Here is a 72,089-nt window from a genome sequence, read left to right on the forward strand (position 1 = left end):
GGGGGGGGGGGCGGGGGGTGAAAAACGCTCAAATTTCTCCCTTGGTCCTGGGCAGCGCAGAGAGGGTGTCTTGGATAATTTGGATCTTCTCATGGAAATAGGAGTCTAGATGGCTCGTCCACACCTCAGTCAGAGTAAATGGCGTAGCCACTGCATTTGGAGAAAGATACTCTTTGACTGTTTTAAAAATGTCTCTACTATAGTTGGCAGACTGGGCTATTTTAGAAGTTCAATTTTTTTTCTCTTCTAAAACTTTCTTATAGTGCACTTTTAGTGCCAGTTTATATGTTATTTTGTCTGAAAGGTCAACGTTTTTTCACCAGGCTCTCTCCAGGCATTTACAATCACTCTTAATATTCCTGAGAGCGACCATAAACCATGGTGCAGAGGCATGTGAGACCTTGGCGGGTCGCACGAAGGGAGGAGCGAGCTCGTCGACACGCAGTTGGAGCCAAGAGTCTAGACCTTCCGCATCCTTGTCCACCTTCCAGAAGAAAGGGATTGGATGTTTGCTGAGTGCTGTGGTAAGAGCCTCGGCTGTGATTTGGTTAAAAGGTCTGAAACTGCGAGAAGGTGGCCTTCCCTGGGCGTTGCTGAGGTTAGGCACCTTCTCAATCATAAAATCAATCATGGCATGGTCGGACCATACCAACGGAGCGAGGCTGAGGTCACTAGTGTGTCTGCAGACACGATCTGTTCTGGCAATAAGCACTGTAGACTCCGCTGCAACAGTCTTCCCCTTGTGCGCTTACTTCACTATATGTAGTTAAATGGGCAAACTGCCTGAGCGGGATAAGCACTGTGTTCTAACTTGTACAAGATAATGGTAGTTAGGGGCATCTGGGTATTAATTTTCTGAGTGTGACGCTGCAGTGGAGTAGAGGCCACCAGCCAATCCAGGGCCCGGATGGACCCACACCGCAAGCAGCAGGTCATCTCTCCAATGGGCCTGCTCTAAGCGGGGTGCCTATCAGTGTTCACAGTAGTGCCAACGAGACTCGAGTTCCCAGTATTGATAATATCAGAATTCCCCGTGGGGATGCCTCAACATATCGGAGTGAAACTGAAAGCCGCCGCAGCTACGCCCAAGCCCTCTCCCCGGTAATTCCTTTGTCGTCTTCTCACATCAGCCAAGGAGTCTCTCATCCTGGCACATCCGGGTCTTGTAGCCACCCGGCCAGCAGCAATCGACTCCTTCTGTGACAGCCCCTCCAGGCAACGCAGCCGTTCCGCTTGGCAGACCTGCACCGCCCTGTGCAACCCAGGATGCCAGCCACGCATGCCAAGGGTCAAGCAGCAACATCTCCATGCTCTCCCGATAACAACCGCCAATCCACCGGCTGCACCCCACCTTCTCAGCACAACGGGCAGCGTCTCAGCAGTAACCAGCGGTCCAGCAACACACGAGGGAAACAGGCTGAACCAAGTGCGTCCCGAGGTGCCAACCTTTTTCTGGCTCTGCAGCACCATTATCGGATGAAATTTCGCAACAATGTATCGTTCTCCAACATACACAATATATCTTTCTCCAAGATATAGTATAGATATCAGGATAGTTAGGTGTAGATTTCGGCAATGGGTACCAGGATTCTGTCTGCTTATAGGCTGGACTCAGAGTTCCTCTAATTTGTGGCCATCTTGAAGCCAGGCAAGTTCCGCCCCCCAAATTTTATGTTACTTTTCATACACATTAATTAAAAATCCTACTTCACCATTGGCTGTTTAAGTATTTTTCTTGCTAGTCCCATTCTCAAGAAACAGTATTAACATTTTAATCTGGATTTTCAATTGTATGTGTCATTCACTGTAAGGACATGTTATCATGACATTTTTAAATATCCTACTTTTAAATATCAAGATTCCAACCTTGTGGACTACAAAGCCTACACAGGGGTGATTTAATAATATTTAAAAGGGAGGGTTTGACCAAAAAGGGCTTAATATTACACGTCGAATTGCAGTTTTGACACTGCTACAGTCAGGCCACAATGGTACGTTTGAAGCCAGGTCTGCAATGTCACTGTAGAGAATGGCAAAAGGTGCTGCAGTCCACCATTAGCATTTAACTTCCAGGCCCTGTGTACATTTTTTAATATATACTAGGAACTTACAGACAAGTTAAATAAACCAAATAGGTCTATACTAGTACAACCTTGGTTAAAGAGGGGAACACAGGCACTTTACCACTGGTTAATCAGGTTAAAGTGCACAAAATTTTGAAGCTAGCAAGTATATAGCATATAGCAAAAAGTAAAAAATCCAGACAGACTATTCAGAAAAGGCGTATTTACTACAGTCTGCTTTTTAGTAGAGGTGTACCTTTACTAATTTTATTTATTTTGAGAATTTTATAAAGGATGTATATAACCGAAAGGTATCAGAGCGCTATAGAGAGTACACATGGTGTGCCCACCAATAAACTGATGGTTACCTACAATGGGCGGTCACAAATAATGCTCATTATTTCAAATGATAGGTTACATAAATCAATATATTCAACTATACTATACTCCCTGTAAGTTGGTGATTACACAGCATATGAAGATTTCATTTTAATTGGTAGGTTTCCGTATTTTAGTTAAGATCCATTTTGCAGCTTATATCAGATAGGAAGGTGTTGTCCTTGTTGCCTTTGTGGCTGTGTCACTAATTGTCTTCCAGTTGTTGTATCGCTACCTGTCTTTCTGTGATGCTTTGTTAGATGGTTGCCTGAGTGACCTTTTTGCTGGAGGTTAGTAAAAGGAGAGGCTTTTATTTCCTGGGTGGGCTTAGATGTCTTTCCAGGGGAAGTGCTTTGATACATCTCTTGAATTTCACCATAGAATAACTTGTAGGAGGGAGTTCCAGATTCCAGGTGTATTTTCAGTGAAGAAGAATACGCAAGACTTTTCTTTCTGGATACTAGGCAGCTTCGGCCCGCAGACTACATCCTCAGGGCCGTGAGGGAATTTTAGGGGGTTGGGGGCATGTGGCCTCCTCCCCAAGCCATTTTCGGCCAGAGGACCCCATCCCTCGGGGACTAGCGTAATTTTTAGGGTCTGGAGGCCTGAGACCACATCCGCCAGGTCCTCGCACTGTTAAAGGTGGGCACCCTGGTGCCCATCAAGAGTGTAGTGTAGTTCCTAGTTTCCCACTAGGCCCTGCGCATTGGAATAACATAAACAGTAGTATCGACGTAGAAGTGCGGATCTTCCAGGCCTCTACTGACTATGCTAGACTTAATTGGGTTTGTTACCAACTAGCTCAGAGGTCACTGGAAACTTTCTTCTCTGCATAGGAAATGATCAGCTTCCCTGGCACAGACAAGAAGGGATTCCGTTTTCCAACAACCGTGCAACATGACAACTTTGCTCCTCAGATCAAGAGTCAATCTCTAGGGTCGTGTGAAACAATAGACAGCTATTTTACTCAGTCAGGTTAGTGCAGTTTACTTTCACGATATGTAGAGAATAGAGAGACGGGCGTTTGTCAATAAAGGGTTAACATTTATTGAACAGTCTTTCTTCTCGTAAAAGAGAAATGTATTGCCACAATTGCAAGACTTGTTATTATAAAAAGTACGTACAGTAAGATAAGTATTGCAAAATAATACTGTAAAAGCATTGATATGGTTTCTTAGCCATACAATGGTTTAAAAGTAATAAAACATATATACATTCATATATACATTAGGCTAAAATACTCAACTGGTGCTTCTAACTACGCCTACCCCAGTGTGCCTGACCTAAGCCTAACACGTGGAAGGGGAGTAAGTAAGTAGCTAAGTTAAGTTGGTTTTGCCATGGTTTGCTTCAAGAATTCTCTTCTAAGGGTTTAGTCAACACCATACCTCTGAATAGAATGATGGAGGTCTGGTATCTCCTTCAGGGGGTCTCAGTATTCCAGTCACCCGCGAGGGCAGACTAGAAACGCTGGAGCTGGATTTCTCTGCAGGAGAAAGGCAGCGTCTCTCTTCAGCGCGTCGAGGAGGAGGAGGGGGGACAGCGTCCGCGGGCAGTTGGTATCTGCTGGGCTTCTTCGCAGAGGGACGGCTGTTCAGCTCCTAGTTACACCACACCATCGTTCGCGCTTTAGCAGCGATAATGGTATCAGCAGCTTCAGGCGACGGGCAGCAGGCTGCATCAGCGTACTGCATACAGCATACAACAGCAATGGGACACCAGCAATTGCTTAAGGCAACGTTGGTAGTATTTATACCTGACAGGTGCCTTGTTTGACGCAAGTTTGCTGGACATAAGACGTCAATTAAAGATGTCACTAGGAAGTGATAGCTATCAGTTGCTCATTAGAGTTCCATTACTAATCAAAACACAGCAAGCGGGGATTTCCAGGTTTGCTGAGTTTTTATCTTGTTGAAGAACTCGGAGTGTTAATCTAGGAATATCAGATAGTGACTTCTGCTCTGTCATTGCACTAATTGGTTGCAAAGGAAGTGGCAGAGAACTATTCTGGAATGTGGCTCTGTTCGTGTGAGGCCAGAGATGACTTTCTGAATATCGCACTTGAACGGTTATGCCAATATAGGGAATAAATGGATTTATAGCCGAATAGGGGCATAAGGTCACAGTATCGATCAGGAACCTAGATAAACACGCAACAAGAGCACCCACTGTAGTCTCATTTGGGGCAGCGGGGGAGGATTGGAGGAGTTCCAAGCCCCCATGGCCCCACATACAGCGGGATCAGCCATCGCTACATCCCACAGGGAGCAGCTAAAAATGCTGCTCCCTGTAGGCGGGAGCAATATTTACATCACTTTCCATGCCTGCATCTCTGCGGGAATGGAAACAAGTCTAAAGTTCACTTCCAGCTGCCAGGAGTATTTTTCCAGCTCACACACACACTGGCAGCGGACCATTTGGAGAGAGATTAGATATAGCCGCCGCCAAGAGAGAGCAAACACAGGTTTCCCTGCACACGCCAGTGCAGGCAGGGCAACCGCTATAGCATGGGCATGGACACCCTGGGAAATGGATATGAGCCGACCCTGGGGGTCTGCAGGACAAATAATGGTGTAGGGGGAGGGATGCGCACCCCATCCCCTTTTCAAATACACCTGGGCCACCGCAATGGAGTCCCTAGGGGCAAAATGGGCCCAGGGATGGGGCTTGGGTGGGGGCTACAGGCCCCCTCCTATTTACATATGCAGCCAGGCCCCAGGAAATGGGGTCCCCAGAGCCAAAAACAGCTAGAAGAGGGGAGCTACATGCACCTCCCTCCCCTAAATTATATATATCTTTCCCCAATGAGACCGGGCCAACCTGGGAGGCTTTTTTTTTATTTTGCTGCGGAATCACATATCCTCTTTGAAATTGCTGCAATTATTAGTTTTTTCAACGTTTGGCCCCATGCATGTTGCTTCTGGGGCCCCACCACCAGGCTTAGGGTGTCAGGGTATTCCTACTCTGCCCACTTGTACTTTTTTGTATTACCTTATATTTTTTTAACGGCTTTTGACCGACTCCAGAGTCCTAAGATTGTTGCCCCCACTCCCTGTAGCCTTCTTGTCCCTATACATCCAAGTTTCTTTTGCATTAATCGCTCAAAAACTACTAAATGGATTTATGGCATAACATAAAAATCTGTCTTTCTGGAACTAGATCTAGCTTCCTGCCGAATTTGGTGAAAATCCATCCAGTGGTTTAGGCTGCAGCTTTGTCTAAAGTTCCTATGTGAAAATGAATGAGGAAAACTCGTATTGGGACTCCTTTTTTCTTGGTCCCTGCTTGAGGGTCACCCCAAAACTTTCCAATCACAAACTAGGCAATAAAACAGCACTTTTTTGGATGTTTTGTGGCGATTCGCCAAACAGCGCTAAAGTTATTAGCAAAGCAAAAAATGAATTTCCTGTCCTAACTATAACTACCCAGTGGCAACCGCTGATGTTTCACATAAGCTCATTACTTTTAACAAGATCAATGTAAGCTGCCGGGATGAAGTTCATTGTCAATGTTTACTGTTTACAGACTTTTATAAACTTACACTTGTTTTCTGGTAGCTTGTGACAATTCGCATTCTTACTCTTGTTATTTTGAGGTGTGTACAAACTTTGCAATAACAGCTGATTTCACTAACGATATGAATAGTGCCAAGCGTCTGGTTTAGCATTGTTTATATTTTTCCACTAGGGGTTATCTAACATGTTGATTCTAAACTAAGTTGCTCTAGTAATGTTATGCACCATTGCTTGAAGGATTGATGTATCACACACAAGTATTATTCCAAATAACAGAACTATGTATGCTGCCGGTTTGGGGTGCATTGTTTAGTTTTACTGTTTTATTTAAATTGAGAGTGAAAATGACGCTTTTTAGATTGAGTTAGTCCATTGAACTGCTCAAATGCATCTCTCTTTTCCTTGTTGCTGTGTCTTGAGAAGTCAGATCAAATAAAAAAGAATTTCACCTGCCTTCGTGTGCTAGCACTCTTACTTCTGTAGTTTGAGAGGTTTTGTGGAGTTGTAAAGAGATGACAGTGGTGGAGTCATCACCAGTGATATAGATGCACGCCAGTAGCACCGCAACCTAGTTTGGAATGTCAAAGTTGGTGTGCCCCCAAACACGAGCGCTGACAAGAGAGGATGAGCTGAGACAGGGGTGCACATTTAGCGCTTGGAATTGACTTGGCGGAGGCCACTTTCCTCTGTAGTAAGCTCACAGAGACCCTTCGAGGATTAATAGCATGTTTGAGTTGGACACGGCGAAGGCAGGGAAACCTGTGTTTGCTCTCCCTTGACGGGAGCAATATCTAATCTCTCTCCTCTGACATGATGATTGTGTAGTTTCCAGATGTATCATACTGCGGGTTCCCCTGTGGGGGCACCCCCTAAGGATTATTTTAAATCAGACAGCATGGCTGCCCATGCCCTCAAATCATCCTCCAGTTTTTCATCCCTGCGAACATGCTTCATACGCAACTCCTCAGCAGTTGCCCATTCAGAAACATCTCTAATGGCAGGTAGGAAGTAAATTCCAGGCACCTCTGTGGTGGAAATCTTCAGAACCTTCTCCTACTTCAATATTAGCCCCAGGTATTAAAAATGGGCCCTCAGGCCCAACTCTTCAGTACACCTCTGGGCCTGTGGAGAATTCATAAAAATTGCTGTGCTACCTCTGCAAAAAGGACTGCTGCTCTCTTCCCTGTTGCCTGGCTGCCTGACTGAGAAGGACCAGACCTGAATCTTAAAAGCAGGTCCACCAGAGTGACTCACTCCAAGGGCTGGTTGACTAGCCTCCTTATCAACCACCTTGAATCCAGCACCTGGAATCTGTCTGCTGTGAGTTCTGGCACCCAAGTGGTGCCACCTCAATCATAGACCCTTGGAAGGGGACCTGAGGTGCTTTGCCAACACAGCTATGATCCTGTGTGTAGAACCAATGCAGCACTATGTATCTTCTCGCAACAGCATCGGAACTGCTGCTGTGCAACGCATCCCTAACACAGGACCTTGCATCGCACCCTGCAGCTTACTCTGAACCACTGCTGCATGATGCATCCTCGTTGCAGGCCGTTGCATTGCAAGCACTTCATCGACAACATCCTTGACGATGATGAAGGACTTCACATCTCAGCCCCTCAGCTTCCTTGGAAACACCAGTGCACAGCACATCCTTGACACAAGATTTGGCAAAGCACCGAATACCAGGATTTAAGATACTGTCTTCAGCAGGCCTCGCTTGGTCCCTGTATCCGGCTTGCGCTTTATCACGGTTGGGGTGAACTTGTGACTATGTCCTAGTCAATGTCACCAAATAACCACTTTTGGTGCTTTGTGCTTCTGGGTACTGGTTTCACTTAAATATTAAAAAATTGCATATCTCTGGTTATACTGATTGTATTTTCCTTGTTTTGGTCTTAAATAATGTAATACATTTTTCTCTATTTTTCTAAATTGGTTTGGGATTTTCCCTGTGGTGTGTTTTCACTTTAATTCTGACTGAAGTGCTGCATACATACTTTACACATTGCCTCTCAGTCAAGCCTGATTGCTTTTGTGCCAAGCTATCAGAGGGTTGAGCACAGCTTAATTTAGGGTTTGCTTGTGTTTCACTCTGACAAGAATTGTGTTTTCTGCTTGAGTAGGATTTCACCCCACTTAATGAATTACCCAATTTCCTACAATGTAAAAGAGGTCCTCATGCAATTTCAAGTACTCTGTGGAAGGCAGAACGACGCATTACCAGCATACATCATGACAGTCTGCGTGAAATACTATGCTAGGCTGAACTAAATTGGAATTGGAAATGTCTTAAGCCAAATAAGTCAATGGGGCTTTCACGGAGGCACGCACAAAGCCCACTCTATATGTACTGTAAGCAATAGGCCTGTAGACAGATGTATTGTCAATCTACACCTAAAAATTACTTTCTCCTATTTAAGCACTAAATATAGGGATCAATTTACCAATTAATAGGTAAAAATATAGGCTGTGATTTCGATCTCCTCCTGATCATATATTTATGTTTTTTAAATTTGTTTTACTAACCAATATTCCCTGTAGTATGTCTGTAAAGTTGTCCCTGCCACAGGTTTCCGTCATAGTATTGAGAATTTCATGTGAAAATTCCATTGAGTTCCCATTTTCGCTAACCAATATTCTACATAGGGCAAATTGTTATTTGGGTGGAATAGTATTCCTAGGTGGTATACTACTCCCAATTATAGCCTGTCCAGTATTCATACACCAAGATATCTGAGGTATGGGAACAGTGCACCTAAATTTATCAGCCTTAACATCCTGCCCATAAAATCACATGAGGTTCAGGCTCCAAGTGCAACCAAACCAGGGCCTTTGCTCACAGCCCATCCATTTCACATGGCATAGGGGCGCACAGAATGTTCCCCTATGAGAGCCCACTGCCTCTGCTGTGCCCTGTTAACCACCCCATCTCCTGCACCTAAGCATCAGACCAGCTCCACGCTCAGAGCAGGTGGTAAATTTGTGCAGATTTGTCCCAGAATTGGGGACACTGAATTTGGATTTGTACCCAGTAAGTCTGGGTTTGCATGTTATTCCCCATGGCCGGATTTATCTGCGAACATTTCACTGCAAAGATGTCACACCTGGACGGTGATCAGCTCATATGGTACAAGGAAGCCTTATTTTTCATCCGTTTTAAAACATCAATTCATGAGATTACGCTTTGGTATGTGGGAATCAAAGAACCTCATCCCTACAATGAACGATCAAAGGTACAACTAAAACTGCAGACTGCGTGATTATAAATATGAATCTCTCCAACATATTTTCTGCGCATGCCCAAAGTTACTAAAAGAAAGAGAGTTTTTATTTAACTCCTTGGATGCTGATGACGGAACCGCTCCGTCATCAGCTGCGGGTGCGCGGTGCTGATGACGGAGCGGTTCCGTCATGGCTCGCTCAGAACGCCTGCGCGGCGCGAATTCCGCGCCTGAGCTGGACGTTCCATTGAGCGGGGCGGGCCATGACGGAACCGCTCCGTCATGAGCACAGCTCAACCGAGGCTGGGGACGGAGCGGTTCCGTCACCAGCACGCGGCCGCCCCGCCCCCTTAGCACTGCGGCGGAATAGCCACCGCAGTGAAGGGGTTAAAGAAACATTTAATAACATGAACATTCAAACAAGTAGAGAAGCAGTAATTGCCTGGTTAGGTGGGACCTCAATCACCCAGGTCTGCAGGGGGTAACATTTTTAAATCTGTATTTAAAGGAAATAGGTCGAAACCCTGTGGACTCCCAAACAGACTTTTAGAATTACTGGAAAACTACAAAAACGTATAAAGATATAGATGCCATAGATTCACAGTCTTATACATGGTTTTTATTATGATATGGTTCCCTTCAATTTTAACTGAAATTTTACTTAATGTCTCTTGAATGTAGAATTAGGATTAATTGTTTAAATACTCTATTAATGATTTTTAATGCTGTAAAACATATTGCTTGGTGTAATGATTTTTCCAAAGACCGAACACATGAATACAAATTTCAATTGAAAAAAAATGTATGTGTGGGAATACCACCAGAAATTTTGGGGCATATTAGCAAGAACCATGTTAAAATTATTGCCGTTTTAGCGGCAGGAAACTGCCGCTAAAACGGCGATAATGGGCTTGCTAATATGCGTTATAGAATTGCAACAAAAGCCCAGGTTAGATGTGCAGGGCATCAAACCTGGGCTTCTATTGGAATTCTATAACGCATATTAGCTATCCCATTGTCGCTGTTTTAGCGGCAGTTTCCTGCCGCTAAAACGGCGATCATTTTAACGAGGTTCTTGCTAATATGCCCCTTTATTTCCTGCCATTGGGTGTGCATGCAGATAAATCTAGCAGTCTCCTAGTTGTGCTCCTGTTTGGAGGATGTCTATCCGTATTACCATTTCCCTGTTTACAGTGTCATATGACTTTATTGCAAAAAAAAAAAAAAACAACCTCGTATTCGGGTCCAAAGTGCATAATTTAGCAAAGGGAGACTGTAGACCCTGTATAAATACTCTTTATTTTTTTCTGTGTCAAAAGCAGTTTTCCCTGTAAAGGAAGCTCTTCCCCTAAACGTCAGAAAATCGGAGTGATCTGTTCCCCAAGCTAACCCAAAAGGGGTGCCACTCTTGCCGGAAGACATTATCTGGCCAGCTCCATGGTCAAAGGGGTTAGAGTGAGTCTTGGGGGTGCCTACAAATATACATGGAATATTGTCTGTCTTTTAATTTGTGTTTACAGACGAATATACCCCTTTAAATGGATCAGTGTTCTAGCTGCCATTGCCTCTTCAATCACTGCACTGCTTCTATTTATGCTGTTGTCTTCTGCCTCTCTTCCTTCCATCTTAAAACTAATACTACGTAAAAAAATGACTCTCTTAGAAGGACAGCTGCTCAAAAAGTGCCACTTCTCGCGTTCACAGACATGGTGAGAAATCTTATTTTAACATTGATTTTCCCTGTTGTGCTGATACTAAAAATGGCACACAGAGCCTTCTAATATGTTTGTCAAACTTTGAAGAGACGGTGAGGCAAGTTTAGACAGAAACTCGGGTAAGATTGTTTTTAGGTCGTTTTTGATTCTGCAAAATCAAGAAGGAAAGTAAAAGCCAACCATGCTGTTTCGAGATTTTAAAAATCCAATTGATTAGTAATACTGGTGCAACCAGTTTTAGCTGTTTGTGATATGAATTGGGACAAACAATGCAAAAGAGGAGTTTGTTGCTTCATTTAAATCTTCCTTTGGCAATTCTAGGGTAGATTACTATTACAAAGAGCGCACCTTTTCAGCAGTGCTGTGACTAGTTAGAGTCAATAAGAAGAAGGGTCATCAAAATATACATGGTGAGCTCTAAACATTGGAAATCCTTGACGTAACACAAATGGATGACGTAACATCAATGAAGGAGCACATTATTAAACATGAGATGGGCATCAAGACACATAATTGTAGTCCTTATTTATAACGCAGAGCGCATCACTATGATGACCTCTACTCAGTGGCGGCTTGCCTGGAATAGGGAGGGGAAGGCGGGGTGAGGTGGAGGGTTTGAAAAATACTAAATATTTTTAAAAAACCACGTACCTCTTTGCCATCTCTCCACTGTCCTCTCTCCGCTTCTCTTCCTGACTCAGAGTCCGGAAGAAGAAGGAAGCACACAGGCTCCCCTAAGCCAAGCATGATGCTGCTGTCACCATGACAGCAGCATCGTGATTGGTCCGAGTCCTGTAGTTTGGCACTCAGCTGGGGACTATGAGCCTCTGCATGTTCTCCACCCAGGCTGTGAATTATAGCTCGGTTGAGAACATGCTAAGTGAGCATGACTGCCTGGCCCAAGACGGCCAGCTAAACCGTCATGCACACTTATTGTGCACAAACCGCTCCTCCTCCCTGTGCCACCAGCCCTGCCCTTGTTGAAGTTTAGATTTCAGTATGAACAGCACCGGCGCCATCTTGTCCCAACCTAGGCCGTATGAGTGTGTAAGCGGCAGACATTTTAGGCACCATGGCCACTTCATACATTGCCGATTGCCTGCACGTCTCCCTGACCTCGCTAGCATCCCCCGCGCGCTGGCAGCCCCCATGCACACATGCCTGAACCATAAATGCACCTACAGCGCAACCCTGCCCGGAGCCACTTCCCATGCCGGACCCACATTCTCTTTCATCCCTTTCACTCGAACAGCCCCTTTGATAGCCCCTTCCTCTGTACCCGATTGTCCAACCCGATCCCAGGCCATCACCTAGCCCTGCGGATGCAGTTTATTGCCCTCCTACTGTAGAATCTCGCCTTTCATCAAAGAAGCCGGGATTAATCAATGTCACCACACCATGAGATCCGACCGATTGCACACATTTCGGTTCCCAACGGAATGTCCAGCTGCGCGATAGTCATCACCTGCTGAGATTGGGGTGGGGGCCTCTACTGTGAATACGTGTGGGAACGGGCCTGAAGCGGGGATTCCGGGGATGTCTTACTGTACTTCAAAGTAATGTTAAGAATGTGTCTTCATGCAATAAAGCTACATTATGAGAGGCCAGGCCACAGAGATGCAGTTAGAGCACCTCGAGACGATACTCTGTTTGTCCGATCTGACGTGCTTTGCTCTGGAGAAATAAAAACCTGTTTCCTGCTTTCCAGTTTCCAGCGCCCGCATCTTTATTTGATAATTATTGAATGGTTCAGAGGCGACTACCGTCAAGCAGTACTTGAAGGTCTTCTACAGAAAACTGCTTTTCCACACCTTACCCTAACCCAGCCCCGGAGCAATGAAAAATAAACTGATAATTACCTTGTTATTAAAATTTTATTATTTCCTTTTTCTTCTGCTCTGATAGCAGTGGGACGATGCTCCTCCACCTTAGTGAGGAGCCGCCCCTATTCCTGGTGTTCCTTTCAATGTCTCCAGCTGTCAGATCTGTGTAGCCTGAGATATCTCGGCTTTTAGGTTGGTTCTTCTGAGTAGTTTAATTAATTCTTTTTGGAGTTTTATACAGCCCTACATGCCACAATGGTAGCCTCGGAGCGCAGAATAAGTGTAGAATGAAAGATGGCTGTGATATTTGCTATCAAAGTTACTGAAATCAAATGCTGGTCATACATGTGTAGACCATGAGATATTTCTACTTTGTGAAGTCTGCGACTTTCAGTTTTATTCCATCTGAGGCACAGAGCTCTTTCGTGAAATCTGAGGCATTTTGATCTTTGTCTGCTTGTGTTTGTCATGATGCACTTGAAAAAATCAGCTGCTCTACAGTATGTCAAAATGCGAAGTCCTTTTGTATTATTGTAGAGAAGAAAAACAGTTACAGGAGAGTGTCTGTGATCATTGAGTATGATGTAGAAGGAAGAAACATCTGTTGGGAAAGGTGAGTGAATCTGAGGGGCAGAGGGCCATATGTATCTAGCAAATTCGCATTCGCAAAGGCCGAAATTCGCAGAATTTCGGCCTTTGCGAATGCAAATTTGCTAAATGAAATGTATGAAGCAAAATGTGGTGCAAAACAAGGAATCGCAAAATTTGCGATTCCTTATTTTGCAATTGCAATTAAGGAATCGCAAATTTTGCCATTCCTTAAATACAATGTATGAAGCAAAAAAAATTAGCAAAATGTCCTTAAGGAATCGCAAATTGCCACCAACAGTTGGGAAATCCTGGAAAAATGCACATTTTTGCATTTTTCAAAGTGGCATGTGATGCACATAGCGCCCCAGTTCTATTCTTTCCTTAGCTCCCCCTACATGCCCCAACACCACATCTGCAGAATGCAACACAGAAAAGGCAAACAGACATTACCCCTTGCCACACAGACGTTCATTTATCCAATCATTTTTTATTACAAGCAGTGTTGTTGACTCAAAAAGTTTAAACCTAACTTAGTATGTATATGTGCATGGTACACCTGGCATCCTTGAAGCGGTATCCCTCCAAGCCGTGAAACAACACTTACAATGCAACTTTTCAACGCACTACCTTTACAGCAAAACTTTTACAACACAATATCGATTACAACGCATGCCATTACAACGCAACCATTACAACACATGTCACTACAACGCATACCACTACAACGCATGTCATTACAACGCAGTCATTACAAAGCATACCATTAAAATGCATACCTACACTATTCAACACTTACCCTACTGTTGCACCCCCTGGAGTTAGAATAGTAATTTTTACCCCTACACTATCCAATACTTACCCTACTGTTGCACCCCCTGGAGTTAGAATAGTATTTTTTACCCCTAAACTATCCAACACTTACCCTACTGTGGCACCCCCTGGAGTTAGAATAGTAATATTTACCCCTACACTATCCAATACTTACCATACATGCAATGTAATGGTATGCGTTGTAATGGTATGCGTTGTAAATATAGTATGCGTTGTAGTGGAATGCGTTGTAAAGGTAGTTTCAAAGAATTTGTTGTAATGGCATGCGTTGTAATGGATGTTGCGCTGTAAAAAATGCGTTGCAAAGGTATGCGTTGTAAAAGTATGCGTTGTAACGAGATACATCCCTCCAAGCCTTTTGACTTTGCACCCTCACTTTGCTGAGCTCATTTTTGTTTGCATTAGGACTCTGCATTTTATCACAGCTACCAGTGCTAAAGTGCATGTGTTCTCTTATTAAAACGTGGTCAAATTGGATTACACCAAATTTGCATATGTCATTTAATTAAAAGTCCTTAGTATATGGTACTACATGTACACAGGGCCTGCAAATTAAATGCTATTAGTGGGCTGCAGCACACATTTTGCAACTCGCTAAAGTATCTTTTAAAATCATGTCTTGGGTCTACCACTGCAACCTGTAAAGCAGTTTTAATCAGAAATTTCGACCTGGCCAAATAAACCTTTCACAAGGCCGAAACCTTCATTGTTTTTACTTATAAGTCACCCAAATGTAGGCCTTAAAGTTTCAAACGACAGGGTGCCTAGTATTAAAAAAGCAGGATATGTGGGTTTTGGATTTACATGTTCTGACAGTGAAAAACTCCTAAAGTCGTTTTCACAGTTGTAAGGCCTACCCTCCCATAGACTAACCTTATTACATTTAATTATTGTTAATGTCAGAATGGCAGCAGATGGAGAAATGCCCTCTGTACTCAAATGAATTGTAATGTGAAATCCTCTTTAATGGTAAAGTCAGATTTTAAGTTACTATTAAAGCTGGCATTTTGCTGTCTACACTAACTGTGCCTTTCTGCCAGTGACCTGTGTTAGATGCCTGTGAATATCTCTACTGTTGGAGGCTGTATATTACTTCCAGAAAGTGAAATAAAGAAAGCCTATGTATGAGAAGAGTGGGTTCTCCTGATAGGGTGGCTGGGGAGGGGCTGTGCCCTGCCCTGATTACATTTTAAAGGGCTCTCCCTGCAGCACACACAAAGGAACCTGACACCAGGCCTACAATTGCCTTTGTCACCCTTGGCCGTTCAGAGCAGGACCAGGGAAAGGGGAAGGACTGACCAGAGCTACTTTTGGGAGTAGGTCCACGAATTTCCCCACACAAAGGCTGGCGCCATGTATAAAAACTTGGCATTCAGACCCACTCATCAGAACAATCCTGGACCTGTGAAAAACAGCAGCAGGACTGCCCAGCTGTCTGTAAACTCTGAAGAACAACTGGACCTGCTTGCCTGTTCTCAATGATTCAAGAAGGGACTCCAACGCTCAGTTGGCTGACCTTCCATCACTAAATTAACTTGAGCTTGACCTCCAGTAGATATGGCACAGCAGTCAGGTGTAACTTAGAGGCAATGTGTAAAGTATTGATGCAGTGCCGAAACAGTAATAAAGTTAAAACATAACACAAGAGAAATTCTCAACCTATTTCAGAAAATTGAATAATAAATAAAAAAAGTAAAATGAAAACAAACAGACAATAATTCTCGAAGGGGAACTGGCTGTAATTATGAAGTTTTATTGTTTAAATATAGATGTAGCACCAAAATGCATTTAGCAGCAATCACTGTCATCTGGTTGTGCTTGAGTGGTACCTAGGTGCAAGTTAAGGCTGATCAGGATGGAAAGTAGGTCGGATATAGAAACCAGGTTTGACCTGCAGATGTCTTACCCTCTGGCTCAGTCACTGAAATGGAAGTAAAAAATCCTGAGTGGAGCAAGGTAGCAGGCTGTAGCTAATGAGGGCTCCATGTTGACAGATAGTCACTGTGCACTATCTGGGGGAAGCTGTTGTCTTTTGATGGGAAAGCTCAAAGTACAATGGGGCATATTTACATGTTCTGGCGCATCTCTGCAAATCAGCAGGGATGCGCCAGAACAGATGTGTCATGCAATCCCCTCCTTCCGCCACCACAGATGCGCCGCATTTACAATACGGCGCACCATGGTGCAAGGAAGGGCGGCGCATTGTTGGAGTCGCGTCGCAAGCGCGACGCAACTCCTGCAATGAACAGCGGCCACCCATACTCAACGTGGTGCGTCACTCCTTACACCTGCTTCAAGCAGGCGTAAGGATTTGATGCAGCAGCATTGTAAAACTGACTCAGTGAAATCTTGTAGATTCCACTGCGTCAGTTTCACAGGGCTTATCTGCGAGGGAAAGCCCACCCTGCGACAGAATGCCCACATGAAACCTGCCGCAGGTTTCATGTGGCGCAGGGCTTTACAACGTGACGCATCTGCCTAGATGCGTCACGTTGTAATTAAGTCGGAACGTGATCATTTTTACGCCGCCGCTGCATAACAAAACTGACACAATGGCGGCGTAAAAGTGTCGCAAGGGGCTTGCAAATCTGCCACAAGAAATTTTATTTTTACACCCAGAGAAGGTCCCTTGCTGACCCAATACCTTTGCCGCCTCGGTGAACATTTCAATCTTCAGATTTAGACATTTTATTGGAACTTATGATGCTTCTAGCGCGGTATGGTTTCAGGCTATATCAAAAGAGGAGTCCATGAGGCCAGATACCTTATCCCAGAGGTCATGCTGAATCGGATTTGCTGCTTTGGAAAACTCAGAGGGGGAGCATCCTGAATCTTTGGGCCAGCTGCAACACACCTTTGATGGATCGGCTTTGCAAGTTGGTCCCTGTACTCCAGAGGTCTTTGGAGTTAAAACGTTTTTAAGTTTCACATTGCAGGAAATGTAAGGAGTAGACTTTTACACCAGCAAAGGGTCGAGGACATTGGGGACAGCACTTGGGGGTCAAGACTCATTCTGCAGACGCAAGCAGTAGTGCCCAGGTAATGCCCAGATGGAACGTGTCAACTGTGCAGTCGCAAAAAAAGAGCTCTAGTAGCTTTTTGTGTCCCTGTATCTTGAAAAGGAGGTCAGCATTATGACCCCTGGAGTCCATATCTTTATCCTGGGTACAAAAGGGAGAGCAGGTCCAGTCGTTAACCTCTTCTCAGGGCACAGACTGCAGGTCCAGTCCTCTTCTGACTTCGGCAGATCCAGAAAGTGTTCTGACAAGGGTACTGAGGATGACACATTTATGTCTCGGTCCTTACTGTGGGTGGGGGAAACTCCTGCCAACTCTTTAATAGTGGTGGGTGGAATTTGCGTAGTCCCACTATGCAAAGCTCCGCGAAATGGTGAAAAATCTCTGTGAGGACGCAGAGTACCGCGAACACGTGGAATTGCTTGTTCCGCCCGTTTGTGATGCTTTTTTCCTGTTCGCAAACGCTGTTTCCGTGCTAGGGGGGAAATATCTCACAATTGCACATTTTGAAAGTGCGAACCAAATTCAGTTGAGCCACGGATCGCAGAATTTTTGGCAATTCTGCATTCTCCGCAGAATGCGAAATTACACAAATTCCGCAAGCCGAACGGAATTTACCGCCCAGGCCTACTCTCTAACCGAGGTTAAAATGTCCCTGGTATAACTCTACCCACTTTTTTTTATTATTTTCTGTTTGCCCTACTCCAAATAATCCCACAGTTCCCCTCTCTACCTAAAACCAAAAGAGCAGAACCTTTCTTCTCATGTGCAGAACTCCTGTCCTCACTCCAGGGTGTTGTCAGTGAAATGAGCAACCCCAACTCTGGATCACGATATTGGGCGAACTCACGCCACCACAACATCCCTGCGGTCTCAGGACTGGCCAACCTCCGTCGGCGGTCCCGACACTGCCATTAAAATGCGACCACAAATGGTGTGGTTGTATACTCACATTTCCCTATGGAAGCTTGTAGTGCGGCGGTAAACTGGCCATAGCACAAGTTCTCATGGAGAAATGGGAGCCTGTATAAAGCCTGCACCATGTGGTAGGCACCTCACAGTGCAGGGATTAACAGGGGGCATCATAGGTGCCGCCCAGGTTCCAAACCGGAGCCTGTCGAGACATCGGGGCCCTGTTAGGGCCCCTCAAAGTCTCTTTCCGTCAGGCTTTTCATGTCAGAAAGCACGACACGTAAAGCCTGTCAGAAACCGACATCATAATCCCCACGAAGTAAACGCCGTACATAGGGGATAATGAGTAGCCTCCAACTGGCCGAGGGGCTGCTTGAGCCCGTCGGAAGCCAGTGGATAAAACCAGCCAGTTTGAAATCTGACAGCCTTTATCATAATAAGGCTGTCAGATTTGAAACCTATGATGTAAGTCGGAAAGCCTCCAACCTGCTGTTGGAGGCTTTCCAACTCACATCATAATAGGTCCATTTGTGGTCAATTTACCAAGTTCTAGGGGCCACTCCTCTCCCACTGGAATTGATGCCTGGTTCACTAGGGAAACAAAGAAGGGTCCTGCCAAGGTGACAGCTAACATTTGCCTAGGACACAGTAGGTTTCTTTGAAGTTAATCAAGCTTCTGGGCATAGCACTTATGGTCATCCTGTAAGAGGAACAGAAAACACCTTCCCACATACAAGCATTTGTTCTTGTCTGGGAGACGTTTTCACACCTCATCAAGGGGGCTATTCAGCTGCCGTGTGACAGTTGAAACTCATAAAAAGTGGTCAATAGAGGCTTTACACAGTAAATGTAAATGTGGGATACTTGTATAGCGCACAGTTACTCTACCCGAGTGTCCCGGCGCTGTAGACTGCTGGGGAACCCGTCCTGGCTTTCCCTGTGAGATGGTCCCTTTTTGGGTATCTCCAGGGTGAAACCAGGCATCCCTGGCATCTGTGGGGGCCGTTGTAGAGATGAGGCAAGCTAATGCCCAGAGTTGCCGAGTGTGCTCCCCGGTCGGAGTGGGCACCGATGCGAGAATTATCAGTCCGCTGATCCTGGTCCAAGACCCTGCCGCGTCAGGAATCGAACCCTGGTCCCGGGCCGTTCTCTGCACTCGGGTCTGCCGCCTCTAACCAGTGAGCCACACCTCTCTGCTCAGTGAACAGGTATGTTTCTAAATGTATATTTTCTAAAATAATTATTACAAATCCAACTTCACCAGTGAATTGGGTTCATATTAAGTATTTCAAAAAGTCCAAGACTAAAAATTGTAGTTGTTTTCTAGCTGGAGATAACATTATTAAATCAATCGTATCCCAATGCTTTCCTATAGAACAGAAAACCCTGCTACCATGAAAATAGCTTTTGGGCCCTTTTTACTGTATGAACATGTTAACCTTAAACTTTTAAATGTACAACTTTTAAATACCATACTGCCTGCCTTTTGTGCAGTAAGACCCAGTGCTGTGAGACCCTTACTGGTAAGTAGTCACGCTTTGCACGCCACTTGATTGATTGCTTACTAGACCTACTTGGGGTGATTTAAAAAAGCTTAAAGGTTAGGTTTAGGCCTGTCAAAAAGTGTTATTTTAACAAGACAAATTTGCAGTTTTAATGCTGCACAGCTAGGCTGCAAATTGTAGGCCTATAGTCATGCTTGCACTGTCACTTTAGTGGATGGAAAAAAAATCGCTGCTGCAGCCCTCTGTTAACATTTAACCTACAGACGCTGCGCACACTTTGTACCATTTACTAGATATTTTTAGGTAAATTAAATATGCTAATTAGGGTCATTCCAATTTCATCATGTTCAAAGGAGGAGCACAGGGATCAGCAGGTTAAATTGCACAGAGTTTTACAGACAGCAAAAATATTCAGGCAAAAAAATGGGTGGACACCACACACAAAATTGGTGATTTACAAGAGTTGCCTCTGTACAGTCATGGAGGCCATGAAGTAGGGCATTACCACCATCCAGATGTGAGAGAATGCAGGCTTGAACACCAGTTCTGAAGTTGCTTTCAGGAAGAAACATTTCCACTTTTTTAGAAGTGAGAGATAGAACCAGATGGTCTTTGATTTTTGGCAGTGTGTTCCTCAAGGGCGTTCTTGGTGTCATGAATCCAAGTCACTAGGTATTCGGTGAAAGTTGGGGTTCACAGCCATCAAAGGTAATGTAATTGAGTCAGGTTTGTATTGCATCTTTGAAGGTTTGTCACGACAGTCAAGATCGTCACTCTTTTCCTGGAACAAATGCCAAAACAAGGTTTTGTTGAGAAGTTTTTATGTAGCTTGACTCGTTCCAGAACTCGGAGTCATGTACAGAAGTGAATAAAGGATCAAAGATCCATTGACCAAAGTGTTAAAGTTACAGCCAACATGTGTTTCACCCCCTTTAAGCGGCCGTCCGGCCTGGGTCTTCCTCAGCGAGTACGAATGAATAATGGGCTATATGTAGTCCTACAATTGGCGCTGCAAATAGGAGGATATTTAGGATGAAGGATGTCCGGTCATTGGGGTCTAGTCTGTGTCTATCTTGTTTGCTGGCCATGAAAAATAAAATAAATTCTGTCTTGCCTGGGCATAGAGAAACAGTCAAGGTTCTATTCTGGTCCTCCAGGACAGGGCCAACACATATTTGTATATTGTCAATGCACCAGGGTAGCAAAAATGTCTTCACTTGTCGCTTGCACCAGGGGTCAATTGTCTGGCAGTTACTTTTCATCCACTTCTGGATATGTCTTAAAGCTGTCTGTTTAAAAAGAGAGAAAAACTGATATACGTGTCAGCTATACCATAAGGAATAGCAGCTCATCCTGAATACAGATTGCAATATGTGGGCAGGTTGTGTAATAGGAGAAATCGCTGTGAGACCTCCACAGACTGTATTTCACTAGCTAACACCTACTAGATCTTTTTTGGGGTTCCAGTCAGTTATTTTACTTTGACACTTTGAACTGTTAATTGTTGCCGAGGGAGGTGCTGCCTGCGGGTCCCTGCAAACGCCGCCACTGACCTGACCTGCGAGCTGGTGGAGCCTGCCCTCGCCCGGATCGGGACCCTCCGTGCTGCTGCTGAGGATCACAACTTGCAGCACCCGCTTCGCGGGTGCCGCTGCGCAGCCCACGGTGAGGGGCGGTTGTCAGCTGTCTTCCAGGCGGACCCCCGGAAGAGGAGGAGGAGATACCTTGAGGCGCCAGAGGGAGGGCGCCAGCAGGGACTCGCAAGACCAGGAGTCCCTGCTCTGCACAGGTGTGCACGGCCGCGCCCCCTGACAGACACGCCCACCCGCCTGGCCATCCACAAAAGCCGGCCCCCTGTTTCAGAGTGTGGGACACTTTGAACTGTTAATTGTTGCCGAGGGAGGTGCTGCCTGCGGGTCCCTGCAAACGCCGCCACTGACCTGACCTGCGAGCTGGTGGAGCCCGCCCTCGCCCGGATCGGGACCCTCCGTGCTGCTGCTGAGGATCACAACTTGCGGCACCCGCTTCGCGGGTGCCGCTGCGCAGCCCACAGTGAGGGGCGGTTGTCAGCTGTATTCCAGGCAGACCCCCAGAGGAGGAGGAGGAGATACCTCGAGGCGCCAGAGGGAGTTCGCCAGCAGGGACTCGCAAGACCAGGAGTCCCTGCTCTGCACAGGTGTGCACGGCCGCGCCCCCTGACAGACACGCCCACCCCGCCTGCAACGCCCCCTTATTAACAACGCGCAGGACGCTCAGCGGGACGCGAGCGGGACGCCGAGCGAAGCCCGAGCAAAGGGCGGGCAGTCTGTGGCAGTCAGGGGCTGCCAGAGGCTGGGCTGGGCCACGTCTCTTTCATCCAGCCCTGGGCCCTGGTGGGTTGCGTGTCATTTCCTAAAGGCGTACCTCCTACCATGTCAACCCGTTCTGGTAAATTACTTAGGTGTGAGGGCAAAAGGGGAGGTGCTGTTGGGAGCCCAGTGATTGGAACTATGGACCGCTTTATAACCAGAGTGGCGGCGGTCATTGAAAAGGAGATCGCCATGTCCGAACGCCGTCTCTCCGAGGTTTATCTCCCTTCTAGATGCTCCTCACTGGGGGTTGTAGCCCAGGCCTTGTCACCGGCCCGTGAGCGGGTCCAATCTGTTCCCCCCGATGTCCCGGATGGCCCTGTAGATCCTCCCCAGATGGTAGAAATTGGGAAAAATATAGATAGGTTGGAACATCTGGCTGCGCTTCTACCTAGTGGCGTAGTGGAAGAGGGTGGAGCAAGTACATCACATTCACCTGCACCCCCAAATATAGGCAAAACTCAAACATTATCAACTCAAACATTATCACCAACTCCACCGGTTCCCAACAAAGTAAACCTAGCTGGGCCGCCACCTGTGTATGACTCGAGTGGGCAGAGTAAAAGGGCCAAAAATAAAAGGGCAGCCAGCTCTAGTAAGGGTAGGCTGGTGAGACAGGCCGCGCTTTACAAGCGTCCGAGGAAGCCTCTTGGGCTGGGTGGGAAGGACGTAAAGGGGTCGGTCCCAGTTGATAAGGGTGTGATGGAGGGGGGTTCTGTGGACACACCCACGGGTAACAATAATTGTTCGTCCCCTAGTAGTAGTGCTGTTAATGTCTCCGCATTTATTGACCCCAAGATCATTGACAGCATTATGGAGAGGGTAAACAGTCTCTTGATGCCCCTGTTGACCCAGGTTAAGGGTTTGGGGGCCAGAATAGACAAACTAGAGCAATCTACCCTCGACGGCTTTTTCTCACTTAAATCTACAATTAAACAGCATAAAAGAGTGAGTGAGAACCAGACCATGGGACTAAAGGGGAGTGTGCCCCCAGTAGCTTCCTTGCCACTACAAACGGATTCTATTCCTCCAACTAGGGCAATCAAGGTAGACACTAGCAAAGTGCAAGCACCAGTACCTGTAATTCCTCCCCCACCAAAAGTAGGGCCCCAACACAAGGGAACGGTAACATCCTCTGAGGTTACCAAATGTACATCAAAACTAACACCCCAATTGCAGCCCCCGATAAAAGAGGGGCGGTAAAGGTTAGCCAAACCTCTGGTACACAAGTCAAAGGTAAGGGAGCAGCAACAGAGATGGTCGCCAAAACTGCCCCTCAACCTGTAGCCCCAGTTGTTACCACAGTGGCCCCCCGCAAATCCCCACGGCGGAGCCCCCCCATAAATCTCCCACCAGATTGTCACCCTTTTGTAGCCGTATTAGTAAACGTTCCCCCACTGAAGGAAGACCAGTTGGAGGATCACCAGGCCCTCAAGAATAAGTGTATCCACTGGCTAAAGTTAAACAAGTCAATACCGAGTGGTGTGGATGGGCTAATTCTAAGTGTTCGCAGAGTAGGATGGGTAGGCCGAGGAAAAAAAACCCAGGAGGGGGATTGTGTAATAATAAACTTTCAAGATCCCAGAGTGGTGAGCTCCATCTGTGGCCCTATAAAAAACATGGATGCGGTAGGGGTTAAAGTAGTGGATCTAACCTTCTTTTACCCCAGGCCAATTGTTATGTCGTCCTGGGCGGGCCCAAGCACATTTGGCTTTGGCCAAAACTGGGACCCATGTCGGGTTGGGGGTCTTGGGTACAACGGGTTGAACCCCCTGTGGGGGCCAGGGAGATGTTGACTGGAGGGGGGTGATATGAGGGAAATAGCTGTTTCTGATATGGTAACTGGCAATAAAATAGGGTCAATGACAGCACCACCACCCCGAATAGTTTCACCTATAAGTACAGGCGACAGTGGGTTGGTAGACTCTCTGCCCATTTCTTTGGACTGTAATTTGCCTGTTCCCCCTGTGAGGCTTGCGGACAGTAGCGTTCTCGCGGTCAGCGACACATCAGCTGTGACGGACCGTGTTTTCAAGGTTTTCAGCTGGAATGTCGCAGGGATTGCGAGAAAGTTGGCCCTCCCAGACTGGAATGCTTTGGTTGATGAGCACGCTATATGCATCTTTCAGGAGACCTGGAGTTTGGAGCCGGTACATAGGGTGGGATTCTCCTCCTACTTTGTGCCTGCACTAATCTCGGAATCAGGGAGGGGTCGCCCCTTGGGTGGCCTGCTCATATGGGTGGCAGCTTCCCTAGACTGTAGAATAGAGGAGTCTCAGCCAGGCTGTCCAGACATTCAAAATATTATTCTAAGAGATTCCAGGGGCCGAACAATATTGAATATTTATAACGTGTACGCCAGAGGGACTAAGGGCGGGAGGAAGTCCACTGTAGTATCTTTTCTGGAGAGCCTTTTGAGCACAACTTCACACAAGATGTGTACCCTGGTCGCGGGAGACATGAACTGTACGTACGAGCCTTTGGGATCGGATGTTGCCTTAGACCAGGATGAGGAGGACGCCAAGATAGGGATCCCAGCCCTGGAAATTCCACCCATTAGGAGATGGTCAGAGGTGGCGTTACAGTTATACACCCTGAGTATCGAACTAAATCTAAGGGCAGTGAATGGGAGGACAAATTCAGATAGGGGGGGGGCTCATACTTATAATAGACCAGGACACACTTCTAGAATTGACTATATCTTATTAGATATATGTCTGTGGAGCCAGGTGAGGGACATGGTTGTGGTCCCGACGGTCGAAAGCGATCACAATCCACTTTCCTTGACCATGGCCCAGTGGTGGAGTTTTTCTAAGAAGGGTCCCATTAACCCCACATTAGCTCTCCCTGACGAGTCGGTACTCTCACTCTGTGGAAGGCGTCTAAAATGGGCTAAATTGGTCCTCTCGGAGGAAAAGGTTGGAAAAATATCAACCCTTTTAGATCACGCACTGTTAAACCTGGGGTCCCTCCCGGAAGGGGTGGGTAGGGATTGCGGGGTCTTTGTCTCCCTTACAGAGGCTCTAACAAATGTGTTTACCATCCCCCCGAGCAAGCTAGGGAAGAAAGGAGGTGTAAAGCAAGGTAACGGTTGGTGCACACAAATATGTAGGGTACACAAATCAAGACTTGTAGAGGCAGTGAAACTCAAATCCCACCCTGATATATTGGAAGCAAGGAAGGCTTATAATAGATCCCTTAAATTTGCTAAAAAGGAGTGGGAAGAGAAATTTTGGGAGGACCTACTTCTTGCCAGCAAAAGTAAAGACTCAAGGGGTTTTTGGAACCTTGTAGGCTCTCGGAACAGGCCCGACAAAGCTATGAGACCCTGTAATATCCCCCCACAAAGCTGGGTAAAACACTTCGGGGCTTTATACCTCCCGGCGGATGGGGCACTAAATGTCAGGGTGCTCCCCCCACTAGTATCTGAACCTCACGGCTACAATCTCTTTACAGCTCTAGAGATTGAAAAGATAATTGGGGGGTAGCCCCCCGGAAGGCAGCAGGCCCAGATGGCTTACCGGGGATCTCATGCGGGCATATCCAGTGGCATGGGGAAGGGTTATTGCAGTACTCCTAAATGATATTATGAAGGGGGGGCTAGTGCCCGATTCCTGGAAAGGGGCGGTGGTGGTCCCAATTTATAAAAAAGGATGTAGAGAAATTCCGGGGAACTATCGGCCCATTAGTCTTATTGACTCCACCCAAAAGATAGCAGGCAAAGCTATACTTGGTAGGATTCTTCATTGGGTGGAGGAACATAAAGTACTATCAGACTTCCAGGCAGGGTTCAGGGCAGGAACAGGGACGATAGAGCAGGTGTTTAGGCTAGCTCTCCTTGGCTGGAAGGTGGTGGAGCTAGGCAAGGGCAGTCTATACTTGGCTTTTATAGATCTGAGGACTGCCTTTGACCTAGTTCCTCGGGAGGAGTTATGGAGGGTGCTATATGGGTTGGGACTGCCTCCTTACATCTTGTCCCTCCTTATTAGCCTTCACGCCCATACCTTTGCTCAGGTCTGCTGGGGGAGAAACGGAGAACTAACTGAGAAAATCCCAGTGTCTAGGGGTGTGAGACAGGGATGCGTCCTAGCGCCCACCCTCTTTTCACTATACGTTAATGGGGTGGTGGAATATCTCCAGCAAGAACCAGTCTTGGGGGAGTGCGGATTCCAACCCTACTTTTTGCGGACGATATGCTCTTGATTTCCAAGACTCCGCAAGGCCTCCAGAAGTTGCTAACCCGTTTCCAGAACTTTTGCGTTTCAAGGGGCTTGGTAATCAACGTGGATAAAACCAAGTTTTTAATTCTAAACCCTCCCAGGAAACTGGGCCGCCCACCTATTCTCAACTCTGTTCCCTTGGAGAAAGTATCCGAATTTGATTACCTTGGAATACGGATTACTGATAGCATGAACTGGTTATCTCACAGTGCCAAGATGGTCTTGAACCACAAGAGAGTAGGAGGTGCCCTGCTGAGGGAATTCCGGGCATCACCGAGGAGGTCGCTTGCCCCAGCAATTGACATTTACAAGGCTAAGGGAGTAACATCAGCCTTGTATGGGGCAGAGCTGTGGGGGCATTGCTGCCTAGATTCCCTAGCAACAGCAGAGAGCAAGCTTTTGAAATCTTTAATCACCCTTCCTCTGAGCACTCCAACAGTGCCTGTGCTGTTGGACACAGGCTGTAAGAATATCAAAGACCAAGCCCGGCTTCGTCCGCTCCTTCTATGGGCACGTATCTGGAGGGGTGAAGAGCTAAAACCATATGCTGAAGGGTTGGCTGAGATAATGAGCCTGGGCGGTTGGGCGAAGATTAAGTGGTTGAGAGACACCAAAAAGCTTTTGGAGGAACTTGGGCTGGGGGACTGTTGGTCATCAAGAACGGCTCCGCCAAAAGATGTTCTGAAAAGATTATACTGGAACTAGGTTGCGGATCAGCTAGTTATACATTCTAGTCATTGTAAATCTACAGTTGCCTTTTTAACAATAAAAGATGTAGTAGTTTACGAACCTTACCTGGACCTAATTACCCTTCCAGCTGATCGAGCACTGTATTTCAAATTCAGAGTGGGCTCCCTTCCAGTTGGGGTCCTGGTGTCTAAGTGGAAATCAGGTCACACGTCACCCTTTTGTGCCCGTTGTACCACCAGGACAGAGTCTATACCGCATATCCTGTTCGAATGTCCGGACTATGCTAAACCCAGGAGCTTTTGGCTCAAACCCCTTTGTTGCAATATGGGTACGCGTAGTTATTTGGGAGCCCTTCGCATCCTAATGACGGACACTTCCCCCCCTCATTGTTTGTGGTGTAGCCAAATTTTTAAAGCATTTCTGGCTGATTCGTTGCAAGAGATTGTCAATAGCGGTTTAATTCATTTTTAGCTAATTTATTCTGGCACCATATGGCTTTTTATCCCTCTTAAATGTACATACAATATTGCTTCTTAAAAATGTTTTTTCTAGTTTTGTAAATGCTGTATTCTATGTACGCTTTCAAGATATCTTGCATATCGAATAAAAGCTTCAACCAAAGTTATTTTACTCATTTTCTAGTACATCCCTTGCTGTTTCATAGCATTATTTCAAAACAGATCAGAGTATTTTTTTTACCTTCTGACTGAATGCTTTAGGACCATCTTTGGGTAGACTATCCCAGGCAGCTGCACATGCCTGCTCCAAACCCAAATTGTACCATGACCTCAGCCTTAAAGAGAACGTTCTGAAAAATATACAAGATAAAAACTATGGGTGGGAGTAACAGAATACACTACACTAAAAACCAAAGCTTACAAGACTGCAAGACTTGAACCTTGCTGAAAGGATTGGGCTAGACAGGGCAAGAGTGGAAAAGGGGCTATAATTTATCAAGTGTAGGGCTATGGTGGTTGAGTTATGGCTCAAAAGAGGACCTCTCTATAATCCTCTAACATAGCCATGCATGCCAGGCAGTGCCTTCGAGGCCTGCCAGCACCTTGCCCTCCCATTTGCATCTGTAAACATGTTGGGTTGTGGATAACTCTGCCTCAATACGCCTGATGATCACATTCCATGCTATTGCCTGCCCTATCATCCAGATTTCAAGCACCTATGTGACCAACACTGTAGCCAGATCGAGAAGGCTATAACAAGGAATTGAATAGTCCCCATATGCCCTCTTTGCTTGGGGGCTACCACTACCCTTTGTTTCAAAGACTCAAGTAGCCTCCACACCCCTCCATCAATCAAGTTGTTTCCCACTGACTGGAATCTGCTGGTGCAGAGTTACAAGGACTTACAAGTTGCAACATATCCCTCTTCTTAAGGATTGAGGACCACTAACTCTAAATCTGGACTCAAAGACAGATTTATCTTCCTGGTCACTTTGTTTCTATCCCAGATCTCCGAGACACTGTGTTTTGTTTGCATTGTTACTTTTTAACTAACAACTTATCAGTGTGTTTTTCTTGTTTTGCCAAAACTGACAGAGGAGCTGCTGAAGCTATGGGCAGATGCCATGCCTGCCCTCATACGGCCACCTCTGCCCTCCAACTGAAGCATGGGGGGAATTGCTAATGCTGGGTCAGGTGGCTTAGTGGAATAATGCGTCCACTGCAGGGGCCTTTGTTCAACCTCATGGTCACAAGTTCAAATCCCAGTAGGTCCACTCAGCCTTTCATACTTCTGATTTTTTTTTTTTTTAAGACCAACGGTCCCAAACTTTATTTAGTTTCACATATAAGTTGGTAATTATTCACACAATGTCATAACAAGGAATTACTACTACAAATGGTACTCAGCGAGTAGCACATATTGACATGTCAGTTATACATGAGTGAAAATAAACAGTAGCCAGAGGAGATGCATTAGTCCGCAAGCGGCAGTGCCAGGAAATGTCTCGTGCTGCAGTGTTCGCGGCCCGCAGCACTGCAAAAGGACCAAAGTGGTCATGAAGACCAGCAACCAATGTCTTGAGTCGTGTTCCTCGGTTAGCACAGCAGCAGTCAAAGGCAGGATCATATCCCACATAGTCATATGGGTCGCTGGGTTTCAGGCTCCTGTTCATGGCAGTGTCCAACCAGTGTTGTGTGAAACATAAACAGGGAGGGGAAATCGAGCATTATCATGAGTACAGCATAAACAATCTCTTTGTCAACCAAGAGACTTAACTGGGAATTAAAAGAAGAGGGGGAGGGAGAAACATTTCAACAACTGTTAGACTAGCATTTGCGTGTGCAGTAGTGTATCTGGAACCCTAGCTGTGCGTGGTGCACCCTATGTGGGCCGTGTGGGGGTGGGGACAGCTGAGGATGTGGTGTCGCTGCGACTGCAGGGCGGGGGGGGGGGAAAGGCGGGGGCGGGGAGCGGCAGGGGACATCACCCGTTGGGTAAGGTCTCAGCGGTCGGGGAAGGTGGTGGGGAGCCCGCGTCATGTCCTTACAGTAGTCAACCGGGCCCCCTCTAGTCCGTGTCAGGATGGCACTCTATACCGGCCTGGGTGCACGCCCGATGGTATGCGATCAGGGTAGCGTCCCAGTCTTGGGCGATCGGGTACTTCCGTAGGCCCGCGGTCTCCTCCCTGTGTAGAGACACACTCTCCGCGCATGCCCAGTTGCCAAGAGAGCGACGCCAGTCTGCAGGGCGCGGTGGGGTGGCACTTTTCCACCGTTTCGTGATAAGACGCTTAGCCGTAATGAGTCCCAAGTCCCAGAAACGCGCCCGTAGTTTGGTCTGCTTGGTTCTGTTGTAGAGTCCCAGCAGGCATACTTCCCACGTCTTGGGGAGGGTATCGCCTGTGGCCGCCGTCAATGTGTCCGTGACCGCCGACCAGTACGAGGTGAGGTGGGCGCAACTCCAGAGTGCGTGCAGGAAGTCCGAATCCAGGAGGCCGCATCTGGGACACGCCGACGATGTGAGTCCGAAGTAGCGATTCAGTTTGTCTGGAGACAAATACGCGCGATGGATGATGTAATATTGGATGGTCTTAAATCGCGCGTTGTGAGGAATATTTCTGGCGCCCGCTAATACCACGGCCCACTGTTTGTCTGTCCAGTCGGTACCCCGGTCGGTCGTCCACTTCTCCCTCAGTCTGTGGGAGGAGAATTGGGTATGACTGTGCAGTGCTTGTGCTAACCAATGCACTATATGGGAACCATCGCCCATCACATGTAGGTACTGGATGAGCAGATGAGTGGACGGCTCGTGGCTCATGTCACCCCATGCCTTCGTTAGCTCACGGAGGAGTCTGGCGTGTGCCAGAAATTGGCCCACTGGTAGATCGGTATCTGCGGCCAAGGTCTCGAAGGGCAACAACTCTCCGTCGCTGTACAGGCCGCCCAGTTCGTCCAAGTCTGCCGCAGTCCAACTGCGCAGCTCGGTCGAGGACAGTATGCCAGTGCCCAAGGGAGTCCCTAGTAGAGGTAGGTTCGGAGCATAGGGTACCGTACTTTTGGTGAGTCTGAGGCTCCGCACAAAGCACCGCTTCGCGACTGCCACATGGACCTGAATGGGGGGCCGGCCCCGCGTTAGGGGGTGGAAGAGTGTCAACACCTGCACGGGGTACAGGGTGGTGTCGATCGTGGCCGTGTCCATCAGGTTCTTGCCACTCAGCCAGTAAGCGACCCATTGTAGCTGGGCTGCTAAGTAATATAGCTCCTGATTGGGAACCGCCAAGCCTCCAGCGTCCGTGGCCGCGTATAGGGTCTTCAACGCTACCCGGGGTCTCCCTTTATTCCAGACAAGGCGCCTGGTGAGGGTTTCCAGCCCTTTGAATATGCGCGCCGGTACATACACTGGCAGGTTAGTATAATAATAGAGGAGCCGGGGGAGCATTATCATCTTGGTTAGCGCCACTCTGGCCGGCACATTCAGTGGGAGGGAGTTCCAGAACGTGACCTGGGCCGAGAGCGAAGATATGGCTCTCACTAGGTTGCCCTCCAGGAGGTCTACAGGGTCTCGATATATTAAGATCCAAGGTACCTGAATACCGTCGGGTGCCACCGGAGCGTCTCCCCCATCATGCGCACATAACATTGTGGCATCTCGCCACTGAATGCATAGGCTCCTGATTTGGCCCAGTTAACGCGGAGCCCCGACATGTCCCCAAACGTTTGAAAGATATCCGTGATTGCCGCGGGTATACAGGTGAGGTCTCTGATATATAACAATAAGTCGTCGGCGTATAGAGACACCGAGTGAATGCCATCCGTCAGTGGGATGCCCCAGGTGTCGCCAGAGGTGCGGAGCAGTTCCGCCAACGGCTCCATCGCCAGGGCGAATAATAGAGGGGAGAGGGGGCAGCCCTGCCTGGTACCCCTCCCAATACGGATCCTGTCAGAGAACAGCCGCCCAGTCCGGACTCGTACCTCGGGTTCTTGATAGAGGAGCCCCACCATCTGGACATAGGCATCACCCAGCTCGTATTTCTTGAGGACTCTGAGGAGATATGGCCACTCCACCGAGTCGAACGCTTTTTCCAGGTCGAGTATGATGCATCCTGAGCATGGCCAGGCGGGGGTCGCATACCGTTGGATTCTGAAAAAGCGGCGTAGATTGTAGGACGTGCTCCGGGTGGGCACGAAGCCGTTCTGATCAGAGTGCACCAGTGTGGGGACCAGTGGCGCAAGCATCCGAGCCAGTGACGCTGCTAAGATTTTGTAATCGGTGTTGAGGAGTGCTAATGGTCTGTACGAGCCTAGTTCATTCGCTTCTCTAAACGGTTTTAGCAGGGAGACCACGTTAGCTTCATTCAGGGACGCCGGGAGTTCAGCATCTTCCGATGCCGCCTTATACACCCTCAACAGTTCCGGTATTAGCACCAGTGAGTAGGCTTTGTAGAACTCAGCTGGGAGTCTGTCAGGGCCCGGTGCCTTGCCATTGGAGAGGGAGAAGATCACCTCCCGTAGTTCCTCACCGGTGAGCGCAGCACCCACCTCTGTCTGGTGGACAGCAGTAGCTGTCGGGAGCTGCAGTGTCGCCAGGTAGTCCGTGATCTCCACCACTGTGGCCCGCAGCCGTGAGCTGTACAAGGACCTGTAATGCGACGTGAACGCTTCGTGAATCTGTTTCTGGGTGTAGACCTCAACGCCCTGGGCTGTGCGGATCGACAGGACCGACGCGGACTGTGCGTCCTGTCGTACCAGCCACGATAGAGCCTGCCAGGCTTATCACCTGTGTTGTGGGTGCGCGCGGAGTGTGCTGCGAAATTAATGTTTTTTAGGCGCTCCATCAAAACAGCATGATCCGCCCTGGCCGAGATCAGCTGGGAGTCATCGCCCTCCGCCGCCTCCTGTTCTTTATCCAGTAGTGCCTCCTCCGCCCGTATCAGATCTCTCTCTACCTGGCCTCGTAGGCCCGCCTGCACACCGAGGCAGCTACCCCGGGTCACCGCCTTGAAGGCGTCCCACTCGATTCTCGGGGAGGAGGTCGAGTCACTATTGTCCTCGAAATACTGTATGATCCTCCTGGATATCTCCTCTCGGAATGGGGTGTCGAGCAGGAGATCTGGTTGTAAGCGCCACGTGGGTACAGGTGGGTGCGGGCGCCTCCATCCATATACTAGAGTGTGTGGGTTATGGTCCGAGTGCGTCCGTCCTAGGTAGTCAGTGTCTGTCACGGAGGGAATCAGGTCGCGGGACAGCATGTATCTGTCTAGTCTGACATGCAATGAGTGGGCTCCCGAGTAGTAGGAATACACCCGGGCAGTGGGATTTCTGACTCGCCAGGCATCCTGTAAGTTCCACTGCGTTGCCCAATCAAGTAGGGCCCTGGAGGCTGCCTGCACTGGGGCGATTGCCGCTGGGGGGGCCGAGCGGTCAAGGGAGACATCTAGTACGCAATTGTAATCCCCGCCCAACATCAGGGGTACGTCTGGCCAAGGTGCAACTACTGCCGATAATCGCGTGAAGAATTTCCCCTGCTCTACATTAGGTGCGTAGATGGAGGCTATGACAATCTGCTGCCCGTCTAGTCTGCCCTGTATGAAGACATAGCGCCCCTCGGTGTCGACATTACTGTGTGTCAGTGCAAATGGAACCCCGGGCCGAACCCAGATCAGGGTCCCTCGCGCAAACGCTGAAAAGGTCGTGGCGAATATCTGCCCCCTCCACCTACGGCGAAGCGTGGCTACCTCAGTGGCGACTAGGTGTGTCTCCTGCAGTAGTGCAATCTGGATCTGATGTCTTTTAAGATAGGAGTACACCTGATATCTACGTGAGGGCGTGTGCATGCCCCTGACATTCCAGGTACAAAATTTAACCGTAGCATTACAGTATTCATTGCACCCAAGCACCTGCCCCCTCCCCCCAGCCCCCAGCCTGCCCCGCCCACACACGCACAGCAGCAGTTAACAATGACTAATTTCCCCCCCCCACCGTCCCCTCCACAGACCCAGGGATGCACGCTGCAACACCTCAGTGCCAACACTAGTCTCAAAAAGAGGAACTTGAACAGAAACATAATACCAAAAGGGCAACAACAAAACAAGTCGCCGCCCAAACGCTCTATCGAGCTCAATCAATCCGTAAGTTCAATGGGGGGATGACAAAGTACAGCACTTAGGTAGAACAAGTTAGTTTGGTACGCCAAGAGAGCCGTGGTGGCTCCCCTCCACGGGCAGTGGGTCAAAGGGCACCAAAAGTCAGTGGCAGTGCCCGTAGACAGGTCAGAGTTCCCAATGTCACTGGACTCGGATGGTTAGTCCCAGGGTGGATCTCATCTGTTATTCCCCCGGGGGGGCACTCACCTCTAGGGGTCCGTCCACCCCACCAAAACTGTGTTTCCGGTGGTGCTCCAGTGGAACAGCTCCGGCTCCCCTCCCGGTGGCCGCGGCGGCTCCGTGACCGTCCGGCAGATGGGGGGGTTCGGGAATAGAGCATAAACCCCGGGGACGGGGACAGTCGTAGCCACCGGGGTCCCCAGGAGTGCCGATGTGGACCCCCGATCGGGTCAGCCTTGGAAGTGAACAAACTGCTCCATGATGACAGTGGCAGTGGCCTAGCCAGGGCTAGGTTGAGGAGGGTCGCCTATGCTATCAGGTACGACGTTTGGGGTGTGACATCCGGCAGGCCCTCTGTATTCGAATCATCCGGCAGTCCGTACATGTAGTCGTCGTCCTCGCTCCCGCGTGACTGTGGGCTGGCGTTGGAGATCAGGATAGGCGATTGTGATCCGCTGATCTCAGCTGCTATCCGGAGGGCCTCTTGTTGTTCGTTCTGAATTTGCTCTGGAGTGGGGCCGATTTCTGCGTCCACGGCCGGCGATCCGGCCCTCGAGGCGCGCCGCTGTCTCCGCCTGCGGGTGCCTCGGTTTCGGCGTTGCTCCATCGGCGCAGGCCCGTGGTTCGCGTCCACTCCCGAATCCAGCCAGGTTGCCGCCGCCTCTGGAGTATCGAAGAAGTGGGTCTTGTCCTGTGCCACCACTCTGAGGCGTGCCGGGAACAGCAATGAGTACTTGAGAGCCAGGCGCCTGAGCCGTTGCTTCACCGCGAGGAACGATTGACGCTGTCGTTGAACTTGTATGGTGTAATCAGGGAAGAACATCACCTTGGCGTTGTCAACCTGTATGTCCGACAGTTTCCGCGTTTTGCGGAGGATGGCGTCCCGATCACAGTAGTTCAACACCCGCATAAGCATTGGTCTCGGGTTGGAGCCCTCCGGGGGCGGACGGGATGGTACTCTGTGCGCTCTTTCCACCACAAAGTGTGGTGACAGCGTGCCCTCCGGTAGTAGCTCTCTGAGCCAGGTCTCCATGTGTTCCGCCGTCTCCCGCCTCTCCCATCGTTCCGGCAGGCCTACTATGCGCACATTGTTCCTTCTGGCCCGTCCTTCTGCATCCTCCGCCCTTTCTTCGAGGAACTCCATCCGGTTGAGCAGGTCTCGGACGTGCTATCTGTCTGCGCCAGCTTGGGTGAGGACTCCGCTATCGTATGTTCCAGGGCCGTGGTGCGGTCGGACAGTTTCTTGTGGTCTGCTCGGAGAAGCGTCAGGTCCACTGCCACCTTATCGATCCTGTTCTCCAGTGATGTACGGGTCAGCTGCATGGATTCCTTCAGGCGCTCCATGGCCGCCAGCATAGTGTCCAGCTTGGAGGCGGTTTGGTCAGCCTCTGAGTTCTTCACCATCTTTCCTTTGTTCAGTGTCCCACCGGTGCCGGTCTTAGCTCTGGTCCCCCCTGACATGTGGCTGGTCGACGCAGCGAGGCAGCCGGTTGGGCAGGCCCCCGCAAGGAACACTGTTGGGGCCCGTGCGCGTGGGTCTCCTGGTTAGGCACTCTGCTCCACTCGTGCCGGGCGGTGCGTGGTCCACGGGGGGGGGGGGAGATCGCTGTACCGCTGATCTTCAGGATTTGGCACTATGACACCGTCTGGGGAGGACGAGATGGCCGTGCTTTGACTGGTATGGGATCTCCCAAGTGCGCCGGTTGCCTCCGTGAGCGTCTTTATTTCAAGTCACCTCTCGGCTGTGCCTCGTGGCGGTCCGCCAGGCCGGACCGCTTGGTCTCTCCGATCGTGTCCGCCCCTTGGGCCTGGGAAGGTGCGCTCTGTCGGGCGACTCCAGGCATCACCAAGCGCCGCGTGGGGCTCCGTGCAGCTCAGCGTAAGGCTAGTAGAGGTGAAGAGTGCGGGGCCACTCTGTTTCCTCACCCGCGCAGGCCCGGGCAATCCTTCCAACGTAGGGCCGGCTGCCAAAGGGGCTGCTCCGCTGTGGTCGCAGTCTGCGTGCCGTGCGGTCCGGGCCCCCGAGTGTTGGACGGGTCCGGCGCCGGTTAGTGTCTATTTCAGGGCGGTGGGCGGGCACGGGGGCCCAGGAGATAGGACCGTACAGCCTCCGTTGTTGGTCGTTCAGGCCCAGGGGTGATATCGTCCGTGTGGGTCCCCAAACAATCGAGCTCGATCTCCCTCTGGTGTCCGCTACGCTTGGCGGGATGTCCCCAGTGGCGGCGGGTAGGGTTGGCCGGCGCTACAGCTCGCCGCGAGCCAGCGTGGTGTGTCCACTTTCAGCGTCTGGGGTCTCTGAGTAGCTGGGTCGCCGGGGGTACCAGGTGCTGTGGTGCGATCTCTTTCCCCTTGCTGGGCCTATTTCAGGGCGGTGGGCGGGTGAAGGGGGCCCAGGGGACAGGGCTGGTCAGCTTCCGCTGTTGGTCGTCGGGCCCCAGGAGCAATGTCGTCAGTGCGGTCCCCCAATTAGTCGAGTGCGATCTCCCCCCGGTGTCCACGAGGCTTGGCGGGACGCCCCTAGCGTCGGCAGGCAGGGTGGGCCGGCGTCACAGCTCGCCGTGAGCTAGGGTGGTGTGTCCACCGTCAGTGTCTGGGGCCCCGGAGTAGCTGGATTGCCGGGGGGTGACAGGTGTCGTGGCGTGATCTCCTTCTCCCACTGGATTGTGCCGGGTAAGATACTCGCGCCGCGGCCTACCTCGTAGGGCCGGATCCCCGGTCTCAAGTGGTTGGGGTCGCCGACCGGAAGTGAGCCCTGGGCGGGTAGTTGCCGGGGTTGTCGCCGGTCGGAGGGTCAGTCACTCCGATTCGTCTGAAAATTGCTCTGGTGGCGGATTGGGCTCCCGGGTGCACTCGGTTCGAGTTTGGGCTCGTCACCGCTGGAAATGGAGGAGAAATGGCCCGTGGTAGGGGAGCTTCACTCGGAGCTCAGCCCGGGCACGTCCGCTCACATCGCGTGCTTAGCCACGCCCCCCAGCCTTTCATACTTCTGATGTCGATAAAATGAGTACAATTGAGTTGGGTAACAATACACATCTCTTATTGAGAACCCAGCTAACCTTCTGGGTGAAAGTGTACTTTACAAATACACATTTTGTTAATGCTTCCCAAGATTCTCCTTTCTACTCCTGTTCCTCCCCTGCGGTTACCCCGCCACGCCCTCTGAGATAAAAAAAAGTTCTTGTGTCCATTGGCCACTGAAATTAGGCTGGTGGGAGATGGCTGTAGAGTTGAGCCAATTATTTTCCCTGGATTTGAAAATCATGCAGAACTGGGCCCTTTGAATTTTGGTCTGTGTATTATCCTGGAATTCAGGGAAAATAACAAATAGGCACTGTTAGATAGTGTGGAGAAGTGATGGGCAACTTGTGATAAGGCTCAGTGCACTCCAAAATATAATTGTAACTTGATCACTCACAAGTGTTGTACACTGAGGCCAAATGCTATATGTCACAGGGTTTACGACTGCAACATGTTTTTTTCATGTACTAAATCTTTGTGATATGGAAAAGCCTTTCTGAATCCCAAAAGAATTTTGCAACTCGTTCTGAATCACATTAAATAAGAGTGCCCCATCCTATGTGGGATTTACAATGCAATGCACCTAAGGTAAGTACCCACAATTGTGTTCCTAAAGCATAAAAAAATTGCTGACATCTCAAAGCAGGTGGTAACTGATTCATAAAGGGGGAGCTTGCAGTTTGGGATATGTATTGTCTAGTCTCATGGGAAGGAGGAAGTGATTCAAACTCAATCTTCAAAATGCAGAAAATCATCTGCCAAAACTACCTTAAAGATAACTTCACTTAACATCTATAGTCGGAACCTATAATTGAGCAAGGTAAACCTGATTGCACAATCCAGGTTTGAGTAGAGGATTCAGGGATGCAGAACAGTCATGTTTATGCATGCACAGCTCCGCATTCAATTTACCCAGATCTTAGGAACCCACCATATGTAGTGGCCTTCAAAAACACTTGAGAAAGCCTCTTTCCAGCAGCCTTCTCATCCCTCCTAAATTATGCTGAAACCCCTCTGTGTCTGTCTGATTATGGACATTGCCCCACTCTCCTATCTTATCCTAGAACAGAAGATACAAATTTGGTATCGACGTTGTACAAAGTGTTATTAGCTATCCCTGTGCTGGGTAGACATAGGCTGTATACAATAACCTTGTTTTATTTCTACCACTGTGAAGTGGCTACTGCTCACAAGCCAGCAGGACAAGAACATAAAGTAAATAAATAAACATATCAACAAACAAATAAATAATGACTTGATGTTGGTGGTAAGAACTGCTGAAAGTTGCACTCTTTAGTAGAGTGTTCAAAGTAAATAAAAAATTAAGGTTTTAATCAAGTGACAGAAGAATTTTCTAATTAGGGTTTATTTCACTCATGCAAACTCCTCAATTATATCATTGTCTCAGTGTTATTTATTTCACAGCACTAAGATGTATTGAATGCTTCAGTTTACACTTTGGGCTCAAAAGAGCAGCTGCTGTGTAGGTTCAGTGGCACTTCTGAGGTCATCCAAATACACAAAATGTCTGTTGTCATGCCTAGGCATATTTTATTAGAATAGTAAAGGAGGAAAATCATCAATTAGATACTAAGCACGAGTCCCTAAAGTCTGCTTGTACTTCACATGCTCCATGATATGATGAGTAATGAAAGAGGGAACTATTATCCATTGAAATGCACAGTAGAAGAGGAACGACCTTTATGTTCACCTAAAAAGTGGGCATTATCATCATGAGCATACTTATAGCCAGTAGCGGCTCATCCTCAATGGCGGAGGAGTGTGGCCACCCCTCCCCCCTTGCCAGCAGCAGTGGCAGCTGCAAAACCTGAAAAATAAAATGATAATAAAGCAAGTTTATTATTGTTTTATTGTTCTATATGCCGTGCAATTTCTGGGGCAGGGCCAGAGGGATGATAGTCACAGGCGGAGTAGTAGGTACACTGTTGTCAGTGCGCATGACGGTTTGGCCGCCCGTCTCAGGCCCGCCAAACCGTCATGCGCACTGAAGCTCTTACCAACCCTAGCAAGATTGCCAGGTTGGAGAGAGCATGTGTAGGCTCCCAGTCTCCCTAGAGGTGCAAATGAAGAGCGCGCAGGCCAATCCTGGTGCAGCTCTCATTCTCTGAGAGCAGAATCAGGATTGGCCGCAGGGCAGTCTGGGAGCTTGTGCCTACAGTAAAGCCAGAAGAGCGGCGATGCAGCATTATTTAGATGTTATTTTGTTTTTTGTTTTATCCACCCGCCCTCTTCCCGCCTTGCCACTGTGCCACGACACCAGCTGCAACTACTTATGGCGCATGCTTGTGGCTTGAGTTTGCCGGGTTATTACTTGATACATGCCTGTAGAGGAGCTGTTCAATGTCTAGGGCCTCGATTACGAGTTGCACAGCACTGGCGGGGTGCAAACGCAGCCCCTGAAATTACTGATACAGAGGGATCCCACTGCACCTGTACTGAGCAAGATTCATGGGAGTGGGGGAATAACTGTGTGGGCATGGAATTCCTGTGTGGAATTCCACAGTTTTCCTTGTTCCAAGGTGCTTAACCTTTCTATTTTCCCACAACTCTGAGCAGGTAGCAAATGGGAGCTGGAGCTACTCTGTGCTGCATTGGTTATGGGAGGAGAGGTAGGTTGAGTGAGTAGTGGAGGTTTGAGAAATGAGTGTCCTGGCAAGGCGGGATCATCGAATCCTTTTCTCTTGCCATAAGAAGAATTCGGGCAGGGACAGGCATGGCCGTGGCTGAAACCTCAAGCCATTTTACCACCTAATATTTTGGGTTTATAAAATTGGGTCCGGTGTTCCCGCATCTGTGAAACATAAGCACAGGAACATTGGGCCAGTTGTGATGAGGGAGAGGAGACTTCCACACTGGAATTCCCCTCCCAATCGACTGATAGTCAGGGCCTAGATGGTGAAGGGAATCAGTATGCCTGCTTCATGTAGTAATTTGTTTTTCTTTGTGCTTTCCAACACCTACCTCGCTTTATAAAATAACTCTTGGGAAATCTACAGGAGCCATATGAAATGAATGTAGCACCATAAACTGTAATAAACTTTTAATAGTCATCTGGAGACATGGGTAATTTGAAAGCCTGTAAGCCTCCAACTCCGAATTAAAATTAGTTTCCCTAATGGTTTACGTACAGTGTAATAGAAAGTTAATGAAAATTAAAGGTATACTTTTTTATCCTGTTTATATTTCAAAATGTTCCAAATAAAGCATTGGAGGCAGAAAGGCAGATATATGTCGCACCCAGATCAGTGAGGTGCATATTACCTTCGCTCTGGGTGTTGTGAAAGGCAATTTCCTTTCAATAGAACGGCCTCTTAGGTTTTGCCACAGTGAATTAATCACAAGCTCGTTTTAAAAGAATCAGACTGAAAGATCAAACATAGGCTGCAATTACCTGTGTAGTGTCTGACCTACTTGGCAGTAGACAATGGACCTCATGTAGACTTTGGTGGGCAACCCGCTTTCTGCCTGGGGAACAGAGGTATGCCGCCCTGGCAGACCACCCGAAGAGGAAATAAAAATATGTCAAACCATTCAATCTTAACATGGCGGATGGGCTGAGGTACTTACACTGGTGGTTCCAGGCTGTCATTCTCAGGTTTACACTGGGAAAACCAGCGGGGGCAACATCGGCGGACACATGATGGTCCACCCGCCTCTAAGTAGGTGGACTGTCACTTGGGTGAAGTCTTAATATGGTCCAAAGTGTCTTTCAAGAGCAAATGCTATGGGCCTCATTTATGAGGCCCCTTGCGCCATCGGAACTTCACTTTTCATGAAGTTCAGTGGCGCAGAAGCCTGCGTGGTATTTATCAGGCAGCAGTACGCCAGTTTTTGTGGCGTACTGCTGCCTGATAAATATCAGTCCCTTTAACGCAGTGTTCTGCGTTAAAGGGGCGTGCAATGGGTGTTGCTGGGGGCGTTCCCAGCAACATCCATGGCCTTTTGACACTGCCCCAGATTTACGAGAAATCGTAACTCTGAAGCAGTGCCAAAAGCTTACGCCTCTCCAGGGGCGGCGTAAGGGAGGCGCAACAGGGAGAAATGTCTTTATTTCTCCTCGTATTTCCTTTTTCTATGTGTGCTGCATTCTACAGCACACATAGAAAGAGGAAAAGCCTCTTGTGATTATTTTTGTACAGAAAGGTTTCCCTTCCTGTACAAAAATAATCTTCCCCGCAACGCAGGCACCCTTGCACCATTGGGCAAGGCTGCCTGCGCTGGCGCAGGCAGCCCATTGTGCGCCGGCGCAGGGGGAAAGGACAGGAATGCGCCGTATCTTATAGATACAAACACAACAGGTGATGGACCGAATGTGGATCAATGTCACACACTCACCCCAGTCCAAAGATCTGGGCCCTAATCCATCGTTATTTTGCACTCCACACCACCCTGGGTTAGACAATGGCGATATGCAAATCAGCTCTGACCCTGTGCCCCATGGGAACAGTCCAGTCCGAACTACAAAAGCCATGTCCTTCCCAGAACGGAATCAAGCATCCGAGGACCGGACCGGTTTCGAGGTAACACCTCTCATCAGCCCGGCTAGCTTGACCCCAGTGGTGTGGAGTGCCTGGGACCCACGTCTGGGCATCCCCAGCGCACTTAGGGCGGAATATGCAAACACAACAGGTGATGGACCGAAAGTGGATCAATGTCACACACTCACCCCAGTCCAAAGATCTGGGCCCAAATCCATCATTATTTTACACTCCACACCACCCTGGTTAGACAATGGCGATATGCAAATCAGCTCTGACCCTGTGCCCCATGGGAACAGTCCAGTCCGAACTACAAAAGCCATGTCCTTCCCAGAACGGAATCAAGCATCCGAGGACCGGACCGGTTTCGAGGTAACACCTCTCATCAGCCCGGCTAGCTTGACCCCAGTGGTGTGGAGTGCCTGGGACCCACGTCTGGGCATCCCCAGCGCACTTAGGGCGGAATATGCAAACACAACAGGTGATGGACCGAATGTGGATCAATGTCACACACTCACCCCAGTCCAAAGATCTGGGCCCAAATCCATCGTTATTTTACACTCCACACCACCCTGGGTTAGACAATGGCGATATGCAAATCAGCTCTGACCCTGTGCCCCATGGGAACAGTCCAGTCCGAACTACAAAAGCCATGTCCTTCCCAGAACGGAATCAAGCATCCGAGGACCGGACCGGTTTCGAGGTAACACCTCTCTTCAGCCCGGCTAGCTTGACTCCAGTGGTGTGGAGTGCCTGGGACCCACGTCTGGGCATCCCCAGCGCACTTAGGGCGGAATATGCAAACACAACAGGTGATGGACCGAATGTGGATCAATGTCAAACACTCACCCCAGTCCAAAGATCTGGGCCCAAATCCATCGTTATTTTGCACTCCACACCACCCTGGGTTAGACAATGGTGATATGCAAATCAGCTCTGACCCTGTGCCCCATGGGAACAGTCCAGTCCGAACTACAAAAGCCATGTCCTTCCCAGAACGGAATCAAGCATCCGAGGACCGGACCGGTTTCGAGGTAACACCTCTCATCAGCCCGGCTAGCTTGACTCCAGTGGTGTGGAGTGCCTGGGACCCACGTCTGGGCATCCCCAGCGCACTTAGGGCGGAATATGCAAACACACCAGGTGATGGACCGAATGTGGATTAATGTCACACACTCACCCCAGTCCAAAGATCTGGGCCCAAAACCATCGTTATTTTGCACTCCACACCACCCTGGGTTAGACAATGGCGATATGCAAATCAGCTCTGACCCTGTGCCCCATGGAAACAGTCCAGTCCGAACTACAAAAGCCATGTCCTTCCGAGAACGGAATCAAGCATCCGAGGACCGGACCGGTTTCGAGGTAACACCTCTCATCAGCCCGGCTAGCTTGACTCCAGTGGTGTGGAGTGCCTGGGACCCACGTCTGGGCATCCCCAGCGCACTTAGGGCGGAATATGCAAACACAACAGGTGATGGACCGAATGTGGATCAATGTCACACACTCACCCCAGTCCAAAGATCTAGGCCCAAATCCATCGTTATTTTGCACTCCACACCACCCTGGGTTAGACAATGGCGATATGCAAATCAGCTCTGACCCTGTGCCCCATGGAAACAGTCCAGTCCGAACTGCAAAAGCCATGTCCTTCCCAGAACGGAATCAAGCATCCGAGGACCGGACCGGTTTCGAGGTAACACCTCTCATCGGCCCGGCTAGCTTGACTCCAGTGGTGTGGAGTGCCTGGGACCCACGTCTGGGCATCCCCAGCGCACTTAGGGCGGAATATGCAAACACAACAGGTGATGGACCGAATGTGGATCAATGTCACACACTCACCCCAGTCCAAAGATCTGGGCCCAAATCCATCGGTATTTTGCACTCCACACCACCCTGGGTTAGACAATGGTGATATGCAAATCAGCTCTGACCCTGTGCCCCATGGGAACAGTCCAGTCCGAACTACAAAATCCATGTCCTTCCCAGAACGGAATCAAGCATCCGAGGACCGGACCGGTTTCGAGGTAACACCTCTCATCAGCCCGGCTAGCTTGACTCCAGTGGTGTGGAGTGCCTGGGACCCACGTCTGGGTATCCCCAGCGCACTTAGGGCAGAATATGCAAACACAACAGGTGATGGACCGAATGTGGATCAATGTCACACAGTCAACCCAGTCCAAAGATCTGGGCCCAAATCCATCGTTATTTTGCACTCCACACCACCCTGGGTTAGACAATGGCGATATGCAAATCAGCTCTGACCCTGTGCCCCATGGGAACAGTCCAGTCCGAACTACAAAAGCCATGTCCTTCCCAGAACGGAATCAAGCATCCGAGGACCGGACCGGTTTTGAGGTAACACCTCTCATCAGCCCGGCTAGCTTGACTCCAGTGGTGTGGAGTCTCTGGGACCCACGTCTGGGCATCCCCAGCGCACTTAGGGCGGAATATGCAAACACAACAGTTGATGGACCGAATGTGGATCAATGTCACACACTCACCCCAGTCCAAAGATCTGGGCCCAATTCCATCGTTATTTTGCACTCCACACCACCCTGGGTTAGACAATGGCGATATGCAAATCAGCTCTGACCCTGTGCCCCATGGGAACAGTCCAGGCCGAACTACAAAAGCCATGTCCTTCCCAGAACGGAATCAAGCATCCGAGGACCGGACCGGTTTCGAGGTAACACCTCTCATCAGCCCGGCTAGCTTGACTCCAGTGGTGTGGAGTGCCTGGGACCCACGTCTGGGCATCCCCAGCGCACTTAGGGCGGAATATGCAAACACAACAGGTGATGGACCGAATGTGGATCAATGTCACACACTCACCCCAGTCCAAAGATCTGGGCCCAAATCCATCGTTATTGTGCACTCCACACCACCCTGGGTTAGACAATGGCAATATGCAAATCAGCTGTGACCCTGTGCCCCATGGGAACAGTCCAGTCTGAACTACAAAAGCCATGTCCTTCCCAGAACGGAATCAAGCATCCGAGGACCGGACCGGTTTCGAGGTAACACCTCTCATCAGCACGGCTAGCTTGACTCCAGTGGTGTGGAGTGCCTGGGACCCACGTCTGGGCATCCCCAGCGCACTTAGGGCGGAATATGCAAACACAACAGGTGATGGACCGTATGTGGATCAATGTCACACACTCACCCCAGTCCAAAGATCTGGGCCCAAATTCATCGTTATTTTGCACTCCACACCACCCTGGGTTAGACAATGGCGATATGCAAATCAGCTCTGACCCTGTGCCCCATGGGAACAGTCCAGTCCGAACTACAAAAGCCATGTCCTTCCCAGAACGGAATCAAGCATCCGAGGACCGGACCGGTTTCGAGGTAACACCTCTCATCAGCCCGGCTAGCCTGACTCCAGTGGTGTGGAGTGCCTGGGACCCACATCTGGGCATCCCCAGCGCACTTAGGGCGGAATATGCAAACACAACAGGTGATGGACCGAATGTGGATTAATGTCACACACTCACCCCAGTCCAAAGATCTGGGCCCAAATCCATCGTTATTTTGCACTCCACACCACCCTGGGTTAGACAATGGCGATATGCAAATCAGCTCTGACCCTGTGCCCCATGGGAACAGTCCAGTCCGAACTACAAAAGCCATGTCCTTCCCAGAACGGAATCAAGCATCCGAGGACCGGACCGGTTTCGAGGTAACACCTCTCATCAGCCCGGCTAGCTTGACTCCAGTGGTGTGGAGTGCCTGGGACCCACGTCTGGGCATCCCCAGCGCACTTGGGGCGGAATATGCAAACACAACAGGTGATGGACCGAATGTGGATCAATGTCACACACTCACCCCAGTCCAAAGATCTGGGCCCAAATCCATCGTTATTTTGCACTCTACACCACCCTGGGTTAGACAATGGCGATATGCAAATCAGCTCTGACCCTGTGCCCCATGGGAACAGTCCAGTCCGAACTACAAAAGCCATGTCCTTCCCAGAACGGAATCAAGCATCCGAGGACCGGACCGGTTTCGAGGTAACACCTCTCATCAGCCCGGCTAGCTTGACTCCAGTGGTGTGGAGTGCCTGGGACCCACGTCTGGGCATCCCCAGCGCACTTAGGGCGGAATATGCAAACACAACAGGTGATGGACCGAATGTGGATCAATGTCACACACTCACCCCAGTCCAAAGATCTGGGCCCAAATCCATCGTTATTTTGCACTCCACACCACCCTGGGTTAGACAATGGCGATATGCAAATCAGCTCTGACCCTGTGCCCCATGGGAACAGTCCAGTCCGAACTACAAAAGCCATGTCCTTCCCAGAACGGAATCAAGCATCCAAGGACCGGACCGGTTTCGAGGTAACACCTCTCATCAGCCCGGCTAGCTTGACTCCAGTGGTGTGGAGTGCCTGGGACCCACGTCTGGGCATCCCCAGCGCACTTAGGGCGGAATATGCAAACACAACAGGTGATGGACCGAATGTGGATCAATGTCGCACACTCACCCCAGTCCAAAGTTCTGGGCCCAAATCCATCGTTATTGTGCACTCCACACCACCCTGGGTTAGACAATGGCGATATGCAAATCAGCTGCGACCCTGTGCCCCATGGGAACAGTCCAGTCCGAACTACAAAAGCCATGTCCTTCCCAGAACGGAATCAAGCATCCGAGGACCGGACCGGTTTCGAGGTAACACCTCTCATCAGCACGGCTAGCTTGACTCCAGTGGTGTGGAGTGCCTGGGACCCACGTCTGGGCATCCCCAGCGCACTTAGGGCGGAATATGCAAACACAACAGGTGATGGACCGAATGTGGATCAATGTCACACACTCACCCCAGTCCAAAGATCTGTGCCCAAATTCATCGTTATTTTGCACTCCACACCACCCTGGGTTAGACAATGGCGATAATCAAATCAGCTCTGACCCTGTGCCCCATGGGAACAGTCCAGTCCGAACTACAAAAGCCATGTCCTTCCCAGAACGGAATCAAGCATCCGAGGACCGGACCGGTTTCGAGGTAACACCTCTCATCAGCCCGGCTAGCTTGACTCCAGTGGTGTGGAGTGCCTGGAACCCACGTCTGGGCATCCCCAGCGCACTTAGGGCGGAATATGCAAACACAACAGGTGATGGACCGAATGTGGATCAATGTCACACACTCACCCCAGTCCAAGGATCTGGGCCCAAATCCATCGTTATTTTGCACTCCACACCACCCTGGGTTAGACAATGGCGATATGCAAATCAGCTCTGACCCTGTGCCCCATGGGAACAGTCCAGTCCGAACTACAAAAGCCATGTCCTTCCCAGAACGGAATCAAGCATCCGAGGACCGGACCGGTTTCGAGGTAACACCTCTCATTAGCCCGGCTAGCTTGACTCCAGCGGTGTAGAGTGCCTGGGACCCACGTCTGGGCATCCCCAGCGCACTTTGGGCGGAATATGCAAACACAACAGGTGATGGACCGAATGTGGATCAATGTCACACACTCACCCCAGTCCAAAGATCTGGGCCCAAATCCATCGTTATTTTGCACTCCACACCACCCTGGGTTAGACAATGGCGATATGCAAATCAGCTCTGACCCTGTGTCCCATGGGAACAGTCCAGTCCGAACTACAAAAGCCATGTCCTTCCCAGAACGGAATCAAGCATCCGAGGACCAGACCGGTTTCGAGGTAACACCTCTCATCAGCCCGGCTAGCTTGACTCCAGTGGTGTGGAGTGCCTGGAACCCACGTCTGGGCATCCCCAGCGCACTTAGGGCGGAATATGCAAACACAACAGGTGATGGACCGAATGTGGATCAATGTCACACACTCACCCCAGTCCAAAGATCTGGGCCCAAATCCATCGTTATTTTGCACTATACACCACCCTGGGTTAGACAATGGCGATATGCAAATCAGCTCTGACCCTGTGCCCCATGGGAACAGTCCAGTCCGAACTACAAAAGCCATGTCCTTCCCAGAACGGAATCAAGCATCCGAGGACCGGACCGGTTTCGAGGTAACACCTCTCATCAGCCCGGCTAGCTTGACTGCAGCGGTGTAGAGTGCCTGGGACCCACGTCTGGGCATCCCCAGCGCACTTTGGGCAGAATATGCAAACACAACAGGTGATGGACCGAATGTGGATCAATGTCACACATTCACCCCAGTCCAAAGATCTGGGCCCAAATCCATCGTTATTTTGCACTCCACACCACCCTGGGTTAGACAATGGCGATATGCAAATCAGCTCTGACCCTGTGCCCCATGGGAACAGTCCAGTCCGAACTACAAAAGCCATGTCCTTCCCAGAACGGAATCAAGCATCCGAGGACCGGACCGGTTTCGAGGTAACACCTCTCATCAGCCCGGCTAGCTTGACTCCAGTGGTGTGGAGTGCCTGGGACCCACGTCTGGGCATCCCCAGCGCACTTAGGGCGGAATATGCAAACACAACAGGTGATGGACCGAATGTGGATCAATGTCACACACTCACCCCAGTCCAAAGATCTGGGCCCAAATCCATCGTTATTTTGCACTCCACACCACCCTGGGTTAGACAATGGCGATATGCAAATCAGCTCTGACCCTGTGCCCCATGGGAACAGTCCAGTCTGAACTACAAAAGCCATGTCCTTCCCAGAACGGAATCAAGCATCCGAGGACCGGACCGGTTTCGAGGTAACACCTCTCATCAGCACGGCTAGCTTGACTCCAGCGGTGTGGAGTGCCTGGGATCCACGTCTGGGCATCCCCAGCGCACTTAGGGCGGAATATGCAAACACAACAGGTGATGGACCGAATGTGGATCAATGTCACACACTCACCCCAGTCCAAAGATCTGGGCCCAAATCCATCGTTATTTTGCACTCCACACCACCTTGGGTTAGACAATGGCGATATGCAAATCAGCTCTGACCCTGTGCCCCATGGGAACAGTCCAGTCCGAACTACAAAAGCCATGTCCTTCCCAGAACGGAATCAAGCATCCGAGGACCGGACCGGTTTCGAGGTAACACCTCTCATCAGCCCGGCTAGCTTGACTCCAGTGGTGTGGAGTGCCTGGGACCCACGTCTGGGCATCCCCAGCGCACTTAGGGCGGAATATGCAAACACAACAGGTGATGGACCGAATGTGGATCAATGTCACACACTCACCCCAGTCCAAAGATCTGGGCCCAAATCCATTGTTATTGTGCACTCCACACCACCCTGGGTTAGACAATGGCGATATGCAAATCAACTCTGACCCTATGCCCCATGGGAACAGTCCAGTCCAAACTACAAAAGCCATGTCCTTACCAGAACGGAATCAAGCATCCGAGGACCGGACCGGTTTCGAGGTAACACCTCTCATCAGCACGGCTAGCTTGACTCCAGTGGTGTGGAGTGCCTGGGACCCTCGTCTGGGCATCTCCAGCGCACTTAGGGCGGAATATGCAAACACAACAGGTGATGGACCGAATGTGGATCAATGTCACACACTCACCCCAGTCCAAAGATCTGGGCCCAAATTCATCGTTATTTTGCACTCCACACCACCCTGGGTTAGACAATGGCGATATGCAAATCAGCTCTGACCCTGTGCCCCATGGGAACAGTCCAGTCCGAACTACAAAAGCCATGTCCTTCCCAGAACGGAATCAAGCATCCGAGGACCGGACCGGTTTCGAGGTAACACCTCTCATCAGCCGGGCTAGCCTGACTCCAGTGGTGTGGAGTGCCTGGGACCCACGTCTGGGCATCCCCAGCGCACTTAGGGCGGAATATGCAAACACAACAGGTGATGGACCGAATGTGGATCAATGTCACACATTCACCCCAGTCCAAAGATCTGGGCCCAAATCCATCGTTATTTTGCACTACACACCACCCTGGGTTAGACAATGGCGATATGCAAATCAGCTCTGACCCTGTGCCCCATGGGAACAGTCCTGTCCGAACTACAAAAGCCATGTCCTTCCCAGAACGGAATCAAGCATCCGAGGACCGGACCGGTTTCGAGGTAACACCTCTCATCAGCCCGGCTAGCTTGACTCCAGTGGTGTGGAGTGCCTGGGACCCACGTCTGGGCATCCCCAGCGCACTTAGGGCAGAATATGCAAACACAACAGGTGATGGACCGAATGTGGATCAATGTCACACACTCACCCCAGTCCAAAGATCTGGGCCCAAATCCATCGTTATTTTGCACTCCACACCACCCTGGGTTAGACAATGGCGATATGCAAATCAGCTCTGAACCTGTGCCCCATGGGAACAGTCCAGTCCGAACTACAAAAGCCATGTCCTTCCCAGAAAGGAATCAAGCATCCGAGGACCGGACCGGTTTCGAGGTAACACCTCTCATCAGCCCGGCTAGCTTGACTCTAGTGGTGTGGAGTGCCTGGAACCCACGTCTGGGCATCCCCAGGGCACTTAGGGCGGAATATGCAAACACAACAGGTGATGGACATAATGTGGATCAATGTCACACACTCACCCCAGTCCAAAGATCTGGGCCCAAATCCATCGTTATTTTGCACTCTACACCACCCTGGGTTAGTCAATGGCGATATGCAAATCAGCTCTGACCCTGTGCCCCATGGGAACAGTCCAGTCCGAACTACAAAAGCCATGTCCTTCCCAGAACGGAATCAAGCATCCGAGGACCGGACCGGTTTCGAGGTAACACCTCTCATCAGCCCGGCTAGCTTGACTCCAGTGGTGTGGAGTGCCTGGGACCCACGTCTGGGCATCCCCAGCGCACTTAGGGCGGAATATGCAAACACAACAGGTGATGGACCGAATGTGGATCAATGTCAAACACTCACCCCAGTCCAAAGATCTGGGCCCAAATCCATCGTTATTTTGCACTCCACACCACCCTGGGTTAGACAATGGTGATATGCAAATCAGCTCTGACCCTGTGCCCCATGGGAACAGTCCAGTCCGAACTACAAAAGCCATGTCCTTCCCAGAACGGAATCAAGCATCCGAGGACCGGACCGGTTTCGAGGTAACACCTCTCATCAGCCCGGCTAGCTTGACTCCAGTGGTGTGGAGTGCCTGGGACCCACGTCTGGGCATCCCCAGCGCACTTAGGGCGGAATATGCAAACACACCAGGTGATGGACCGAATGTGGATTAATGTCACACACTCACCCCAGTCCAAAGATCTGGGCCCAAAACCATCGTTATTTTGCACTCCACACCACCCTGGGTTAGACAATGGCGATATGCAAATCAGCTCTGACCCTGTGCCCCATGGAAACAGTCCAGTCCGAACTACAAAAGCCATGTCCTTCCGAGAACGGAATCAAGCATCCGAGGACCGGACCGGTTTCGAGGTAACACCTCTCATCAGCCCGGCTAGCTTGACTCCAGTGGTGTGGAGTGCCTGGGACCCACGTCTGGGCATCCCCAGCGCACTTAGGGCGGAATATGCAAACACAACAGGTGATGGACCGAATGTGGATCAATGTCACACACTCACCCCAGTCCAAAGATCTAGGCCCAAATCCATCGTTATTTTGCACTCCACACCACCCTGGGTTAGACAATGGCGATATGCAAATCAGCTCTGACCCTGTGCCCCATGGAAACAGTCCAGTCCGAACTGCAAAAGCCATGTCCTTCCCAGAACGGAATCAAGCATCCGAGGACCGGACCGGTTTCGAGGTAACACCTCTCATCGGCCCGGCTAGCTTGACTCCAGTGGTGTGGAGTGCCTGGGACCCACGTCTGGGCATCCCCAGCGCACTTAGGGCGGAATATGCAAACACAACAGGTGATGGACCGAATGTGGATCAATGTCACACACTCACCCCAGTCCAAAGATCTGGGCCCAAATCCATCGGTATTTTGCACTCCACACCACCCTGGGTTAGACAATGGTGATATGCAAATCAGCTCTGACCCTGTGCCCCATGGGAACAGTCCAGTCCGAACTACAAAATCCATGTCCTTCCCAGAACGGAATCAAGCATCCGAGGACCGGACCGGTTTCGAGGTAACACCTCTCATCAGCCCGGCTAGCTTGACTCCAGTGGTGTGGAGTGCCTGGGACCCACGTCTGGGTATCCCCAGCGCACTTAGGGCAGAATATGCAAACACAACAGGTGATGGACCGAATGTGGATCAATGTCACACAGTCAACCCAGTCCAAAGATCTGGGCCCAAATCCATCGTTATTTTGCACTCCACACCACCCTGGGTTAGACAATGGCGATATGCAAATCAGCTCTGACCCTGTGCCCCATGGGAACAGTCCAGTCCGAACTACAAAAGCCATGTCCTTCCCAGAACGGAATCAAGCATCCGAGGACCGGACCGGTTTTGAGGTAACACCTCTCATCAGCCCGGCTAGCTTGACTCCAGTGGTGTGGAGTCTCTGGGACCCACGTCTGGGCATCCCCAGCGCACTTAGGGCGGAATATGCAAACACAACAGTTGATGGACCGAATGTGGATCAATGTCACACACTCACCCCAGTCCAAAGATCTGGGCCCAATTCCATCGTTATTTTGCACTCCACACCACCCTGGGTTAGACAATGGCGATATGCAAATCAGCTCTGACCCTGTGCCCCATGGGAACAGTCCAGGCCGAACTACAAAAGCCATGTCCTTCCCAGAACGGAATCAAGCATCCGAGGACCGGACCGGTTTCGAGGTAACACCTCTCATCAGCCCGGCTAGCTTGACTCCAGTGGTGTGGAGTGCCTGGGACCCACGTCTGGGCATCCCCAGCGCACTTAGGGCGGAATATGCAAACACAACAGGTGATGGACCGAATGTGGATCAATGTCACACACTCACCCCAGTCCAAAGATCTGGGCCCAAATCCATCGTTATTGTGCACTCCACACCACCCTGGGTTAGACAATGGCAATATGCAAATCAGCTGTGACCCTGTGCCCCATGGGAACAGTCCAGTCTGAACTACAAAAGCCATGTCCTTCCCAGAACGGAATCAAGCATCCGAGGACCGGACCGGTTTCGAGGTAACACCTCTCATCAGCACGGCTAGCTTGACTCCAGTGGTGTGGAGTGCCTGGGACCCACGTCTGGGCATCCCCAGCGCACTTAGGGCGGAATATGCAAACACAACAGGTGATGGACCGTATGTGGATCAATGTCACACACTCACCCCAGTCCAAAGATCTGGGCCCAAATTCATCGTTATTTTGCACTCCACACCACCCTGGGTTAGACAATGGCGATATGCAAATCAGCTCTGACCCTGTGCCCCATGGGAACAGTCCAGTCCGAACTACAAAAGCCATGTCCTTCCCAGAACGGAATCAAGCATCCGAGGACCGGACCGGTTTCGAGGTAACACCTCTCATCAGCCCGGCTAGCCTGACTCCAGTGGTGTGGAGTGCCTGGGACCCACATCTGGGCATCCCCAGCGCACTTAGGGCGGAATATGCAAACACAACAGGTGATGGACCGAATGTGGATTAATGTCACACACTCACCCCAGTCCAAAGATCTGGGCCCAAATCCATCGTTATTTTGCACTCCACACCACCCTGGGTTAGACAATGGCGATATGCAAATCAGCTCTGACCCTGTGCCCCATGGGAACAGTCCAGTCCGAACTACAAAAGCCATGTCCTTCCCAGAACGGAATCAAGCATCCGAGGACCGGACCGGTTTCGAGGTAACACCTCTCATCAGCCCGGCTAGCTTGACTCCAGTGGTGTGGAGTGCCTGGGACCCACGTCTGGGCATCCCCAGCGCACTTGGGGCGGAATATGCAAACACAACAGGTGATGGACCGAATGTGGATCAATGTCACACACTCACCCCAGTCCAAAGATCTGGGCCCAAATCCATCGTTATTTTGCACTCTACACCACCCTGGGTTAGACAATGGCGATATGCAAATCAGCTCTGACCCTGTGCCCCATGGGAACAGTCCAGTCCGAACTACAAAAGCCATGTCCTTCCCAGAACGGAATCAAGCATCCGAGGACCGGACCGGTTTCGAGGTAACACCTCTCATCAGCCCGGCTAGCTTGACTCCAGTGGTGTGGAGTGCCTGGGACCCACGTCTGGGCATCCCCAGCGCACTTAGGGCGGAATATGCAAACACAACAGGTGATGGACCGAATGTGGATCAATGTCACACACTCACCCCAGTCCAAAGATCTGGGCCCAAATCCATCGTTATTTTGCACTCCACACCACCCTGGGTTAGACAATGGCGATATGCAAATCAGCTCTGACCCTGTGCCCCATGGGAACAGTCCAGTCCGAACTACAAAAGCCATGTCCTTCCCAGAACGGAATCAAGCATCCAAGGACCGGACCGGTTTCGAGGCAACACCTCTCATCAGCCCGGCTAGCTTGACTCCAGTGGTGTGGAGTGCCTGGGACCCACGTCTGGGCATCCCCAGCGCACTTAGGGCGGAATATGCAAACACAACAGGTGATGGACCGAATGTGGATCAATGTCGCACACTCACCCCAGTCCAAAGTTCTGGGCCCAAATCCATCGTTATTGTGCACTCCACACCACCCTGGGTTAGACAATGGCGATATGCAAATCAGCTGCGACCCTGTGCCCCATGGGAACAGTCCAGTCCGAACTACAAAAGCCATGTCCTTCCCAGAACGGAATCAAGCATCCGAGGACCGGACCGGTTTCGAGGTAACACCTCTCATCAGCACGGCTAGCTTGACTCCAGTGGTGTGGAGTGCCTGGGACCCACGTCTGGGCATCCCCAGCGCACTTAGGGCGGAATATGCAAACACAACAGGTGATGGACCGAATGTGGATCAATGTCACACACTCACCCCAGTCCAAAGATCTGTGCCCAAATTCATCGTTATTTTGCACTCCACACCACCCTGGGTTAGACAATGGCGATAATCAAATCAGCTCTGACCCTGTGCCCCATGGGAACAGTCCAGTCCGAACTACAAAAGCCATGTCCTTCCCAGAACGGAATCAAGCATCCGAGGACCGGACCGGTTTCGAGGTAACACCTCTCATCAGCCCGGCTAGCTTGACTCCAGTGGTGTGGAGTGCCTGGAACCCACGTCTGGGCATCCCCAGCGCACTTAGGGCGGAATATGCAAACACAACAGGTGATGGACCGAATGTGGATCAATGTCACATACTCACCCCAGTCCAAGGATCTGGGCCCAAATCCATCGTTATTTTGCACTCCACACCACCCTGGGTTAGACAATGGCGATATGCAAATCAGCTCTGACCCTGTGCCCCATGGGAACAGTCCAGTCCGAACTACAAAAGCCATGTCCTTCCCAGAACGGAATCAAGCATCCGAGGACCGGACCGGTTTCGAGGTAACACCTCTCATTAGCCCGGCTAGCTTGACTCCAGCGGTGTAGAGTGCCTGGGACCCACGTCTGGGCATCCCCAGCGCACTTTGGGCGGAATATGCAAACACAACAGGTGATGGACCGAATGTGGATCAATGTCACACACTCACCCCAGTCCAAAGATCTGGGCCCAAATCCATCGTTATTTTGCACTCCACACCACCCTGGGTTAGACAATGGCGATATGCAAATCAGCTCTGACCCTGTGTCCCATGGGAACAGTCCAGTCCGAACTACAAAAGCCATGTCCTTCCCAGAACGGAATCAAGCATCCGAGGACCAGACCGGTTTCGAGGTAACACCTCTCATCAGCCCGGCTAGCTTGACTCCAGTGGTGTGGAGTGCCTGGAACCCACGTCTGGGCATCCCCAGCGCACTTAGGGCGGAATATGCAAACACAACAGGTGATGGACCGAATGTGGATCAATGTCACACACTCACCCCAGTCCAAAGATCTGGGCCCAAATCCATCGTTATTTTGCACTATACACCACCCTGGGTTAGACAATGGCGATATGCAAATCAGCTCTGACCCTGTGCCCCATGGGAACAGTCCAGTCCGAACTACAAAAGCCATGTCCTTCCCAGAACGGAATCAAGCATCCGAGGACCGGACCGGTTTCGAGGTAACACCTCTCATCAGCCCGGCTAGCTTGACTGCAGCGGTGTAGAGTGCCTGGGACCCACGTCTGGGCATCCCCAGCGCACTTTGGGCAGAATATGCAAACACAACAGGTGATGGACCGAATGTGGATCAATGTCACACATTCACCCCAGTCCAAAGATCTGGGCCCAAATCCATCGTTATTTTGCACTCCACACCACCCTGGGTTAGACAATGGCGATATGCAAATCAGCTCTGACCCTGTGCCCCATGGGAACAGTCCAGTCCGAACTACAAAAGCCATGTCCTTCCCAGAACGGAATCAAGCATCCGAGGACCGGACCGGTTTCGAGGTAACACCTCTCATCAGCCCGGCTAGCTTGACTCCAGTGGTGTGGAGTGCCTGGGACCCACGTCTGGGCATCCCCAGCGCACTTAGGGCGGAATATGCAAACACAACAGGTGATGGACCGAATGTGGATCAATGTCACACACTCACCCCAGTCCAAAGATCTGGGCCCAAATCCATCGTTATTTTGCACTCCACACCACCCTGGGTTAGACAATGGCGATATGCAAATCAGCTCTGACCCTGTGCCCCATGGGAACAGTCCAGTCTGAACTACAAAAGCCATGTCCTTCCCAGAACGGAATCAAGCATCCGAGGACCGGACCGGTTTCGAGGTAACACCTCTCATCAGCACGGCTAGCTTGACTCCAGCGGTGTGGAGTGCCTGGGATCCACGTCTGGGCATCCCCAGCGCACTTAGGGCGGAATATGCAAACACAACAGGTGATGGACCGAATGTGGATCAATGTCACACACTCACCCCAGTCCAAAGATCTGGGCCCAAATCCATCGTTATTTTGCACTCCACACCACCTTGGGTTAGACAATGGCGATATGCAAATCAGCTCTGACCCTGTGCCCCATGGGAACAGTCCAGTCCGAACTACAAAAGCCATGTCCTTCCCAGAACGGAATCAAGCATCCGAGGACCGGACCGGTTTCGAGGTAACACCTCTCATCAGCCCGGCTAGCTTGACTCCAGTGGTGTGGAGTGCCTGGGACCCACGTCTGGGCATCCCCAGCGCACTTAGGGCGGAATATGCAAACACAACAGGTGATGGACCGAATGTGGATCAATGTCACACACTCACCCCAGTCCAAAGATCTGGGCCCAAATCCATTGTTATTGTGCACTCCACACCACCCTGGGTTAGACAATGGCGATATGCAAATCAACTCTGACCCTATGCCCCATGGGAACAGTCCAGTCCAAACTACAAAAGCCATGTCCTTACCAGAACGGAATCAAGCATCCGAGGACCGGACCGGTTTCGAGGTAACACCTCTCATCAGCACGGCTAGCTTGACTCCAGTGGTGTGGAGTGCCTGGGACCCTCGTCTGGGCATCTCCAGCGCACTTAGGGCGGAATATGCAAACACAACAGGTGATGGACCGAATGTGGATCAATGTCACACACTCACCCCAGTCCAAAGATCTGGGCCCAAATTCATCGTTATTTTGCACTCCACACCACCCTGGGTTAGACAATGGCGATATGCAAATCAGCTCTGACCCTGTGCCCCATGGGAACAGTCCAGTCCGAACTACAAAAGCCATGTCCTTCCCAGAACGGAATCAAGCATCCGAGGACCGGACCGGTTTCGAGGTAACACCTCTCATCAGCCGGGCTAGCCTGACTCCAGTGGTGTGGAGTGCCTGGGACCCACGTCTGGGCATCCCCAGCGCACTTAGGGCGGAATATGCAAACACAACAGGTGATGGACCGAATGTGGATCAATGTCACACATTCACCCCAGTCCAAAGATCTGGGCCCAAATCCATCGTTATTTTGCACTACACACCACCCTGGGTTAGACAATGGCGATATGCAAATCAGCTCTGACCCTGTGCCCCATGGGAACAGTCCTGTCCGAACTACAAAAGCCATGTCCTTCCCAGAACGGAATCAAGCATCCGAGGACCGGACCGGTTTCGAGGTAACACCTCTCATCAGCCCGGCTAGCTTGACTCCAGTGGTGTGGAGTGCCTGGGACCCACGTCTGGGCATCCCCAGCGCACTTAGGGCAGAATATGCAAACACAACAGGTGATGGACCGAATGTGGATCAATGTCACACACTCACCCCAGTCCAAAGATCTGGGCCCAAATCCATCGTTATTTTGCACTCCACACCACCCTGGGTTAGACAATGGCGATATGCAAATCAGCTCTGAACCTGTGCCCCATGGGAACAGTCCAGTCCGAACTACAAAAGCCATGTCCTTCCCAGAAAGGAATCAAGCATCCGAGGACCGGACCGGTTTCGAGGTAACACCTCTCATCAGCCCGGCTAGCTTGACTCTAGTGGTGTGGAGTGCCTGGAACCCACGTCTGGGCATCCCCAGGGCACTTAGGGCGGAATATGCAAACACAACAGGTGATGGACATAATGTGGATCAATGTCACACACTCACCCCAGTCCAAAGATCTGGGCCCAAATCCATCGTTATTTTGCACTCTACACCACCCTGGGTTAGTCAATGGCGATATGCAAATCAGCTCTGACCCTGTGCCCCATGGGAACAGTCCAGTCCGAACTACAAAAGCCATGTCCTTCCCAGAACGGAATCAAGCATCCGAGGACCGGACCGGTTTCGAGGTAACACCTCTCATCAGCCCGGCTAGCTTGACTCCAGTGGTGTGGAGTGCCTGGGACCCACGTCTGGGCATCCCCAGCGCACTTAGGGCGGAATATGCAAACACAACAGGTGATGGACCGAATGTGGATCAATGTCAAACACTCACCCCAGTCCAAAGATCTGGGCCCAAATCCATCGTTATTTTGCACTCCACACCACCCTGGGTTAGACAATGGTGATATGCAAATCAGCTCTGACCCTGTGCCCCATGGGAACAGTCCAGTCCGAACTACAAAAGCCATGTCCTTCCCAGAACGGAATCAAGCATCCGAGGACCGGACCGGTTTCGAGGTAACACCTCTCATCAGCCCGGCTAGCTTGACTCCAGTGGTGTGGAGTGCCTGGGACCCACGTCTGGGCATCCCCAGCGCACTTAGGGCGGAATATGCAAACACACCAGGTGATGGACCGAATGTGGATTAATGTCACACACTCACCCCAGTCCAAAGATCTGGGCCCAAAACCATCGTTATTTTGCACTCCACACCACCCTGGGTTAGACAATGGCGATATGCAAATCAGCTCTGACCCTGTGCCCCATGGAAACAGTCCAGTCCGAACTACAAAAGCCATGTCCTTCCGAGAACGGAATCAAGCATCCGAGGACCGGACCGGTTTCGAGGTAACACCTCTCATCAGCCCGGCTAGCTTGACTCCAGTGGTGTGGAGTGCCTGGGACCCACGTCTGGGCATCCCCAGCGCACTTAGGGCGGAATATGCAAACACAACAGGTGATGGACCGAATGTGGATCAATGTCACACACTCACCCCAGTCCAAAGATCTAGGCCCAAATCCATCGTTATTTTGCACTCCACACCACCCTGGGTTAGACAATGGCGATATGCAAATCAGCTCTGACCCTGTGCCCCATGGAAACAGTCCAGTCCGAACTGCAAAAGCCATGTCCTTCCCAGAACGGAATCAAGCATCCGAGGACCGGACCGGTTTCGAGGTAACACCTCTCATCGGCCCGGCTAGCTTGACTCCAGTGGTGTGGAGTGCCTGGGACCCACGTCTGGGCATCCCCAGCGCACTTAGGGCGGAATATGCAAACACAACAGGTGATGGACCGAATGTGGATCAATGTCACACACTCACCCCAGTCCAAAGATCTGGGCCCAAATCCATCGGTATTTTGCACTCCACACCACCCTGGGTTAGACAATGGTGATATGCAAATCAGCTCTGACCCTGTGCCCCATGGGAACAGTCCAGTCCGAACTACAAAATCCATGTCCTTCCCAGAACGGAATCAAGCATCCGAGGACCGGACCGGTTTCGAGGTAACACCTCTCATCAGCCCGGCTAGCTTGACTCCAGTGGTGTGGAGTGCCTGGGACCCACGTCTGGGTATCCCCAGCGCACTTAGGGCAGAATATGCAAACACAACAGGTGATGGACCGAATGTGGATCAATGTCACACAGTCAACCCAGTCCAAAGATCTGGGCCCAAATCCATCGTTATTTTGCACTCCACACCACCCTGGGTTAGACAATGGCGATATGCAAATCAGCTCTGACCCTGTGCCCCATGGGAACAGTCCAGTCCGAACTACAAAAGCCATGTCCTTCCCAGAACGGAATCAAGCATCCGAGGACCGGACCGGTTTTGAGGTAACACCTCTCATCAGCCCGGCTAGCTTGACTCCAGTGGTGTGGAGTCTCTGGGACCCACGTCTGGGCATCCCCAGCGCACTTAGGGCGGAATATGCAAACACAACAGTTGATGGACCGAATGTGGATCAATGTCACACACTCACCCCAGTCCAAAGATCTGGGCCCAATTCCATCGTTATTTTGCACTCCACACCACCCTGGGTTAGACAATGGCGATATGCAAATCAGCTCTGACCCTGTGCCCCATGGGAACAGTCCAGGCCGAACTACAAAAGCCATGTCCTTCCCAGAACGGAATCAAGCATCCGAGGACCGGACCGGTTTCGAGGTAACACCTCTCATCAGCCCGGCTAGCTTGACTCCAGTGGTGTGGAGTGCCTGGGACCCACGTCTGGGCATCCCCAGCGCACTTAGGGCGGAATATGCAAACACAACAGGTGATGGACCGAATGTGGATCAATGTCACACACTCACCCCAGTCCAAAGATCTGGGCCCAAATCCATCGTTATTGTGCACTCCACACCACCCTGGGTTAGACAATGGCAATATGCAAATCAGCTGTGACCCTGTGCCCCATGGGAACAGTCCAGTCTGAACTACAAAAGCCATGTCCTTCCCAGAACGGAATCAAGCATCCGAGGACCGGACCGGTTTCGAGGTAACACCTCTCATCAGCACGGCTAGCTTGACTCCAGTGGTGTGGAGTGCCTGGGACCCACGTCTGGGCATCCCCAGCGCACTTAGGGCGGAATATGCAAACACAACAGGTGATGGACCGTATGTGGATCAATGTCACACACTCACCCCAGTCCAAAGATCTGGGCCCAAATTCATCGTTATTTTGCACTCCACACCACCCTGGGTTAGACAATGGCGATATGCAAATCAGCTCTGACCCTGTGCCCCATGGGAACAGTCCAGTCCGAACTACAAAAGCCATGTCCTTCCCAGAACGGAATCAAGCATCCGAGGACCGGACCGGTTTCGAGGTAACACCTCTCATCAGCCCGGCTAGCCTGACTCCAGTGGTGTGGAGTGCCTGGGACCCACATCTGGGCATCCCCAGCGCACTTAGGGCGGAATATGCAAACACAACAGGTGATGGACCGAATGTGGATTAATGTCACACACTCACCCCAGTCCAAAGATCTGGGCCCAAATCCATCGTTATTTTGCACTCCACACCACCCTGGGTTAGACAATGGCGATATGCAAATCAGCTCTGACCCTGTGCCCCATGGGAACAGTCCAGTCCGAACTACAAAAGCCATGTCCTTCCCAGAACGGAATCAAGCATCCGAGGACCGGACCGGTTTCGAGGTAACACCTCTCATCAGCCCGGCTAGCTTGACTCCAGTGGTGTGGAGTGCCTGGGACCCACGTCTGGGCATCCCCAGCGCACTTGGGGCGGAATATGCAAACACAACAGGTGATGGACCGAATGTGGATCAATGTCACACACTCACCCCAGTCCAAAGATCTGGGCCCAAATCCATCGTTATTTTGCACTCTACACCACCCTGGGTTAGACAATGGCGATATGCAAATCAGCTCTGACCCTGTGCCCCATGGGAACAGTCCAGTCCGAACTACAAAAGCCATGTCCTTCCCAGAACGGAATCAAGCATCCGAGGACCGGACCGGTTTCGAGGTAACACCTCTCATCAGCCCGGCTAGCTTGACTCCAGTGGTGTGGAGTGCCTGGGACCCACGTCTGGGCATCCCCAGCGCACTTAGGGCGGAATATGCAAACACAACAGGTGATGGACCGAATGTGGATCAATGTCACACACTCACCCCAGTCCAAAGATCTGGGCCCAAATCCATCGTTATTTTGCACTCCACACCACCCTGGGTTAGACAATGGCGATATGCAAATCAGCTCTGACCCTGTGCCCCATGGGAACAGTCCAGTCCGAACTACAAAAGCCATGTCCTTCCCAGAACGGAATCAAGCATCCAAGGACCGGACCGGTTTCGAGGTAACACCTCTCATCAGCCCGGCTAGCTTGACTCCAGTGGTGTGGAGTGCCTGGGACCCACGTCTGGGCATCCCCAGCGCACTTAGGGCGGAATATGCAAACACAACAGGTGATGGACCGAATGTGGATCAATGTCGCACACTCACCCCAGTCCAAAGTTCTGGGCCCAAATCCATCGTTATTGTGCACTCCACACCACCCTGGGTTAGACAATGGCGATATGCAAATCAGCTGCGACCCTGTGCCCCATGGGAACAGTCCAGTCCGAACTACAAAAGCCATGTCCTTCCCAGAACGGAATCAAGCATCCGAGGACCGGACCGGTTTCGAGGTAACACCTCTCATCAGCACGGCTAGCTTGACTCCAGTGGTGTGGAGTGCCTGGGACCCACGTCTGGGCATCCCCAGCGCACTTAGGGCGGAATATGCAAACACAACAGGTGATGGACCGAATGTGGATCAATGTCACACACTCACCCCAGTCTAAAGATCTGTGCCCAAATTCATCGTTATTTTGCACTCCACACCACCCTGGGTTAGACAATGGCGATAATCAAATCAGCTCTGACCCTGTGCCCCATGGGAACAGTCCAGTCCGAACTACAAAAGCCATGTCCTTCCCAGAACGGAATCAAGCATCCGAGGACCGGACCGGTTTCGAGGTAACACCTCTCATCAGCCCGGCTAGCTTGACTCCAGTGGTGTGGAGTGCCTGGAACCCACGTCTGGGCATCCCCAGCGCACTTAGGGCGGAATATGCAAACACAACAGGTGATGGACCGAATGTGGATCAATGTCACACACTCACCCCAGTCCAAGGATCTGGGCCCAAATCCATCGTTATTTTGCACTCCACACCACCCTGGGTTAGACAATGGCGATATGCAAATCAGCTCTGACCCTGTGCCCCATGGGAACAGTCCAGTCCGAACTACAAAAGCCATGTCCTTCCCAGAACGGAATCAAGCATCCGAGGACCGGACCGGTTTCGAGGTAACACCTCTCATTAGCCCGGCTAGCTTGACTCCAGCGGTGTAGAGTGCCTGGGACCCACGTCTGGGCATCCCCAGCGCACTTTGGGCGGAATATGCAAACACAACAGGTGATGGACCGAATGTGGATCAATGTCACACACTCACCCCAGTCCAAAGATCTGGGCCCAAATCCATCGTTATTTTGCACTCCACACCACCCTGGGTTAGACAATGGCGATATGCAAATCAGCTCTGACCCTGTGTCCCATGGGAACAGTCCAGTCCGAACTACAAAAGCCATGTCCTTCCCAGAACGGAATCAAGCATCCGAGGACCAGACCGGTTTCGAGGTAACACCTCTCATCAGCCCGGCTAGCTTGACTCCAGTGGTGTGGAGTGCCTGGAACCCACGTCTGGGCATCCCCAGCGCACTTAGGGCGGAATATGCAAACACAACAGGTGATGGACCGAATGTGGATCAATGTCACACACTCACCCCAGTCCAAAGATCTGGGCCCAAATCCATCGTTATTTTGCACTATACACCACCCTGGGTTAGACAATGGCGATATGCAAATCAGCTCTGACCCTGTGCCCCATGGGAACAGTCCAGTCCGAACTACAAAAGCCATGTCCTTCCCAGAACGGAATCAAGCATCCGAGGACCGGACCGGTTTCGAGGTAACACCTCTCATCAGCCCGGCTAGCTTGACTGCAGCGGTGTAGAGTGCCTGGGACCCACGTCTGGGCATCCCCAGCGCACTTTGGGCAGAATATGCAAACACAACAGGTGATGGACCGAATGTGGATCAATGTCACACATTCACCCCAGTCCAAAGATCTGGGCCCAAATCCATCGTTATTTTGCACTCCACACCACCCTGGGTTAGACAATGGCGATATGCAAATCAGCTCTGACCCTGTGCCCCATGGGAACAGTCCAGTCCGAACTACAAAAGCCATGTCCTTCCCAGAACGGAATCAAGCATCCGAGGACCGGACCGGTTTCGAGGTAACACCTCTCATCAGCCCGGCTAGCTTGACTCCAGTGGTGTGGAGTGCCTGGGACCCACGTCTGGGCATCCCCAGCGCACTTAGGGCGGAATATGCAAACACAACAGGTGATGGACCGAATGTGGATCAATGTCACACACTCACCCCAGTCCAAAGATCTGGGCCCAAATCCATCGTTATTTTGCACTCCACACCACCCTGGGTTAGACAATGGCGATATGCAAATCAGCTCTGACCCTGTGCCCCATGGGAACAGTCCAGTCTGAACTACAAAAGCCATGTCCTTCCCAGAACGGAATCAAGCATCCGAGGACCGGACCGGTTTCGAGGTAACACCTCTCATCAGCACGGCTAGCTTGACTCCAGTGGTGTGGAGTGCCTGGGATCCACGTCTGGGCATCCCCAGCGCACTTAGGGCGGAATATGCAAACACAACAGGTGATGGACCGAATGTGGATCAATGTCACACACTCACCCCAGTCCAAAGATCTGGGCCCAAATCCATCGTTATTTTGCACTCCACACCACCTTGGGTTAGACAATGGCGATATGCAAATCAGCTCTGACCCTGTGCCCCATGGGAACAGTCCAGTCCGAACTACAAAAGCCATGTCCTTCCCAGAACGGAATCAAGCATCCGAGGACCGGACCGGTTTCGAGGTAACACCTCTCATCAGCCCGGCTAGCTTGACTCCAGTGGTGTGGAGTGCCTGGGACCCACGTCTGGGCATCCCCAGCGCACTTAGGGCGGAATATGCAAACACAACAGGTGATGGACCGAATGTGGATCAATGTCACACACTCACCCCAGTCCAAAGTACTGGGCCCAAATCCATTGTTATTGTGCACTCCACACCACCCTGGGTTAGACAATGGCGATATGCAAATCAACTCTGACCCTATGCCCCATGGGAACAGTCCAGTCCAAACTACAAAAGCCATGTCCTTACCAGAACGGAATCAAGCATCCGAGGACCGGACCGGTTTCGAGGTAACACCTCTCATCAGCACGGCTAGCTTGACTCCAGTGGTGTGGAGTGCCTGGGACCCTCGTCTGGGCATCTCCAGCGCACTTAGGGCGGAATATGCAAACACAACAGGTGATGGACCGAATGTGGATCAATGTCACACACTCACCCCAGTCCAAAGATCTGGGCCCAAATTCATCGTTATTTTGCACTCCACACCACCCTGGGTTAGACAATGGCGATATGCAAATCAGCTCTGACCCTGTGCCCCATGGGAACAGTCCAGTCCGAACTACAAAAGCCATGTCCTTCCCAGAACGGAATCAAGCATCCGAGGACCGGACCGGTTTCGAGGTAACACCTCTCATCAGCCGGGCTAGCCTGACTCCAGTGGTGTGGAGTGCCTGGGACCCACGTCTGGGCATCCCCAGCGCACTTAGGGCGGAATATGCAAACACAACAGGTGATGGACCGAATGTGGATCAATGTCACACATTCACCCCAGTCCAAAGATCTGGGCCCAAATCCATCGTTATTTTGCACTACACACCACCCTGGGTTAGACAATGGCGATATGCAAATCAGCTCTGACCCTGTGCCCCATGGGAACAGTCCTGTCCGAACTACAAAAGCCATGTCCTTCCCAGAACGGAATCAAGCATCCGAGGACCGGACCGGTTTCGAGGTAACACCTCTCATCAGCCCGGCTAGCTTGACTCCAGTGGTGTGGAGTGCCTGGGACCCACGTCTGGGCATCCCCAGCGCACTTAGGGCAGAATATGCAAACACAACAGGTGATGGACCGAATGTGGATCAATGTCACACACTCACCCCAGTCCAAAGATCTGGGCCCAAATCCATCGTTATTTTGCACTCCACACCACCCTGGGTCAGACAATGGCGATATGCAAATCAGCTCTGAGCCTGTGCCCCATGGGAACAGTCCAGTCCGAACTACAAAAGCCATGTCCTTCCCAGAAAGGAATCAAGCATCCGAGGACCGGACCGGTTTCGAGGTAACACCTCTCATCAGCCCGGCTAGCTTGACTCTAGTGGTGTGGAGTGCCTGGAACCCACGTCTGGGCATCCCCAGGGCACTTAGGGCGGAATATGCAAACACAACAGGTGATGGACATAATGTGGATCAATGTCACACACTCACCCCAGTCCAAAGATCTGGGCCCAAATCCATCGTTATTTTGCACTCTACACCACCCTGGGTTAGTCAATGGCGATATGCAAATCAGCTCTGACCCTGTGCCCCATGGGAACAGTCCAGTCCGAACTACAAAAGCCATGTCCTTCCCAGAACGGAATCAAGAATCCGAGGACCGGACCGGTTTCGAGGTAACACCTCTCATCAGCCCGGCTAGCTTGACTCCAGTGGTGTAGAGTGCCTGGGACCCACGTCTGGGCATCCCCAGCGCACTTTGGGCGGAATATGCAAACACAACAGGTGATGGACCGAATGTGGATCAATGTCACACATTCACCCCAGTCCAAAGATCTGGGCCCAAATCCATTGTTATTTTGCACTCCACACCACCCTGGGTTAGACAATGGCGATATGCAAATCAGCTCTGACCCTGTGCCCCATGGGAACAGTCCAGTCCGAACTACAAAAGCCATGTCCTTCCCAGAACGGAATCAAGCATCCGAGGACCGGACCGGTTTCGAGGTAACACCTCTCATCAGCCCGGCTAGCTTGACTCCAGTGGTGTGGAGTGCCTGGGACCCACGTCTGGGCATCCCCAACGCACTTAGGGCGGAATATGCAAACACAACAGGTGATGGACCGAATGTGGATCAATGTCACACACTCACCCCAGTCCAAAGATCTGGGCCCAAATCCATCGTTAATTTGCACTCCACACCACCCTGGGTTAGACAATGGCGATATGCAAATCAGCTCTGACCCTGTGCCCCATGGGAACAGTCCAGTCCGAACTACAAAAGCCATGTCCTTCCCAGAACGGAATCAAGCATCCGAGGACCGGACCGGTTTCGAGGTAACACCTCTCATCAGCCCGGCTAGCTTGACTCCAGTGGTGTGGAGTGCCTGGGACCCACGTCTGGGCATCCCCAACGCACTTAGGGCGGAATAGGCAAACACAACAGGTGATGGACCGAATGTGGATCAATGTCACACACTCACCCCAGTCCAAAGATCTGGGCCCAAATCCATCGTTAATTTGCACTCCACACCACCCTGGGTTAGACAATGGCGATATGCAAATCAGCTCTGACCCTGTGCCCCATGGGAACAGTCCAGTCCGAACTACAAAAGCCATGTCCTTCCCAGAACGGAATCAAGCATCCGAGGACCGGACCGGTTTCGAGGTAACACCTCTCATCAGCACGGCTAGCTTGACTCCAGTGGTGTGGAGTGCCTGGGACCCACGTCTGGGCATCCCCAGCGCACTTAGGGCGGAATATGCAAACACAACAGGTGATGGACCGAATGTGGATCAATGTCACACACTCACCCCAGTCCAAAGATCTGGGCCCAAATTCATCGTTATTTTGCACTCCACACCACCCTGGGTTAGACAATGGCGATATGCAAATCAGCTCTGACCCTGTGCCCCATGGGAACAGTCCATTCCGAACTACAAAAGCCATGTCCTTCCCAGAACGGAATCAAGCATCCGAGGACCGGACCGGTTTCGAGGTAACACCTCTCATCAGCCCGGCTAGCCTGACTCCAGTGGTGTGGAGTGCCTGGGACCCACGTCTGGGCATCCCCAGCGCACTTAGGGCGGAATATGCAAACACAACAGGTGATGGACCGAATGTGGATTAATGTCACACACTCACCCCAGTCCAAAGATCTGGGCCCAAATCCATCGTTATTTTGCACTCCACACCACCCTGGGTTAGACAATGGCGATAATCAAATCAGCTCTGACCCTGTGCCCCATGGGAACAGTCCAGTCCGAACTACAAAAGCCATGTCCTTCCCAGAACGGAATCAAGCATCCGAGGACCGGACCGGTTTCGAGGTAACACCTCTCATCTGCCCGGCTAGCTTGACTCCAGTGGTGTGGAGTGCCTGGAACCCACGTCTGGGCATCCCCAGCGCACTTAGGGCGGAATATGCAAACACAACAGGTGATGGACCGAATGTGGATCAATGTCACACACTCACCCCAGTCCAAAGATCTGGGCCCAAATCCATCGTTATTTTGCACTATACACCACCCTGGGTTAGACAATGGCGATATGCAAATCAGCTCTGACCCTGTGCCCCATGGGAACAGTCCAGTCCGAACTACAAAAGCCATGTCCTTCCCAGAACGGAATCAAGCATCCGAGGACCGGACCGGTTTCGAGGTAACACCTCTCATTAGCCCGGCTAGCTTGACTCCAGCGGTGTAGAGTGCCTGGGACCCACGTCTGGGCATCCCCAGCGCACTTTGGGCGGAATATGCAAACACAACAGGTGATGGACCGAATGTGGATCAATGTCACACACTCACCCCAGTCCAAAGATCTGGGCCCAAATCCATCGTTATTTTGCACTCCACACCACCCTGGGTTAGACAATGGCGATATGCAAATCAGCTCTGACCCTGTGTCCCATGGGAACAGTCCAGTCCGAACTACAAAGCCATGTCCTTCCCAGAACGGAATCAAGCATCCGAGGACCAGACCGGTTTCGAGGTAACACCTCTCATCAGCCCGGCTAGCTTGACTCCAGTGGTGTGGAGTGCCTGGAACCCACGTCTGGGCATCCCCAGCGCACTTAGGGCGGAATATGCAAACACAACAGGTGATGGACCGAATGTGGATCAATGTCACACACTCACCCCAGTCCAAAGATCTGGGCCCAAATCCATCGTTATTTTGCACTATACACCACCCTGGGTTAGACAATGGCGATATGCAAATCAGCTCTGACCCTGTGCCCCATGGGAACAGTCCAGTCCAAACTACAAAAGCCATGTCCTTCCCAGAACGGAATCAAGCATCCGAGGACCGGACCGGTTTCGAGGTAACACCTCTCATCAGCCCGGCTAGCTTGACTCCAGCGGTGTAGAGTGCCTGGGACCCACGTCTGGGCATCCCCAGCGCACTTTGGGCAGAATATGCAAACACAACAGGTGATGGACCGAATGTGGATCAATGTCACACATTCACCCCAGTCCAAAGATCTGGGCCCAAATCCATCGTTATTTTGCACTCCACACCACCCTGGGTTAGACAATGGCGATATGCAAATCAGCTCTGACCCTGTGCCCCATGGGAACAGTCCAGTCCGAACTACAAAAGCCATGTCCTTCCCAGAACGGAATCAAGCATCCGTGGACCGGACCGGTTTCGAGGTAACACCTCTCATCAGCCCGGCTAGCTTGACTCCAGTGGTGTGGAGTGCCTGGGACCCACGTCTGGGCATCCCCAGCGCACTTAGGGCGGAATATGCAAACACAACAGGTGATGGACCGAATGTGGATCAATGTCACACACTCACCCCAGTCCAAAGATCTGGGCCCAAATCCATCGTTATTTTGCACTCCACACCACCCTGGGTTAGACAATGGCGATATGCAAATCAGCTCTGACCCTGTGCCCCATGGGAACAGTCCAGTCTGAACTACAAAAGCCATGTCCTTCCCAGAACGGAATCAAGCATCCGAGGACCGGACCGGTTTCGAGGTAACACCTCTCATCAGCCCGGCTAGCTTGACTCCAGTGGTGTGGAGTGCCTGGGATCCACGTCTGGGCATCCCCAGCGCACTTAGGGCGGAATATGCAAACACAACAGGTGATGGACCGAATGTGGATCAATGTCACACACTCACCCCAGTCCAAAGATCTGGGCCCAAATCCATCGTTATTTTGCACTCCACACCACCTTGGGTTAGACAATGGCGATATGCAAATCAGCTCTGACCCTGTGCCCCATGGGAACAGTCCAGTCCGAACTACAAAAGCCATGTCCTTCCCAGAACGGAATCAAGCATCCGAGGACCGGACCGGTTTCGAGGTAACACCTCTCATCAGCCCGGCTAGCTTGACTCCAGTGGTGTGGAGTGCCTGGGACCCACGTCTGGGCATCCCCAGCGCACTTAGGGCGGAATATGCAAACACAACAGGTGATGGACCGAATGTGGATCAATGTCACACACTCACCCCAGTCCAAAGATCTGGGCCCAAATCCATTGTTATTGTGCACTCCACACCACCCTGGGTTAGACAATGGCGATATGCAAATCAACTCTGACCCTATGCCCCATGGGAACAGTCCAGTCCAAACTACAAAAGCCATGTCCTTCCCAGAACGGAATCAAGCATCCGAGGACCGGACCGGTTTCGAGGTAACACCTCTCATCAGCACGGCTAGCTTGACTCCAGTGGTGTGGAGTGCCTGGGACCCTCGTCTGGGCATCTACAGCGCACTTAGGGCGGAATATGCAAACACAACAGGTGATGGACCGAATGTGGATCAATGTCACACACTCACCCCAGTCCAAAGATCTGGGCCCAAATCCATCGTTATTTTGCACTACACACCACCCTGGGTTAGACAATGGCGATATGCAAATCAGCTCTGACCCTGTGCCCCATGGGAACAGTCCAGTCCGAACTACAAAAGCCATGTCCTTCCCAGAACGGAATCAAGCATCCGAGGACCGGACCGGTTTCGAGGTAACACCTCTCATCAGCCGGGCTAGCCTGACTCCAGTGGTGTGGAGTGCCTGGGACCCACGTCTGGGCATCCCCAGCGCACTTAGGGCGGAATATGCAAACACAACAGGTGATGGACCGAATGTGGATCAATGTCACACACTCACCCCAGTCCAAAGATCTGGGCCCAAATCCATCGTTATTTTGCACTACACACCACCCTGGGTTAGACAATGGCGATATGCAAATCAGCTCTGACCCTGTGCCCCATGGGAACAGTCCAGTCCGAACTACAAAAGCCATGTCCTTCCCAGAACGGAATCAAGCATCCGAGGACCGGACCGGTTTCGAGGTAACACCTCTCATCAGCCCGGCTAGCTTGACTCCAGTGGTGTGGAGTGCCTGGGACCCACGTCTGGGCATCCCCAGCGCACTTAGGGCAGAATATGCAAACACAACAGGTGATGGACCGAATGTGGATCAATGTCACACACTCACCCCAGTCCAAAGATCTGGGCCCAAATCCATCGTTATTTTGCACTCCACACCACCCTGGGTTAGACAATGGCGATATGCAAATCAGCTCTGACCCTGTGCCCCATGGGAACAGTCCAGTCCGAACTACAAAAGCCATGTCCTTCCCAGAAAGGATTCAAGCATCCGAGGACCGGACCGGTTTCGAGGTAACACCTCTCATCAGCCCGGCTAGCTTGACTCTAGTGGTGTGGAGTGCCTGGAACCCACGTCTGGGCATCCCCAGCGCACTTAGGGCGGAATATGCAAACACAACAGGTGATGGACCGAATGTGGATCAATGTCACACACTCACCCCAGTCCAAAGATCTGGGCCCAAATCCATCGTTATTTTGCACTCTACACCACCCTGGGTTAGACAATGGCGATATGCAAATCAGCTCTGACCCTGTGCCCCATGGGAACAGTCCAGTCCGAACTACAAAAGCCATGTCCTTCCCAGAACGGAATCAAGCATCCGAGGACCGGACCGGTTTCGAGGTAACACCTCTCATCAGCCCGGCTAGCTTGACTCCAGTGGTGTAGAGTGCCTGGGACCCACGTCTGGGCATCCCCAGCGCACTTTGGGCGGAATATGCAAACACAACAGGTGATGGACCGAATGTGGATCAATGTCACACATTCACCCCAGTCCAAAGATCTGGGCCCAAATCCATTGTTATTTTGCACTCCACACCACCCTGGGTTAGACAATGGCGATATGCAAATCAGCTCTGACCCTGTGCCCCATGGGAACAGTCCAGTCGAACTACAAAAGCCATGTCCTTCCCAGAACGGAATCAAGCATCCGAGGACCGGACCGGTTTCGAGGTAACACCTCTCATCAGCCCGGCTAGCTTGACTCCAGTGGTGTGGAGTGCCTGGGACCCACGTCTGGGCATCCCCAACGCACTTAGGGCGGAATATGCAAACACAACAGGTGATGGACCGAATGTGGATCAATGTCACACACTCACCCCAGTCCAAAGATCTGGGCCCAAATCCATCGTTAATTTGCACTCCACACCACCCTGGGTTAGACAATGGCGATATGCAAATCAGCTCTGACCCTGTGTCCCATGGGAACAGTCCAGTCCGAACTACAAAAGCCATGTCCTTCCCAGAACGGAATCAAGCATCCGAGGACCGGACCGGTTTCGAGGTAACACCTCTCATCAGCCCGGCTAGCTTGACTCCAGTGGTGTGGAGTGCCTGGGACCCACGTCTGGGCATCCCCAACGCACTTAGGGCGGAATATGCAAACACAACAGGTGATGGACCGAATGTGGATCAATGTCACACACTCACCCCAGTCCAAAGATCTGGGCCCAAATCCATCGTTAATTGGCACTCCACACCACCCTGGGTTAGAAAATGGCGATATGCAAATCAGCTCTGACCCTGTGCCCCATGGGAACAGTCCAGTCCGAACTACAAAAGCCATGTCCTTCCCAGAACGGAATCAAGCATCCGAGGACCGGACCGGTTTCGAGGTAACACCTCTCATCAGCCCGGCTAGCTTGACTCCAGTGGTGTGGAGTGCCTGTTCGGACTGGACTGTTCCCATGGGGCACAGGGTCAGAGCTGATTTGCATAAAGCCATTATCTAACCCAGGGTGGTGTGGAGTGC

This window comes from Lissotriton vulgaris, chromosome 5 (genome assembly GCF_964263255.1).
Source record: "Lissotriton vulgaris chromosome 5, aLisVul1.2, whole genome shotgun sequence".
NCBI lineage: Eukaryota > Metazoa > Chordata > Amphibia > Caudata > Salamandridae > Lissotriton > Lissotriton vulgaris.